Source organism: Myzus persicae, unplaced genomic scaffold (genome assembly GCF_001856785.1).
Source record: "Myzus persicae strain clone G006 unplaced genomic scaffold, MPER_G0061.0, whole genome shotgun sequence".
Taxonomy (NCBI): Eukaryota; Metazoa; Arthropoda; class Insecta; order Hemiptera; family Aphididae; genus Myzus; species Myzus persicae.
The window spans coordinates 423,524-484,471 of NW_019100636.1; the positions used below are offsets into that span (position 1 = coordinate 423,524).

Consider the following 60,948-nt stretch of genomic DNA (forward strand, 5'->3'; position numbering starts at 1 on the left):
AATCGTCGAAATATTCATATAATAATACAATGAGATGATATGTGAACACAATTCGATAATTTTGTAGGTTGTATTATTATTTATTTATTATGAAGCGTACCTCAATCTTCAATGTAAACACTCATTCAAACGGACGTATTTTTAATTTATAATTCTCGACGGTAACTCAATGTAAACCGATTATTTTCGAACAGCCCTGAAACTTTATACTTAAAGAAAATATACGAATGACCTAGGGATGCCAACCATAATATACCCGTATTTTTTTTTACAATAAATTACGATTTCAACGAAAAATTGATGATAATACTGTTTCGGTAAAATATTATTACAGTCACAACTTATAAGACGAACCGAAAATGTAATAATCACATAACTATACTTCGATGTTACCGATAGCACTACATAATGCTTTGTTTATTATCGTATATTTAAGTATTTTATGATTGATCAAAATGTATTATTTAACATTATAATTTTAAGGATATTATAATTTAAGAAATGTCCAATATTTGTTAGTCTAAGAATATAATTCTTTTAGTTTCATTATTATAATATACCGTAAAACAAATATTTTGTATTATGTATTTTACTTAGTATATTAAATTGCGAAAAATTATACAGACTATGTTTTTAAAATTGTGAAAATGTTGTGTGTTAGCTAGGACTAACATATATTACATTAGTATTTATTACTCTTTACTGTAAATGGGCTTAACCGTTATTCACAAACTCGAATACTCTCATATATTATAATATTGTATATGGTCCTGATCAGTCTTGTAAGGAATATTTTTTTAAGAGTATTCAGTTCAGACTTCTATAGTTCAGATACTTATTTTGAAAAGTATTAAAAAAAGTATTTGAGTACAACTACAAATACTTTAAAACAATAATTTCTTATAAATATTTTTTTTACCTTATAATTCAAGTATCTACTGAACCGATTTTTTGAATGTTGAAGTTTAATTTTATAGAGGAATTTACACCGTATCATTTGATTAAATTGTAAAATACTCATCAGATTTTCATCGGTGTATTTGAGTTTTAGGTTTAAAATAATTCCAAAATATACTACTATCATTTTTTAATTTTTTAATTTTAATTTTATGTGATTAAAATTAAAATATAAAATATATTTATTCATCTAAAAAGAACGAGTATTTGATTTTAAATACAGATACTATTTCTAAGGTATTTGAATACTTCACTCAAATACTTTTACACAAGTTCTTTATAAGACTGGACTCCTGCTGTACGAAAATATGCACTGATTGCAATTAAATATCATAAAAGAGGAGCGAGAAAACTGTTATAGAAATAAATATTACGTAATATTATGAACAGTATTTTATATGAAACCCACTAAAATGAAAAAGTACTCAAAACTCTGTTCAAGGACGTCGAATGTTGACGTTTTGATGTAGTGTTCGTTCACGGCATTTATGCGGTACCTACATATTGACTATAACATTTTATGACATAGTTGATTCATAATAAATTATACATACAGATGGTTATGAAATATAATTTTGAATGATCGTGTTGCCATACTATTTGTTCACATAATCACAATATGTCATCCTTCACGATTGTTTTAAACACATAGCCCGGTATTTGTTTTATAATAACAGTAGTTTGGTTGTAAACGTCAGCAATCATAACATTTATTTTACGTAGAGGAAGATAATGGAAACAATACAAGCGTCCACTCGCGGTCGATGTATTTAATCGGAACCATATTATTTTATAGATTCAAGTCAGGAGACAAAAATCACTCTTCAAATAATAAAACATATCTATAACTTTGCAAAGCATTTTCATAAAAGTCTAATTTTAAAAGTACAATAATATCATTACATATGTATTATATTCTATATACTTAAATGAATCCCATTACGATATATCTACTATACATATAATATACACAGAGTCTACCTTTTGCTTACTAATGTAAAATTATTTTTTTTTTTAATGCAGTTGTCATTTCTCAGTGTTTGCCGTTTGACACAGCTGAATCAAATGATAATTATTACAAATATTTAATACATATATATATATAATGTATATAAATAAACAATATAATTATATCAACAATTACTATTTTTTATCTATTTATTAGAATATAATCATAGATTATTTTGTCTTCGGTCACATAGCATACAGAATTATCACCTTCTTTTAATGCATACTGTTTACACATCATTAAAATATTTCGTTATGACAGTTGAATCTATTTTTGCATTAAGATTAAGTGAGTATTGTTCAGATATAAATCAATTATTTAAACGGGCTTAACTTTAAATAATTTTCATATATATATATATAATCGACTTAATATTATACTTAAAATCGAATTAATTAAAGATTCTAGCAATCTAGCTTGCGCATGTTTTATATACACAGCAACAATTCGTCCACGAAACGGTTTTCAATATTTTTAGTAGGTAATTATATGTAGTTACTAATATTGTTAGGTACCTACTATAAATGGTTTGGTCGTGGGAAAGTTACAACTATAACATATGACAATGATCATTTGGACGTAAATGCATTTGGCTCCTCGTTTTGTTTTTAGGATCTATTTGAAATAAATAACATAGTTTTCTTTGCAATGTTTCGCAACACCGTACAATAAATAATTTGGCGAGATAAATAAACTAAATATACTTTACAGAGAAAAATCGGATTTTATCGGTCAGCAGTACTTGTCAATTTATAAAGTTAAAGAGCCAACTAATTTCTATGTAAAAGAAAACACTTTATTAAATTACTAAAAATAAAAAACAAATATTTCCAAATAAATTATGTATTTATAAATTTTATTGTATTAAAATTAATAACTACATAATACACTAATTCATGTACTGCAGTGATCGCAAGTAGGGTGATTTAAGAAACTAAAAATTATACGCTTCCACATCAACCGTATTATTAAATTTGCTTATTATAATTTATTATGAAAATGTAAATGTTAAATGTTGAGTATCAAAGATACATTTATAGATATTTAAGTGTTCTTAAAAACGTAAATTTATATGCAAATACATATTATAGGGTAAATACTATTTTAATTAAAAAGAATAATAAATTATGCCATGTACTCGTACACAGTGATTACCTCCGACGTATATTAATAAAACGAACAATGACATGATTAATATAAGTAAAAGAATTTTATTAACATGCTATAGTGTTTTACACAGGGATCGCATAAAGTGATCACTGCCAAAAAAAAATTCCTTTTTGTTTACTCCAATAGTACTATATTTTATATATTCTAGCTTAACCTAGTTTTCTATGTTGCTACGTAGGCACCTAATTTTTTAAGTCTACTAAAACTGATTGATTATGGACTTAATATTATTAGTATGGTTATCTATTGCATAAATATTTTCTTAACCTAAATTTTAATTCTAATTAAGTAATAAGTAATGGTGGGACATATTAAACGAATAAAAGATAACTTTATAGTTTATAATAAGCTGATTTTTATTTACAAATAAATATGAATAGCTAAGGCATAAGGAAAATAGAAGCAGCAATAACATATTTTTTTATACGGCTAATTTTCATTATTTGAAAAATATAAATTAGAAATACAGCAAGTATTTTGATTCTAAAGCTATAAAAAATGCTACTTTGATTTTATTTTATATTTTTCTATCGAATCTAAAATTAATTTAAATCACATCTTATCACTAAGTTAATTAAAATGTTTTTTTAAGTTTATTTTAATACATTCTTAAATACCAGGATGTACCAGAGGATAGGAAAAACTTTCTTGATAAATTTAATATTATCTGAAATTTGAAAAAAAAATAAAGAAAACTTCGTCGTGCGAGTCGCAACATCTGGGGGTAGCGGCAACTTTATTCTGTGGTTATGAACTGCACGTTCAAAATTAAAGTTATCACTTAATTTTAATTTAAAAGAATAATATCCAACTTGTAAAATATGATAGAAAGCTCCACGTGACAGTTAAATTACTGAAAATATTTAAAGAATGATATAACACAAATAAATATGAAACTGTCAATAAAAAAAGGACAAGAAGCATTAAATAAAACTTACAAGGTCCGGATGGTAATAAATCTATAATGTTTTAAGTACCAGTTATTTTAGCCTCAGATTTCCAACAATCAAGCATCAGCAGATACTAAATGGAATACCAGCTGATCAAATCAATGCATGCTTAAAAACTCTTATCTTTGAAGCTATGCAAAAATGAAAACTTAAAAAAAAAATATGAGTTTATTTTTTAACTTTGAATATTTTTAAAATAAATTGGTTTTCTTTCAAGATTGGAAACGGTTAAAAACTCAGACGACACTATTTCGTTTCCATTGAATTTTTGTACCCTCGTTAAAATAATTAATTCCTTGATAGTTCAAGTATTTTCCGATAAACAAATAAATAATATCAATCATAAATGATTCTTAGAAATTGAAACATTTTCATCAATAATTTAATACTCACTTAATTAACATAATTTAGATATAACAATGCTCGATTAATCTAAAATGTATTAAAACTAACAACTATGTGAAGATAATATTACTACCCTTGTATTGTATCGGGTATATTATATAATTTATAAAGGAGAATAAAACAAATATATAACTGTCACTTTATTTATTTTCATATAAATATTTATCTTTTTGAGTATTTATGTTTTAAATGACCGTGTAACCTCTTCACAAAAAATTTAATCTTTTCAATATTTTATATCTATAATTGGTAAAATTACCAGTCACAACCTTGGTCCATGACATAAGAACACTTTTCAAACCTAAACAAGATTAAATAAAGAATAAATGATTTATATACACCAAAAATGGGATTATTTGAACAGAATAAAATAATAATAATATAAAAAATTTAATGGCCCTGAATTGCCTATCCAAAGCGCCGTCTAATAATATACGTATACCCGTGAATCGTAATGATTTATATTGTGCAATGAATATTAGTTCATTAATTTAAGAAGTATAATGTTGAATAAAGCATTGTTCACTGGTTTATAGAGCCGTGTGGTGTGAAGAATAACGAGAAGGATATTTGGGAGTGAAACTTTAATAGTATAATAATATGTCATAATTTGAGACAAAAAATATTTCATTTTATAAAATATAAATTTATAAGTACCCATAGTTTCTGGGTTTTTTTGTACACCTTCTAACATTCAAAATTTGACGTAACTGCAGGAGAGCACCTCAAAAAACTGAAATCTATTTATTATGAATTTTTACATGATATAATATGATATAAGGGTAGTTTTTTCTATCTACTATTTTAATGTAAAAACCGGAAAATAATTTGTACTCGTACTCTCCCCTATTTGTATTCAAAAGATTCTGAAGTAGTGAGTAAACGATTTTTTTTATTAATATTCAATTTTACATTATTCCATTTCAGCGCTGAATACAGCCGATTGTGGGACTTGAATTTCTTTTATGTCTTAGTTTTCGTCTCATAATGGAAGTCCATTAAAGCTAGAACAAAGAGTATAGAAATATATTGTGCCGTAGAAAAACGTTTGCTTGGTGGTTGTATATTTTGATGTTTTTGATAAAGAGGTTGTTAGTAAATGGTATAGGTACTGCTTGTGTTACTCACATTTTTCTCACAAATTTTGGTCTCTGAAAATATTTAAGTGCTAACAATTTTAATAAGCAATAATGGAATACTGCAGCGTAATGGAACAAAATCTATAATTATACTCACTCGCCGTAGTATTATTTATGAATTTATGATATATCCATAATCACCAAGTGGTACGTATGTCATAAGCATCGGATTTGCATGTTTTAAAATACTGATGAATGTTATACCAAATTATAAAATAAATACTCTATAGTAATCAGTTAAAAATATTGGCGATGTACAAATTGACAATTTTTCTTTTTTTGCCAATGATTGTGAATTTAAAATTCTCTGTTAAATATTTTATAATTTAATAGTTAAAAATAATAACTGACTACTCTCTGTTACGCTTTACGGTTCAGCACTTTTCAAATATTTTTGTTTTCTAACAATTATTATAAATGAATACTCTATGTACATTTAACCAACTCATATTATTATGTAATCAATTGCAATTTTATAATAATATTATTATTAAAATATGTAAAATTGAATATAATATTATAAAAACCTTTTTTTTTCTTTGGAAAATACATACTTAATTAAAAAAAAGTGTAAAAAGAAGTACTCAAAATTTAGATTTGTTATCCAAATTTAGATCCTTGGGTATCTTAAAATTATATATAACTATAAATCGTTCGAGTGTTTTTATAAGTGATTTAAAGTTTAAAGTCATCAGAAAATTTATCCGCTGTTTCAGTCTTAAAAATAAAACAAACTGGTTATTTTATGAACATTAATCATTTTAGTTGTGAATACTCCAATCTTCGAATAATTGTTTTAGTATAGTAAAATTTAAATACGAGATTCAAACCATACCCAAAAATGTTTTCAAATAACAACATTTTTGACACGTAGATATATTATGTAAAATACAATTTTGAATTTTTTTATAAATATTTTTTTTTATAAAATATTCTATTACGTTTTTACGTTCGCACGTTTCACACAATACATAATGTTCACAATTCTTGTACAGTATATACACTTATCCTTGCCGTATCTACCGGTGCTATTCGTTATTTTACCATTTATTTAGCAGTTTTTGTCGAGTTTAGTGTTTGATGGTTTAAATAGTTCTTGGAATATAATATAATATTCGTGTGGCGTTTATACTGCAGGTTGATGGTGATTTTACTCTGTATAAACTACTAACAAGTCTTTTTTTGAAAACATATATTTAAACGATTTTTAGTCAATAAATCTGTAACGATTTATTTATTCACTCAATAATATGAATAAAGAAGAAATAAGAATTTTTGCGTTCACAAAAGTATTTTTATTGATTGGACAAAAATACGGAATAGGAAAAAATAATTTTGAAAATCAAGAAAATTTTATATTTACATGAAAAGAGGAGAAATAAACAAGTTACTACAAAATCAAGAATCAAAATTTACAAAGTGAATAATTTAAGACAGGTAATTTAAATATAAAACAAATACGCCGTGTCATGCGACACTTTTCCACCTCGTAGAAAATCTGCCCCGATGGGGTGGAGCGCATTATCCGGGTTTTGCTGACGGGTCCAGACAACCAATCAGCTCTCCAAACTATTCATTACTGCCGTTTGTGTGGTCTGCTCAATTTCCGCACCTAAAACTTCAGGCAACACGTAGCCTAGCCATCCGTCCTCGGAAATCGGAGTGGGATCTACGGGCTCTGGGCCGGGGGACATAACTCTACCGATGGCAAACAAAAGAGATGCAATGACTGGTACAAGGTTTTGGTCACTTTCGTCATAACTCTTCTGTTCTTGATGTCTACAACAATTTCTTCGAGATACTCGAGTAGTACGACATATTTTTTATTGCGTTGATGTCATATTATGGTTGACAGCCATTTGTTATCCGTGCGTATATACGCGCATGGTCTGATTGAATTGAGGATTGCTAATGAGCTGATAAATGATAATAGATACCTTTCAACACAGAGACAGATAAATTCGAAAATCTTCCAGACGGCCACGTGTATAACAGACTAGCCAGCGAGTACGTTCGTCGTTCTCATCGGCCTGCAGCATTAGAATTAGTTTATTTTTCTAGAGACCATTATTATTATTATTATTATTATTATTGATGTAATATCGTAATATTTTAATGTGGATTTCTGGTATTACGATTTGTATTATTCTGTGCTCGATCTATACTTTTAGTCTGTCTCTTTGCGTACATAAAACATTTTACTTCTTACAATTTAACTATAAGCGGACACACGTTTTTTTTCGAATATTTTACATTTAATACGACGGCGAGAATGCGCAAGTATTATTATTATGAAGTTATATTATAATTTTAAAATAGTTTAAATAATATTGATAGTGTATAATAATAATTATGACTTATATTATATTACCATGTACCAATCCATACGGTGACTAGAAGGGACGAGATTACATGACTTGATCGCCTCAGTATAGGCCACCCACGAGGCCAAGAAAGATTCTCATGCCTTACTCATGGAACACCCATTCTGTCAAGCACATAGTATACTGCATTTCATGACTATTTATATAATATTAAAATAAAAGTTGTTTGTAAAGTTTAATATCCAACTGCTCAACTAGTAATTTCATTTGTGTCACTTTAATCCTATTAAATATTATACTTTTTTGTGTGTTATTCATGACATTTTGATTTTATCTTGTCGATTTATTGTTTTAAAAAAATTGATTTTTCGTTTTTACAATCAAAGCTAATATTACTGTATGTTTTTTGGAACAGATTATCATTTATCTTTATTGGGTAGAATTCAGAATAGTTCAATAATGTATTAATTTCGCGTGATAAACTAATAAGAGATATTTACTATTCATATTTAAATATCATAATATTTGATACATCACCTGAGGAAATGTTTCCCGACAATTTTTTTTTCATGTTATATGTTCTGTTATACGGTGTCTATCAATTATAAATTAATCCTCAAAGTATTTTTATACAAACACCCAAATAATACCAATAATACTTTAATCAATAACTGTGCCTTTTTATAATATATTTATATATAATATTTTAATACCTGCAAATTAAATGGTGAAATCTCTATAGTAATATAATTATGAAGGTACAATCAAGAAGTATACTAAATCCTTCGAAATCCGTGGGATACGTATATGAGTTCGTACAACTTGCAGTTCGCGACCAACGACAATTTCAGCTCAGATACTAGCTAGGTGACGTATAATATTATGACGCGTTTATTAAATTGTTAGGTTTTTGTTGTTAGGTACTTGTTTCATCAACAGAGTCTTACAATTCCGATAAATTACCAACGATACCTAGGTTTTTTCACCTGTAATAAAGTGAAGGTTGATTTTGAAAATTTTTTGATCATTTTTTTGTAGCCCACCCACTATTTAAAAATATGTGTACCTAAAATATACAATCGTATAATATAATATATTCATCTAGTTTCACCGTATTTGGTATAATACGGACATACCACATACGCTTTATATTATTATAAATCAACTTACCATTATTTCATATACTTCGAAAGATTTAACACTGCAACTTTTGTCAACTTTTGTACTTCCAAAATAATATACCTGCATCGTAGGTTGAAGTATGAAAAGAGGAGGGGGTGATGCACAAGAGGTATACCGTCGATGCCGATTTACCCGTGAACTGATTACTGAGGTAGGTACACTAAAATTGAGATACACCTATCTTTATATATATAATTCTATTTTACTTGTGTATGTCACTAAACTCCTCCTAAACGGCTGGACCGATTTGAATGAATTTTTCGTATGCGTTTGGGTGACGCCCTGGATGGTTTAGATTCATAATTGGACCATATAGGTCCGACCCGGGAAGTTTCTCAAACAGGGATTTTAAAATTTCGAAGGAATTATTTGTTTATATATGGTTGCTATTGCTTATAGAAGAAATATAAATATATTAAGTAGAAATTAGTATTTTTCATTGCTTATATTGGTTGCCTGCAGTGGTTCATCGGACAGATCAGGTATAAATATGCATATACAATTGAATTTTCGCACATTGCCTACCAAGGTGGCTGAGTTGCACTTATAGCCGCTCATCGGCGTGTCCACAATCAAATAAAAAATAAAAAATATTATTTATATAAACTACTCAACAAGCGGGGTTCAAGTTCAAGTCCAATAAACAGTAGGTAGGCATAATATACTGTTTTATCATCATCGAGTCTCATATAGAGGTAGCATTTTTAACGGGCAACAAAGTGCACGGGATCAAGTAGTATATAGCTATATTTTATACTTAAAAATGTTTTTCCCTTTAACATCTGTTTATACATACAAGTATAAATGTTAATGTATAAGATATAATATGGAAAAATGTTGAGAAAAAAAAATACATGATTCAATATTTCCATTATTAGAAAATTCCTCAATAAAATCAGTAAATGATCGATATATTACACAAATAATAATTAATGATTCTTCTGAACAGTCCTGAGAAATGGTTGTCCTCAATCGATACTGGACAATTTTAATTTTGAGAATGCTTGAAACTGGTTATAGATTAAAATTTATAAGCTAAGTCTACTGCAGAGAAAATGCTATGTAATCTGAAATTTTGGGTTAAGAAATAATTTTAGATTTTTTCACATATTTTAACCAACGATAAATAATCGTACAGTACCTACATAATAATATCCCATCAAACTGTCAAAGTCTAGACCATGAGCCAAATTAACCACCTTAAGTGTATATACTCAAAACCACTGGCTTAATAATATTTTTTTGTGTTTATTTTAATGATTGCCTTTGGCCTTACGTGTCTTGTTATTATTATAATTAGTAGAAATATGGTATATACATTTTTTTACATATATATCTATAAAAAAAACAACAAATGTTTGGCACGGGAAACGCTGGACGGGACAGCTATAGTATATATATAAATTAATGTACGTTTTAATGGGGAGTATAGACTCGGAAACTACTGAACCAATTGGCACCAAATTTAGCAAGCATGCTCTTTGAGACTCATCTGCGAGTGTTTATAACTTCGTTTTTCAACTTATATAGGTTAGGGTAGCCACGCAGGCATTAAGTTTTGACTTACAAAAACCGAATATTTTTTTTTTTACATAGGTTTACAGAAATAAAAAAGACAAACACAATCTATTTAATATACAAAAATGAATGCTTCTAGTGTATTACCTACTAAAAACTACTCAACCGATTTTGACGAAAATTATAGATATTGTTCTTAGAGTTATCAGAAAAATGTAAAGAGTAGTTTGAACCATGTTTGAAATTATACCAAATGCTTTATACACCCTCAGGTGGTAGAATGCTCCAGTTTGCAAAGCTAGGTACACCGACACCTATTTATCCTATTTATCTGCGAACTAACGTATAAGTTTGGTATAAAAAGACTTATATGTACAATGTTCATATAGGTAGCACCAAATCATTATACATTTGTTCAATATTTTCAGGGCGAAGTCATATTGTACTTTTGGTATTCTATTATATTATGTAACATTATAGTAATAAATTCAATATATTTTATTTAAATTTGACCTCACAGGTACTAAATTTTAAATGACTTATTTATTTATTGTATTTACTGTTGACATTTTAAATACCATAAAACAATTTATACGACGAAGAAAACACTTAGATGAGTGTAGACACCAAAACACAATATTATTTAAAATACAAAATTCTGAATTAAATAAAATAACACATTTTTAAATTTGTAAAATGTGTGCACTGTGCGTCAACTCTCACTCGTCATGACTGCCGGCGCATTCTATTTTCGCAGGTGTTTTAACCTACTGTCTTCTTATGTTTTTTTACATTCTGTTGTATTAGCTCATTTTCGTCATTACTTTAGTTTTTATACAAATAATGTCAAATTGACATAAATATAACATCCAAGAACTAATATTGATTAACCAAACATACCTACTTTTCTTTTTATTATCTCAGCTTAGTTACATCATCGACCTAATATATAACTAAAACTACTAAAAGTATAATAATATTTACAGCACTATTAATATACAAGGTGTTACAGTAACACCTGATAAATTAAATACATTTTATTGTTCTAATCAATATTTATACAATTTTTAATGCTGAAAATAAAAAAACTATTTTAATGTTGTTTATTTTTTTTTTTTTTTTAATGAAGTATTCATAATAGCCGTTTTTAATTTTTAATTTTTTTGAAAAACCATTAGTTTAGGTCAAGTAGTAAATTTTTAAAAATATCAATATATTTTGTAAATAAATTAATTTGAAATGTAATAACTTTTTTTTAAATTATATTGTTAGGAATTTTCTGACAAAAGTATATTTTTTAAATTATTTATTATCCTTAAAATGTTCTTAACTTTTGTCATTCGTTTAACTAGACAGTATAGATTTTATTGTTATTTGTTAGGTATTTCTGTTACACCCTGCAGTATAATATAATATATTATATCTTCCAATGGCATTTACTTTCAGATTCGAGTATCTACATTTTGAGACATAGGAACTTTTATTTACAATTATTTTTGGTTTATTCTAGAGTACATTTAACTTAAAACATACACACAACACACATCACATATTATGTATATATAGGTAGGTATTAGGGATAATATATAATAAAGGTTCACCCCGAACGCGTAAATGCAAAATTGAGCATTTCACGAACTGAGTACTTGCACGTTTGGGGCGTAAAATATTATACACAAAGATATTCAAGTTAGTGAAAAAAATTAAACCGAGCTTATTAGAAAATCAACTTGATAAATAGATAAGTAACTAAGAAAAAAAGTTAACTTTTATACTTAGTTTTGACATTTTGTTTAGCGAATTCCTACGATTGTATACAATGGTATTATAACTGGTATAAAATGGTTTGTGTGCAATAATAATTCCATCCTAAGATTTTAATAACATGTAGGATGTAGTTATTGTGCATCATATATGAGACACGGGTATATTGTATATCCGTCATCTGCAGTGTGCATTATAATAATTGAATTGCCCTGCGGTGAAAATGATTTTTCGTAAAATGTTTTGTGGTCCACGGGCCTGCAGGTGAGTTTTGTACCATTGATTATGACGGGCTAAATTTGTTCTCGGACTTGTGCGAATTGTGCAGTAACACTCGCAAGAAGATTGTTTTCTGCCTATGTATATTTATTTGAGTGTGTTTGAGTGTTCGTGTACATAATGTGTGTAAGGTATATTGGTATATCGAATTACGCGTGGGAACATGCACGTGCGAGTTTGTACAAAAAAAAACTAAATTACATTCATATTACTATGTAGGTAGGTAGTAGTACTAGTAGTAGGTACCTATAAATATATATTGTACAGGAAAACAATGGGAGTTTAGAGTGCGCATGAATATGAATCTAAATAAATTGTTGTGTCTGGTTAAATTAAAATCGTAATTTACGTCTTTACGTGACAAAAAAACATTTAGTGTGTATAATTCAGTCAGAATGACTGCCATGCGGCCGCCGGTGTCCGTATAAAAATAATTAGGTATTGATAATATTTAGACCGCCGGCTGCCGCACCATATCATTCGTAGGAAGCCATACGGCCGCGGGCTGCCGTAAATTAATTTGGATTTATATTATTAATTAACTTTTCCGTGGCGCTACAATAGTGATCTAGAAAATGCGCTGTGGCGTAGCGGAAATAATTTCAATTTTTTTATACATAATTTTATCATTTTTTTTTTGTATTTTTAATCTTTTTTTCAAATTTAATAGTATAGATACAAATTTATAATGACACTGAAAAATGAACTTGGCGTACAAATAATAAATATTCTTAAGGCCGCCGGCGGCCGCATGGCAGTCAGCGTGTTAATCTTCGTTTTATTTTTCCAGTGGTGAAAAAACTAGACAAACCGCTTTGTGTCGCATAAAGTGTAAACAAATCGTCAATAGGATTTATTTGTAAATAACTGACATACAAAATGTGTGTAAATTTGATACAATATTATGCCACTTTATAATATTATCTCGATTAAACGATTAAATAATGCTTTTGCTTTCATCTTCATCATTAAAATGTTCAATATGATTTTTAATTTTTGAATATATATATGCTTAATTCAAAGAAACTGCACGATTGAGACTGGAGATATTTTATTGCAAGAAACTACCTACAAGCATTCCATTTTTATTGACTATTGAATCACTAAGATTAAAATTTTAGTTTATATAGGTATACGCATAATTTTTCGAGTTATTGGAGGAAGATATAAAGGTAGAAAGATTGTCCAACTGCAGTGAGTTGAACCTACTGATATTATTCCATATCACAAAATTATTATAATTGCATCAATTACCATTATATGATAATTATCGTAGACATCCAATAGCAAAACACACTGCAAGCTCAATGTACACACTTCGTATTTAAAATTTTAAAGTCATTGGATACGATACAAATAATACTAAATTTATATGAATATATGTAAATACGCATAAAGCATAACATTTGTTTATTTGGTATATACAGAGTGACCGAGCATATATTTTCCCGTGATCTCATTTTTTGTCTAACAAGAACAACCTAATTTACTGTAGGTACACCAGAAGATGTTTTTGAAAATGTTGTATACTAAATTGAATTATGAACGAGTTGTATTTGAGTTATTAAGCTTTGTGTTCGATAATAATGCCATTATAGTCGAGGATCATGGGTACTGGGTAGGTATACAGTGTACCTATTATGGAAGATATGATGTCTGTAATATTATTTGGAAATGTAGTGTAAATAAGTGGTGTATGTAAACAATAGATATATCACACCTGCAGGATTCAATATCACTACCATAATGTATGGAAACACAAATTTAAACTAATATTTTATTTAAATCGTTGAAAGTAGTAGTTGTAATGGATGCCATTTAATTTCAATTTAACATACAATTTCTGAATGTGTTTTTAGGCTGTTTTTGTAATAATTACAAATATATTGTTATTGTTATTATAATTATTATAAACATAATATTATAATAGGTATATTAGCTTTTGGCGTTACCATGTCAAATATTTGTTATATTTTATGAAAATATTTATATGCAGGCACTATAGGCAAGTGCCTACAGCGGCAAATTTTTCAAGGATTTCATTTTTTTTCGATATTGATGGTATTGCCTATTGACTCAGCGAGACTTATCATATTCTTTTTCTGTTATTTTAAAATATAATATACGAGTAAATAGCATCAACTATATATATAGCCAAAACAGCCAACAACAAATGTATTATTTTTAAAGTTTATTATCGCCGTCATAGACCTATAAACTTATGTACAGAACATTCCACTCACTTCTGTCGAAAGTGCTAGAAAGTAGTGAAGGAGTCCGCATAAGGAACCGTAGGTAGGTATGCATTATACTATTTTGTTTCTTTTCCCACTGTCTCTGTACATTGTACAACTAACGTCTCTCTCTAAGCGCTGCCCATTAGTTTATGGTCTATGATTGCCGTCTATCGGTAGTAGGTATTCATGAGTATAATCTAATAATATTAACATTCGGCGTTGCGACCCTACGAATATTTTGTTGGATTTAATTGACACATTTGCAAGAACCAAATATCGACGCTAACCGACTGTCTTCTAATCGAAATGTCTAATAAGTAAATAAGTAGTTTTTATTATGTAGGAAATATAAATTATATTTTGTATATCAACATTTCGTTATTCATTACTTTTTTTTCTGTTTTTGGACTTCAAATGTTGTTTTTGTATTTAAAATATAAATAAAAGTTGTTTTGCATAACTACTTAATTGAATTTTATTTTATCCTAATTCAAGGCGGAAATTTTCCACTGTTCTACAAGTGGTAGATATATAAATACTCCCCTGGCTAACCCATAGCCTATAAGGGTGGAACAAATTAGCTATAAACACCCAAAAAGTCTCAAGGAATCTATTGATATAACTTTTAATGAAAATGGTCCATTAGGTTTTGAGTTGATTAATTATAAACAATCAGACAGACCAACATCCATTTGGTATATACTATATAGATAAATATACTTTAACTAATGAGTAATATCATCAATCGGTTTCTTCTCTAGTCATGTCACTTTATGATAATCGTATTATTATACTTTCCAGCTTCATTAAATTGTATTATTGTATTATCTATGTATTAATTATAAAGCACACATTGTCCCGACTGATTCATCATCGCATACCTGGAAGTCTGGAACCACTGAAGCTATGAGTATGCAATTTGGTGAGTAGTTTAATTTTGCAATATACAGACTCACTATGAAAAGATTTTCCAAAATTGTAAAAGGATGTAAAAGTGGAAAACTTTATTTCTTGGTTGGATTTTTCGGAAAAATTAAATCATTATATTAAGTAGAATTTTCCGTCATCGTACAGTAAAAAACACCCCGCTTGCAAACAAGGGCAAGGTTCTCTTATCATATAAATATTATGGTTATTTTAGCAAAAAAGGTAAAAGGCACAAATGTTATTTGAAGAGAGGTATTGGCATGAATAAAATTTATCAATTTAAAATTTAAATTTTGGGGAGTATTTTTACCATAATATCGTAATAAATAATAATGTTACATCTTCATTGTAAAACATTATAACTATTTAGAAGAGTGCCCAGAAACAACTAGGTACTTTAAATAAAACAAGGCAATTCAATAAATAATTATATTTATGTCGATGATACTATAATTATAATAATGGTAATAATCAAAAGACCATCTTTATACGGTTGGCTATAATATGATAAAAACTGATTAAAAAAAGAAGGTTATACATAACACCAAAAAACTTCACACAAGCAAAACCGTGTTATTCATCAAGTATTATATAGATTTAAAATATTTCTAATATTTGAAAGAATAATAAATAAAAATATGATAAAACATATTGATGAACTCAACTCGTCAACTCTATATTAGAGTTCTATATTGTACATTGAATAAAAACATTAAAATGGTCAACACTAAACGTTGTTAATTGTGCACTTAAACTTTAAAAGTACATTATAGGCAACTCCAAAATATTATGTTTTATATGCACAAATTCAGAATAAAATTGTTGTGTGTATTCTAAGTTGAATAACTCGTCGACATTTTCATACAACCCAGTAAATTCAGAGCAGCACACGTTCAAACAACATATGTAGAAAAAATCCTGACAGATAATATTTTAGTTATACCGGTCAGTAATCAGTATGGTGTTGCGACTGTAATTCTTATGTCGCGTCACACTGAGCGTCGCACTTGGGCGAACTGTTATCACTATCCGTGTGATAACGTGCAAGCGATAGCGTCAGTTTTGCTAGTGCATCGCACTGCATAAGATGCAGTGACGGCAACGACGCGACGGCGGGCCGCTGCACTCGTGGTCGGCCGCTATTGTGGCCGCCCGCGTACTTGCCCTAGGCCAAAAAATCTATAGTTATCCCAACCGCGGAGGACGGCGACGGCGGCGGCGGCGACATCGATGACCGCGACCGCTTGGGGCGCTAGCGCCGCCCGACCTCGGTCCACGGTCGGGCGCGGGCGGCGTGTGTATGATCGGCTGCGACGGCGGCGGCATTTTTAGCATCCAGCGGCTCTAGAAACCGCACGGCCGTCGCCGCGTCGCCTGCGCCGCAAAGTCGCGAAATATTTTTCCCTGCATACACGCACGCGTACCCACACACGCACACACACACTCGAACGTGCGCGCGCGCGCGCGATCGGCAATACGTGCATTGGCCATCGTCTCCGACGGATTCGAATTTTATTTATTTTTTTAATTTTTCGTCGCCAAATTTTTTACCCTCACCGGTTTCTACAGGCGTCGGAACCGATCGCCGCCATCCGTACCGGTATTTATATACCGCGGACAACGCAGCCATCGCCGCGAGAGAGCAAAGGACGAGGACGCCACTGATTTAGCGCGCTAAAACAAAGCTGCTACCAGTCGAATCCGTCACACGCCCGTGAGTACGCTCGTATTTTATGTACCTGTACAACTGCAGTGTAGGTACTTTGGCATTTGTAAGCACGCCACTGATCCTGTCACACGCGCCCCTTGCCTACTCTGACGACAGCGGAAGTCGTCCACTTATCACGTCGCGAATGTCGCGGTGAGGACATCGAAATGACGGACTAACCTCCACTCGGTGTTTGCTCCCTAACCGTCACCAACTGCGGTAATCGCTCCGCCGTTCGGTGCGAAAGTAGTGGTTATGTATACCGCGACTCGCAAGAGCTGTTTACACAAAATCGGTTTTCGTCCTCATCCGCACACGTACAACACTTAGTCGGTACATCAATTCACTTCCGCTCGTATATGTCTATTATACCCAACCATCCTCTGCTGACTATTTCCTCCCAGGTGATTTCAAGCGGCGTGCCATACCCACACGAAAATCAATATCCGATGACCTTTCAAACGCGTTTGCCGCGCTCAAAACAATAATACATAACATTATATTCCGGAATATTTATATATTGTGCGATTTAATATTAAAGTATTATATACTTGAGATCGCCCCCAGTCCAACAGGTCGTTCGATCAGCCATCGACACAGTACCCTCCGACGCTGTCGCCGTCCCGAAATTCAGTTTTAAATGTTATGATGTATACCAACAATGTGCTGTCAATTTGTGTATGTGTAGGTACTAGGTACTCTTATTGGATGAATACGTGTACAACGGAATATTATTAAATAATAATTATGCATATGCAGATATTAATATATTGAATGACATGAGCGGACAAGCCCATAACGCGCAATGCATGAAACACAAGAATAATATGATATTACAATAATGTGCTGATTTGTATTGGCGAGTTTGCGTTATTTTTATTTCCAAAAGCCCGTTCGGTATTTCTGTGGCAGGATCGTATATGTATAATTCCGAATTCATATAAAGATCAAACCGCCACATGTTATGATGATATATGAATGTAGGATACCCCTAAATAAGTTCACAGAGGTATATTATTATTTATTATTAAAGTATATACCATTATAGTGGTGTATACCATTCTTATCATTGTTATAGACTCCGCAACAATATTATCTCGAGTATTCACAAACATAACACTTTAATATATTATACTCAATAATGGCCAATTTATAATAACAAGTGAACCCGAATACTCTTATTTATTAATAATTTTAATATAAATATATAAGATATATTACCGATATAATAATATCCGTAATATAGTTGAATTGTGTGTCAAATGTTATTGTGTAAATGGAGTTTATTTTTTGTACCAAAGATTATTATTATTATTATTATACTCGTATATTAGGATAGTGTTATTTTTTATACTGAATGCATACCCTTCGACTGTCTTGATTTTTTACTCAACATTGAACATATTATAAACAAAAACATATTTTTAATAATAAATAATGGTTCGTATTCATAATAATATTATGTGGTTTAGGTACAATTATTAATATCATCGTTATCATTGAAAGGTCATAATCATTATTCAATACTACCTATTAAGTATTATTATACGATATCAATATCGATAAGTGTATTACGAAAAAAAAAATTAAAAAAATATAGGTTACAATTTAACCTAAAAAACGACGCATAGTTATGGGTGTCTTACCATCTTAGATATGCTATTCTATATTTTTACACAATTAAATAATTTTTTTTCGTGTGCTTCTTTCAATTTAATCTGATATTAATTTAGTACTTTTATAAATCAATTACATAGTAACTATTTTCAAATTTTTTCATGCAAAATAACATTTTTATTTACTAGTTGTATAATGTATGTTCTATAAATTGTCTACTATTATCTATTTCTAAGATCATTTTATTCCCAAAAATCAATCTTGTCACACGCAGGCTGTATGAAGTATGTAATTTAACTTTTTTTTATTTTTATAGCTTAACGTGTTAAAAAAAATAATTTATTATTATTGCTGTTAACATATTATATTAACGCTCAAATAGGACGAATATTTATTTAAAATAATAGAAATATTTAATCTATTACTTACTAAAGAATTCGACTATATATATAGTTATACGCACACGGCACATTACATAAAAACTTTACCGATTGTGGCAATTACTAGACGGCTATATCGATTAATATAATTAAACTGCAGTTGTAATAACTTAGAACACCCCTAATAACATTATTATAATATGTGTATTTATAATTATAATTTATTTTCCATATAAATAAACTAAATTGTCATGAATTTATCGTCTAAACAACTACAATTGTATGTAGGTAGCCTTCTTATTTATCATGATTTTGTAATGCGACAAATGGAATAAACGTCATTATCTATTAGTATTGATAGCATTAACTTATTGACACAAATATCATTTAGGTATACCCATATAAATATATTTTAATGTGGGAATTTTAAAGACTAAATATTAAACAATATTGATCATGATTTATGATAGGCTGACATAGCTTTTAAATTGTATTCCCCGTGTAGATATAAGAATTTAAAAAAACTATAATCAATAAATATGTTGAGGTATAATGAAAGTAAATTAATTTAAACTTAAATACGTATGATATTAGAAATATCAGTAAAAATCAGTACAAAAATTAAGTAAAATAAAGCAAACAGACAAATTATAAGTTTTTATAAAGTTAATATTATACATTGGCTTCAATTATGTTCATGTGTTCACATTATAGTCACAACCAAACCAAACACATCTATCTAATTTGACACATATACGTTTATAAACATATTTTTTATTAGATATATTAAAAAAATAAAAACAATAATATACACAGATTAAACATTTAATTAGATTATAATATAAATATAAATATTGCAAACTAACGATGTAAATTAACGTTAAGTAATTTCAAACAATATAATATTATTAAGTACCAGTATTTTAATTAACTGTAGGTAAACAGAATAAACTTAATATCATGTATTTGAGATGAGAATTTTATTAGTTAGATATATTGTTGGCTGACACTCTAGGAGTGATGAATCAGAAAAAAATAACATGTATAAATAATTCACATTAAATCATTCTATGACGAAAAAAAAATAATCTAATTGAATGTGAAAATAATTATTGTTGAATTATTCGAAGGTCACCTCTTCCTAGAGTGATATTAAACAATTGAAATCGTTCAATTAAACGTCCCTAACAGTCAATTAGTTTAAGCTATACATGATTTAAGACTATTTCTACAGGTAAATATTGTGCCATACCTACCTATGTATATTTTAGAATATATGCTTTTCCATATCAACTATGTATGGACTATTAAAAAAATTATAGCTGGTAATATATTAGGTTAGTTTATAGGTTTTCATTTAAAATATAAGACTTAAAACAAAAATATAAATTATATATATATATACTATACAGCAAGAGGCCATGCAATATTTTATATTTAATTGTATTGATTTAAAAGTCACGGTTATTATCGAGCCTTCGTATATAATATAATATATATTCAAATTTGTTGACTCCTATTTAAAACGGCAAGGTATCCCTAAGACTTTATAAATCAAACAAATACTCATAAATCGCTTTCTCCAAATGCATTATTCGTTTGTATATTATATTAAAATATATGTAATTATTAGTTATTCACCTAGGTAATTCTAAATTCTTTATACAATTATATTACAACTAGATGTATAGTTATAAAATTGATTTTTGGATTTATGATATAATCTGTGATACCAAATATTACAATAAAAATAATAGGTGTAATACACGTAAGTGTTTATGCTTAAACATCACATTAGATAGTGAGATTTGTATGGCATCAAACAATTTTTTAACTAATTTAATGAAAACAAAATATATACCAATTGTATCCACATAATGATTATTACTTTTTTGTGAATGTGCCTTTTAATTTTTTCAAATATTTAAAAATGTATTTAAATGAAGATTTCGTGAGTAGAAAAAAATCTACGCTGAACGTATTAAATATTTAAATGGTTTTATTTAATCGTTTTAAGAATATAATGTAATTATTTAAGTACCTTAATTGTGTTATTTATTAATTTTTTGAAACAACAGCGAAAGTATAGGGTCCAGTGATATAAAATATATTAGGTAGGTAAATTAAGCTAAACCACTAAACGTCCATGTCAATTTGATGTTTTGCTTGTTAGTGGTTTTATATGATTTGAACAGACGCCAAAAAAAATTGAAACAACTCGTTTTTGCAGGATTGTTGAAACAAAACGTAGGTGCGCTTATATTATGCATATGATATATATTAATGTAATAATATAGTTGTGAAAATCACTGAAAGACCAGTATTTTTTAGTAGTAATTTATTATTTTACTTACCTGGACGATTTAGACTCAGAGCGAAGACAACATAGGTGTGGCTTTTATTGTGCTTTTGATGTGATATTATGTGCCTTTTCTATTTTTATTTTATTGTTATTTTGGAGTGGTATAAGTTGATGTTTATAGATGATGTATTTTGAAATCATGCGAAATATCAAAGCGACCAGTATGGGTTTAAGTAAATCTTGACCCGCAAGTGTGTTATTATAGTGACAACCACTTTTGGATAAGCTGAGTTGCATTCAGAATCGTTTTTCGTGTACAAAGATTTATCATTGCTTCCAAATGTAAAGTCACCCGACGCGATATCAGCACCTTTCAATCCGGGTGTACGCCTACCTTTACCAAATATGTAAATCGGTAGGTACTTTAACGATCGGAATATCTATTACAGTTTTATATAGAAGCCTGTAGCAGCGAGGGTAAATATATAAAATATTATATTAGGCCGAGACTAATGACGTCAGAGAATGTTCTGAAAACAAATAATATAATATAAACCGATCATTTTCCGTATATATGAAATCTCCATGATGAATGGATAGTTATTTAACAGATTAATATTATCACTGTTATACACTATACGTATACATAGGTATTCTTGGAAAAAAATAATTAAAACGGTTGACCTATTTCGTGCGACGCGTCTCGGATGAGACGTGTTATTATTCCGATATTAAAAACCTTTTACTCCACAATAAGCGTAGAACATTTCGATAAGACGTTTTTTCCATTATATTTTAATTGCGAAAACCACAAGAAATCGTTCCCGGGACATTTCCGTCAGATCGTCTGGACTACAATAAAATTTCATTCTGTTTCGCGTAATATCCTGTCGCATAATATACCTACTAATTTTTCGTAAGAGAGAAAATCGAGTGCCATCAACGATACAAAAAGTGAATTCGATTTAGTATGATTTATGTGACTATAAACAACAATTTTTTACCGATCACAAGTGCTTAATTGACGCTTATTTACATACGTATTATGCGAGTAGAGGTGTTAATTATAGTGTATTCTTAATGTCTAACAAACTCAATAGGTACCAAACTTATGGTCAACCATTCAATGTCGGGCACTCGCTCATGACCGAATTGTGCGATTGCCAATAATTTGACCCGCTACACCACGTCCGATGCAAAATTTTGTTTTCAATGACAATTACCACAATCAAACAAAGATTGTAGAATTTTCTATTTTAATATATTATTATTTATTATATTCCTTAAATAATGATATACAATTTTATTAATATCTATACTACCTAACGTATTTGTCTTTTTTTTCCTAACCACACTTGAACTGTCAAGCAAAATACGACTTCAATGATTTAATACTTATACATTTATAAAATATGTGTAGTGTGTACTTAAAACATTCATTATCATACTTATTTCAGTTCTTGAATTTCAATTAAATATTATAAGTATGCAAAACATGAGATAATATTCCGAGTAAAAAATAATTTTAAAAAGCGACTTTAGTCATTAGTGATAGGTACATGATTAATTTGTGATACACTTAAGTGGAGCATAAAAAAAAAAGTTTGAGAACCTTCAATCTACATATTAGCACAATATAATAGAGGTGATATTATTTTTAGTAGTTGCCTGTTGTATTGAAACTGCCTGTAGATCAGTTTATTGTATTACCTATGCAAATATTATAAATTCAATAAAGTATATTGTTGAATAGTAATTAGGTTGACAACTAATAAGACGATTTTTGACGGTCAGATCAATAATTTGTTATCTAAAAAAGAATTAATGAAATTCCGAAACTATATTTACTAATGCGGTATAAATAATAATAAATGATTAATTTATAATTATTATTATGTATACAATATTAATGGCAATAACTTATTTACTTAAACATCGGTGTTTAAAAAACGTGGTTCAATAACAATAATAACCAACCACAGCCGTAATTGATCCTGGATATCTTACATTGCCTGTGGGATATCTGTTTGGAGTTATAGTCTAGATACTATATTATATAGACAAAAGATGTTAGAAAATATTGACAGATTGTATTGACGATTGGCAAACTCGATGAAATCGATCAAAATATTATTATTTGTAAAGGACATCAGAAAAGAAAAAGAATACTGTGCGGAAAAGAGAAAAACTAAAAACTAAAATTGTATAGTTATTGGAGTCGACGAAAATATCAATCAGTCAGCAGGCACGCGCAACCGTCGGCTTTGGACTGCAACGAGGTAGTCGTGGACACTGAACAGGACGAGGACAGCGTGATCACAGGCTGTATGAGGCTGTAAGCACCCATCGAACCGGTGCTGTTGCGCACGTAGTCGACAAAGTTGCTCCTGAGCACGTAAACGAACCCACCATATCCGGGGGCCACGTGCACCGGGGCCCGGCAGTCTGTGCCTTTGGACACCAGCTTGAAGCCTGTCGGATGAAACGGGCCATAGTTGGCGTCCCACGACCATATCTCGTTCTCGGTGGGCCGCCGGAAGTACATCCGGCTGCCGGTGTCCGTGCCGAGCACCGTGATCCGGTACGGTTTGTGTCCCATCTCGACGACCGCCGGCTGCGCCCCGTCCAACGTACACCGATCGATGTACTCGAGGTCGACGCCGAACACTTTGCAACCGGACATGAACGTGGTGTACAGCCATGTCTGGCCGTTGGCCGTGCTCAGCAGCACCATAAACAATATGTCCCGCTCCGCCGCTTCGTGCCCCTTTGACTTTTGCGGAAAGTCCATGGCCCACTGGGCACCCGTGTCCGTGTTCATCACCAGCACCGTGCTCCGGGCCGCGTCCGACACGAAAGCGTAATGGTTGCGTTCTCCGGTCCGCGAACGGTACGTCACGATGTACTGCAGGCACGACGAGGCCTCACTGCAACCGTCCGCGGTATCAGCCGTCGCTATATTGATCTCGAACGACTTGTACGACGACTGGGACACAAATCAACAAGACGTGACAATGATTATTAAACTTGAAAAAATGCATTAAGACGGGTTTCCACTATAAGTATACACGTCCTGCGCTATAACACTTAACCAACCCATCACAGCAAAGGATTACATTATAGCGAAAGTGTATAATGGAAACCCACCTTTACACGGTCCTGTAACTTACCTTTGGCGGTCCTCGGTGATCCCGATCTTCTTCGATTTCTAGCCTGACCACCTTGGCCGGGGCCAGACGTCTCGGACTGCCGGTCATCGTGTCCACCACGCCCACGTCCAACAGCCACACCACGTCGTTGATGTCTTCCATGCAGAGGTCGACGACGTTAACAAGTGGAGCCGGGGCGTTAGGGTTGGTGCAGGCCGGTGGTGTCCATTTTTCGGCGCGGTGCGCGTCGGGAGCGGAAGGCAGTGGCAGCACATCCGGTTCGACGACAGACCTATCGGAGGCCCCAGCGGTTCGGAACGAACCCAACGTGAACGGGACACCAGACCGGAAGCGTGGGGACACGACTATCACACGCCCGTCTCGCGTCATCTGGAACCGACTGTGGATGACGACTCGTGGGTCGTAAGGACGGTTCCACTCCAGGCTCGAGCCCAACAAGTGGTGGTCGTAACGCCTGTCCGCGATACCCGGCAGGACTGTCATCTGAATCAGCAACAGCAACAGCAACTGCAGAGATGGCCCGAGTCTCACTGCGGCGATGAGTGTACGCCGCATAACATATAAGACCATGGAGCACGCTACTCGATATTTTTCCTCTGCAAGGAAAATCTATGAATCAAAAAATATGTTTTTGTCAATAAGGGACCATGACAACGAAAAGCTCACCAAAAATCTGTCAGAAACATTTTTTATCTTGTATTTAGCCCAAAAACATATTCATCTATGTTACTACTACTACTACTCTGAAAACGAAAAACATACAGCGTAGTGCCATGCAATTTGAAACAGTTGAACGAAAAGAGATCATGATATAAAAACTAAATATAAATAAGCCTGATGTATTAGAATTGTTTGCTCTATCGCTGACTTTAACTTCAGAATAAACTAATATTCGCAAATCCCAAATAAATGCGCACAATCTGGAGCGTAATAGCTAGAGGGTGAACCCAAAAATGAGGTGTTGTAAAAATAATGGTATATTGTAATATATTCGTACATTTAGAGACGGAGCGGTAATTAATAATAATCTCCTTAACGCATTTTTTGTACGAACGATCTGTCGCTTAAGTTCGACGTACAGCAGCTTTATAATGTACAGCCAGATTATCGGTACACATAATATATAATTTATCATCGTCTACGTCGCTTAGTTTATTCGAATTCGAGAGTCGAAAACGCGTGCGTTAATATTCACCCTTCAGACGGCGTGGGTGAAAAAACATAGACTCGAAAAAAATACTCGAATCTGGTCAAAAAAAAAAAAAACCGTAATAACCCGAAAAAAAATCTGTGTGCGTAAATTATTATAGGTATTATGTGCTGAGCGAAAAAGTTTTTCAAAGGATTATCTGTTGACGCCGCGTGATGCAGATAATCCGAACGTTATGAATACAGATGATTTTGTCAACGTTGTACACTAAAAAATATATTTTGCACCATTGTATACGCATTACATATATACTGAGTATTGATATGGTTGATACAATGATAAGTATATTATGATATCATTATAGTGAATTATGCACCCACAACGGTTTGTTTTAATTTCTAAACGAGTTTACGCCTAATCTCTTTTCTCACGGTAAAACAAATATTATATATTATTATTATTATTATAATTTTATTTTTATCAGTTTTGTTTCATGTTATGGTTTTAAATATATTTTGCTTCCTGTGATTGTACTCGTTTCTGTCCGCGGTCTACGGATCATGTATGTATCATTAGAATATTCTGTTCTTTGTATTCTTGACATTTTAATTACTCGGAGTGAGAATATGAAGTCGTTTGACCGTAATATTTACTATTTTCTTAACTGATATTTATACATACATTATATTAATGTAATATTAAATGGATAACAAAAGTAGCATAAAATATTAACCAAATATATCGTTTGGTGAGGGGATTTAAACAACAATGTTCGTATTAGAATATTCGTGGTTTAGGCGTGTACGTATACATTTTCGGAACAAAAATTACCAAAGATTATCATGCAATGAAATACCCGAGAATATTTGACATCGCCGTGTATAACGATTTGTTTTATTTTTTTTTTTTTTAGTAAAACTGATTTTATGATATCGTGGTTCATGTTGTTGCGCGGTGATGTACTTTGTACATGTGCACATATATCTGCCTGCTTTAATCGGGACGAAAGGTGATTTACCAAAGGTCCACAAGCGGTTTATACCGCACAGGAATAAATAACATGACGATAACGGTATTGATTTATACTTGAGCGGGGGAAGTGGACCTTTTTTGTCGATGTCGATTTTGCCATTTCGACGCTGCCAATTCGGCGACGCCAATGTTTGAGCGGTGCAGTGCGTGTTTCGGCGTTAAGTACCTAATGCAAAGCAATTTATTTTCAGTAACCCACACGTCATACGTCATTTATCTGACGAAAATGTCAGAGAAAAATGTGTCGGGAACTTGGGAATCAATTATTTACAATATAAAATATGTACATTAATATATATATAATATGTCTGTAAAGAATGAAATTCCAATATTTCCCAAAGGTATGCGAAATAGTCTTTGAAATAAATTCGTATCACAGTCACAATAAAATGTGTCAAAGTTATAATATTATAATCGTAATCTCGTTCTCTTGGGAATAATCTCTAATGAAAACGGATAGATAGGCAAAGTGGATTGCCGATTATAGACTGTGGACCAAAATAGTACTTATGCGTTCATCAAGGATTACCGATAATAGAACTATTATGTATAGTATATAACTATGATTTGTGACTAAAGGCTATGCATATTGTAATTATTCATTTGTATAAGGATATCCAGACATATATAATTATAGACATCTATTCCATAATATTTTCAAAAAAAGTTATTTCAATGAACGCCTTGATGCTCGGGTGGTGTTTATACCTTATTTTTTCAATTTATATATTATATAGGTTAGTTGGTATGGGGTGGCGCACACAAGAATTTAGTTTTGGCTCACAGAAATTGAATATTATTATTTTTATTACAACGGTTGCCGTATGTTACAGATTATATTACTATTATAATAAATTAGTAAAAACATGACATGCCAATTTTTTTTACAAATACATAAAAAAAATTTAATCAAATACTTGTGGATACAATTAAAATTTACAATGATTACATTTATGATTTCCTTTCTAAATTTTGGACGTATTTTTTATGTATAAAACTAAAAACGCATAAAGAACTAACCTGACCGATCTATTGGATTTACTCCGGATAATAGGCATTCGTTGAGTTTTTCGTCTGTCTTTTTTGGCTGTACATAAAAAATATGCTCTGAATTAAGAAATGGAAAATCATAAATAGTCAAACATTGTAATTGAGTAAGTATTATATTATATTTCAACCGAAGCAAAACAGAAAACGATAGAAAGGTAGATTATAATATTAACCCGGGCGAAGTATAGCTAGTTAATAATTATATATTTATTCCGATTTCATCCAACAAAAAAGGGTCATCTATGGTTTTTTGGCGATATAAAGTATACTCTATATCGTCAAAAACTTTTAGATACGAGGGAAACAATAAAATGTGACGTTAAAAGCAATATTTTACGATTTATGTCTTCTATAATCCGTCAAATCTTTTGTGTCCGACTAGCAATAATTCACATCTCACGTCATAATATCGGTTTTCATCAATATTATTTCTGTTGTACGATGTATTGAATTCATGCCTTTTTTCCTGGTAATTTGGGGACTAGTAACATGAATGATTATGAGTATGGATAGTATGAGTATGTTATTATTATGCATGGAACGTAGGTATTTAATTTATTAGGGCGTACTCCAGGACAGACCTACCTATATTTTATTTCTAGGTAATAATACTACAGGAAAGTCAATCACATTGAAGCCAATATTAATGTAATGTTCGATCAAGTTTTTTTTATCATTACATTATAAATTATAATATACATAATTATTAAAATCGTCTATGGTGGTATATAGTCATATTATACCACTTTATACCACTCGTTACTAAGTACGCCAATAATAAACATATAATAAACTTTGTACTTGTAGATGTTTTATTGCATTATAAGTTATGTAACATACGCACATATATTATATGCCTATATAATAGTATTATCATTAGTAAGCGCCTTGGTTTACTAATTTAATCACTTATTAGAATAATCAACAATTAAAATAATAATTTATGGCATTTAAATTTAAATAATTGTTATTAGGCAACGGAACGTTGATATAAATATTTATACTTTATATGTTATGTGCATAGCATTATTTTCATAACCTATACATGCAACTTAAACGTATTGATTACAGACACAAATACAACATGTGTTATGACGGAGGTGTATTATTTAAAATAATGCGAAACGGTACATTTTAGCCACATTCAAATTATTCGCATATTCAATAATTATTATTAATTTCAATTTCGTACTAAACTATTAAATAATTATAAATATGGGCAAATGGAAACTCGATAAGTCGATAACTGTGTGTACATAGCATGGATATTTATTTTTATTATTGTGATTTAAAAAGGAACATGTACACTAAAATCGTAAAATGTGCTACTCGTCTTAGTCAAAACGAATGCATTTTCTAGATAGTTATAGATGAATTATGAATTCCATTAAAATATAATTAAATACTTAAAGACATCACTGTTTTGGTTAAATAAATTGTTATCACAATTTATTATTAAACTCTCGGCGGCATGTGCCACTGGGCGAATAAGGTTAAATTACAATTTTAGTGTAATAAAAACTATATTAATGATACTGTTTGTATGTTTTATAACAAGAGATAAATGAATTAATATTAAATATTTTTAATTTGGTTTTGTAGTTGGGCGGCGTTTATGAATTTGATAGTAGTGGAGATTGATTGAGGATGTTCTGTATTTCGGAGGGTGAATCTGGAAGGTTTCAGTAATAAACAACATTATAGTGACGCTAAAGTCATTTTTAACTTCTAAAGAGTAGGTCATCGCTTTTATATGAGTTAGCCTATTATGGGGAGGAGGAACGGAACATAGAGGCTCATCCTGTATTCCTGTGTGATGTAGAATTGTTATCATTAAAGTGATTAATACGTTCTTTATTGCTTTCGATTAAATATTTATGTTTTCGGTAACCAGGTATAATGGTTAATAGTTATACTCATCCACTTACTGTGGATTGTATGGAATTTTTTTATTGTTTAGTATAATTGTAACTCTCGAAAAATTACTATAGGTACGTGTACCATATTTTTTGGAAGCATAATAATTAAAACCCAGGAAGGGTCAACAATAACCATAGTCTTTAGTAGGTACTAACATTATTAATAATTTGTAAATATTATATATTACGTATAATATCAATTATTTATTTTTCCTATCTATATTCATAATTTATGGTTGTAAATTGGGTGTAGTTAGTTATTAATTATTGTTATCACATATTGTACAGTAGGTACCTACTTGTTATTGCTCGTTAAAAATGTTCGTATTATTTCATATCAAATAACTGAAAACAAATTGGTTATCACCGATTGTGATCTATTTTAATGTGCTTTTTCGAATAATTATATCAAATAATAATTATCTAAATAACAACTTAACGTAGTTAATCATGTAGGTACATTGGTACCTACAATTTAAGTAGGTATTTAAATATTACCTATTTATAATTACGTATACCTATTACTATGATGCGAATTATACACGGTGCAAGATAACCTGGTATAATAATATATTAGATGACTTTAATCAAGTCGAAAATTCATCAATATTTGTTGTTTTAATAAGCGCCACTATTATATTCATTATACAAGATATATATAATAATGTGTTCGTTAAAATCACTAGGTAAGGTTCGAACTTCGAAGTTGAACTTTAAATAGTAAAAAAAAAAATAGTTACAAATAAACAGCAGTATTGTTGCGGGTAACGATTATTTAAAATAATACACGCATAACGACGTTTATGTTTAAGATTATGTATTTATAGAAATGTAAAGAAACCTAATAGGTGTGCAATATTTTGAAAATAAATAAATAAATAACATTTAACCTTCAGCATATGTTTTTCGGACAAACGCACTTATTCATTATTTGTATTTATTTAATCTTACACAACACGGTGTTTATAAATTGTATGATAAAATAAAAAATTGTTATTCCTATTTTCGTTAGTAATTTTGGCGCAACTAAAATCTGATTTTAAGGTTAACCGGTTATAGTCTACCTACAAGCAGAAGACACGCGTTGCATTGGATGCAAATATTATAATTTATATAAGTATACAAGTATATAATATCTTATATATAAAAATATATATCATATAAAATAGACGTGATAAATTAACTGTGAATGCTGTCACATAAGACTTGTAATTGTAAAATGTTAAAATATCATCGTTCCCGGTGACTTGGAAATTACAAATTTTACCTATCTTAGGTACCTAAGATAATTATGTTTTGATTTCCGAGTACTATAACATATTATATAGGTGTTAGTTGTATCCCAAAAATATTCATAGTAGTTGCCTCGTTTAAATAATTAAGTAGGTAGAGCTTCATAAAATTAGGTAAAGAAGGTATTAGGTATACCATACAAATATATGAATTCATTAACGTACACAATAAAATGTCGTGTTATAGAAATTATATTATTATTTAATGTGACTTCTTTAAAATCAAATAAAGTTTACCTACGGTAATACTACTTAAGTGTATAAATAATAAATATATTATATAAATATTTTAAACTTCGTGGGAGGGTTTTGGTAGCAAATTAAATTTAGTTTATACTTTATACTATCAAGGGGACAAAAATAATCAAATTCTAAGTACTTTATAAAATAATTTGTAAAAATAAAAATAATACATAAATACAGACAACTGGGAATTTGTATGCAAAACCAGTTTTAGACAAAATTGATTGTTTTTTTTTGCTGTAATTCAATGTCGATAAAAAATGAACATGATATAAATTATAAATTTAAAATTATTTCGTCGTAGTGTAAAACACTTCAAAATTGAATTGATGGATCTTAAAAAGTTGTTGTTATAGCGATTTAAAATTATAGAAATATATTGAGACAATTTTTTTTTATGGAAATTTGAAGTTCAAACTGGATTCTTAAATGAAAAATAATATTTTTTATTTCAACGGCTCTAGTTATTTTGTAGTAATTCAAAATATATTATTCGCATACGCTTCGAACTTTTTGCCATTACGTAAAATTTCATTATTATATTATGCACACCATGGCGATTTCTAAATATTTAGATTAATTTTTAGTCTTTCATAACACCTATATACACCGAAATAGATATAATACCCTTCGAGGTCTTATTGTAATATCATTTAACATTTTCATGTATATATTTTTAGCTTTCATTAAATATATCAACCCGACAACCCATACCTTTAAGTTGAATGTTTAAACAGTAAACACTTGAAAATAATGAAACATTTTTGTTTTTGTTTTCCAGAATGCGTCGGTGGAGTCTGTAGAGCACGATCGCCCGATAATAAACAATAAACAGACTTCTAGTTTGCCCAATTTTCGGTAAAAAGCCGGTTATTGATGAACCACGTTGGGACGGCAACCACAACACTTTCTACTGTGTGGACCTATACCGTGACGACATGCAACTGGCCAACGGGTAGGAACTGGTTGCGAGTAACCGACGTTGAAGTGATATCGCCACGGCTACTAACTGCCACCACTGAGTAATCGGATTGCGCTATTTTAGTATTTTACCACGATGGAACGCAACAGATTATTTCTGGAGCCACGGTTGTAGCCGGACTCGTAGAACTACGACAACGACCACGACCACCACTCGCACTAGTCGAATCGCGACCCAATCGTCTCTTGTGGATTTATGGAAGCGGACGACGATGGACGCGACCCGGCGGCGGTGGCGAAGGCGGAGACGGAGGCGGCGGCGACGACTGCGACCGGAAACGACGACGACGACGATGACCGCGCAACTTCCGGTGGCGGCGAAGAGTACGACGATTATCTGGATGACTTTCTCAGAAAGCTGTGCCGGGAACGGGTGACCGCTGGCGACCAGCTTCAACAGCTGCCATGCACTGTTAAGCGAGTGTCGGTCCAGGTGGAGTCCGTGCCGTATGGTGGTGTCCGTTACGGGGGGGTCGATGAGGTGGACAACAACGAAGCTGACGCGGAAGACGACGACGATGGCGCGTCTACGGCAACGATGACTCGTAAGCCCAAAATACCAGACGGTGGCTGGGGATGGATGGTGGTGTTTGCTTCACTAATGATCTGCTTGATCTCGGATGGCATCAGCTTCTCGTTCGGATTACTATACATCGAGTTCCTCAAAGAGTTCCAGGAGAGCAAGTCCAAGACGGCGTGGATCGGTAGCCTGTTTATGGCCGTGCCGCTGATCCTGGGCCCGGTGGGAAGCGCACTGGTCGACAAGTTTGGGTGCCGGAAGATGACCATCCTGGGAGGTGTAATATCCGGCCTGGGGTTCATCATCTCGTCGTTTGCCGACTCCATCGAAATGGTGTTCTTCACTTTCGGATTTCTGTCCGGGTTAGGCCTGTGCCTATGCTACGTGACAGCCGTTGTCAGCATCGCATACTGGTTTGACAAGAAGCGCACACTGGCCACTGGGCTGGGGGCTTGTGGCACCGGGATCGGCACTTTTCTATATGCGCCGATGACCCAGTACTCGATCGAAGAGTACGGCTGGCGGGGCACCGTACTACTGCTGGCCGGTACGTTTTTCAACTTTTGCGTTTGTGGTGCTTTGATGCGAGACCCCGATTGGCTGATCGCCGAACAGAAGAAACCCGCGGTCACTAGTGGACACCCAGTAGCCGTCACCTCCAAACCGTGGACTGACACCGAGGAGTCCATCGTCGACCACTGTCCTGTGGTAGCCGTCGAGAACGAAACAACCGCTCCGTCCAACGGGCGGGCTACGGAATTCGATCTGATCGCGTCTGAACCGGATGTAGACGCACTTATGCAGTATCCAAGAGTCGAGCAATACAGACGCATGGTGAAAGAAGCTCAGTGCGCCGAATACAGGCTGACCGGCGTCACCACCACCGTCCGCAGTCCAATGACCGACGGTGTGCGCCGGCTACCCGACGACAACGCTTGCTTCCGGTCGGTCATCAACTTGCCCACATACCTCAAGCACAACGAAAAAGTGAGTTTATTAATTGTTTAATGATCCCTCCATATCTACACCTCACAAATGTTACGTATCCGTCTGAAAAAACGCATTTGGGTTGAACTCGGATTTTAAATCTCAAGTTTCTGATAAATTGTATTCACTATAAACGTTTTCAGTAACCACATGCACCTAATTGGAAATAATTCGTAGTATTCTAGTATACATACTATAGTGTACGGCATTAAGAATGGTGTAAGTTGAAGAAGATCATTTTGACAGTAAGCTTTATGTCGTTAAAATTAATAAGCTCTTAAGTATATTGTATTATACATACTTTAAAGAATAAATCCCTTCTTATTTTGAGTAAAAACCGCATTTAAAATTATACAGACAGATCGATATTTTATAATGAAAAACATACTCGGTAAATAGGTCGTATAGTGTTGTACATTCGTCGTCATGTTAGTTATGACGTACATAATCTTTTATTCGCATTAATTTAATGTGTACAATTGTTCCGGCTATTGACATATTATATTATTATATTATCAACAAAACAATTAAAAATATAATCATTGAAAAAAAAACAATTGGAATTAGTAGGTATTAAACTATCAGGTTGGTGATGAATTATATTGTTTAGAATATTTATAAAGCAACTGCAGATGTTTTCATCTGTTGTGATTTTCTTACGTCTATATAGTATTATACCAGTAGACATGTTATACGAATCAGAGCTATATTAATAACCGGAAGCAACGAGTTAGGAATAATGATATACATTTAGAAGTTATCATTATGCCAAGTTAGGGGTCCTCCAAAGAATAATTCTTTTGTAAATCGTTTTTTATCTACACGTATATGCACATACCTGACACGAAGTGAAAAAAAAAATGAATTTTAAAAAAGCATTACATGACATAAATGGGTACATTATGTGCGTATATATTACACACCTATAAACATAAGCATACAGAGGTTCTTAATTAAGTTATGTTGAGCGACATAGTGGGAATATTTTTTTTAACGAGCAAGTATTTTTAATTTTAATTTTTAAATTTAATTAATCTATTACAACAAAATAATTAATACTTTTACTGAATGCGTACACAAGTCAAAACTACATAATTAAATAAGTAGCTTTAGGTATTTGATTACAAGTATCAATAATTTTTGGGATCACCTAAATAAAGACAGAACAATATTATTACAATGTAAATTAGTCAATAACTCCCTCTCTCTCAAAAAAAAATGTTCTATTATTTTTCGTCTTACGAAATTTCAATAACTATAATATACAGTGGCCACCGCTTATTAGACTCACTTTGGAACCTGACCATTTAAGTCCATTAACCGAATGAGTCAATAAGGCGAATGACCCAAAAAAAAAAATTAAAAATCCTTACATTTAAAAACTTATTCAACTAAAAAATATTTATTGAGATTCAAGGTATGTATGTATAAAAATAAAAATATAGCTATACGCAATTAAAAATAAAATAAAATGTAATATAATAATGTTTGTAAAATCGAATTAATTTTTCGATAAAAATCCATCAAGGGTTGATTGGATTTTCCCTTCTTCGGCCAACTTCATAATCATATCTTCGTAGGATTTATGTTGCTCGAATACTTCAAAATCGCCTCTTTGCTGAATCCCTCTACGTAAAATTTGAAGCTCAAAATACCGGTACCGACTTATTTCGCATTTATAACACGTTTGTTTAGTGTATGTACATATTTTATTTATTTATCTAATTTTCAAATTACCTTATTAACCGGTGAGTGAGTCGAATAGACGAATTTTTTGCTGTGTGTTAGTATATGTGCAAATCGGGACCAGCCGTTTTAAGTCTAATAGGCGAATGAGTCAATTAACCGCGAGTCCAATAAGCGGCGACCACTGTATTAGGAATTTCGTCATAATTATAATAGTCATATTATCCCCTTATACTTTATTTTATTTCCAAATGCAAGTTTTCAATTTTCAATTTTGCTCCGATTAGATTATAGAGCTTAGTGATGTTAAATGAATGAATATTACTATTTTATATTCTAATAGTCTAACTTAAAATAATGGTTTGGCCAAAAATGTGATTGTAATTTTATTCGAAAATTTAAAGTAAAAATAATCAAAAGTAATTCACTTAGTTACTAAAGGAAAATCAGAAAAAGATACTAAACTATTAAAATTAAAATAATAAATGTATTTTTTGTTTGATGACACTTTTTAGAACATACAAATAATACTATTATGCACTATACGTAATGCTTGGCTCTTCAATATTGAAATTGATTTTTGGTTGCATATTTTAAATAGTTATAATACTTTGGATATAATTAAAGTAGAAAATGTCAAACTTTTTTCAATAATATTGGAAATTACTAAAAGGCTGTTAAACGGGAATGTTAACAAAACACTAGTGTTCAGTCAAATCAATTTAGAAAGAAATAACCATAGAGACTCGAAGTTTTCACTAAATATTTGAATTGGCATTTTTCTATGTATGGTATTATAATTATCAACCCAACCTAAATAAATTAGGTTAGCTAATCTTTTTTTGCTAAATATATATAGACATTTAAAATTGTCTCTTTTTATTTATGTTAATAACGTTTTTACTTCTCCGCCTTAATTTACGTCTCTGACTGTAACATATACGAACAACGACGATAATGACTATTGTGATTAAAATATCCCCTTGTTTTATATAAAAAGGTCCACGATTAATCTTTTAAAAGATATCTTGTGGGGCTGATGGTCAATGATGGGTTATGAGGGAGTGACGATCTATACCGTCCAGAGTCAACGTTTTATGTTAATCAGGTAAATGAGATTTTAAAAAATAAGCTACGTTTAAAATTCATGAACCGTCGTTTATATTATACTTATAATAGTTGTATCCCTCCACGAGGGTTGTTTATACCTACAACTTTAAATCGTCGAATACTACATTATTATATTATTAAAAAAAGGGTCACAGGAATGCATTATTAATAAAAATAAAAATGAGCTCTTTACATAAATTTATGTGTCACCCTGATATATATATTTACATTTTGCAAAAGATATACTTCGAGTATCATAATAGGCCCCACAGAATGTTGTAAATATAATAGCACATATTTCATCTCACTTATATTCAACGGTTTATAAACGATAAAAATAATCGTTTTTAATACCACACTAAACTTACAAATGAAAACTTAAAAAGACTACTGAGAAAGCCACGTTTTGTATCTATATCTTGTCGGAAGCGACAACCTATCAATGATACTTAAATAATATTATAATAGTAAAATAAAAAAGTTAATTCGTTATACCAACACGGGTTTATGGAAATTTAAATTTAAATTTTGAAGACTAATTAGTAATTACTGTTCATTTACCGTACCTGCAGATTATTAAATTCAAAGAAGTAAAAAAAAATTGTCAAAAATAAATGGTTTTGAAAGTAATAAAAGTAATAATAAAGTACGAAAATAAAAGAGCAAGACCCCTCCTCTAAAGGGTTTTTTTTTCATTACTTGTGGTATTCTATCATTATATGACGCCGGCCGGTCACCTTCCCCGGGGACACATTGTATAGAGTATAATATATAATATTATTATAGCCATAAACTTATAAAAAATGTACAGTTTAATATTCTACGTGTCTCTGCACAACTACGTTCACTAGTTTTATTCATAGCTATAAATAATAGTAATCATTTTCAATACTCATTAATAATGTGATAGGTACACAATTTAATCGTTTCCAACTAGTGATAAATGATTGTAAAATATTTATTGATTTAAGCTTATAATTATAAGATGTGTAGGTACATAATAATACTAATTGCACTATTATTAAATAATAATATGTTCAAATTTACATTTCTTTTGTACATTTAATGTTTGAACATGTATTAGCGCATTTTTAAATGAAACTTAAATTTTTTTTTTTTTTTGTTAAATGCGTTAACATGCACATAATTTACAGAAATTATACTTAGCGTTGGATGCCAATTTGCTTTCCTTTTTTTGTTTCAATTCTTACAGTTTGCGTACCGATCGAGAACTTCAACTAATATTGGACACTATCCATAACCTGAATATTTGTTTATACCTTGTTCGCTTAACAGTAAATGGATTTTGTTAGGAAGAGGAGCAAACAAATCAGGAAATCTATGCAGTTTACAGTTTACATTTTTTTAGTACAATATATTATATCATTGTGTCGAAAGCATAACGTCTATTAATAAATCAAAAATAATATATAAGCACTCAACAGCATGTCTTACGAAAGAAGAATTGATACTATAACCATGAAAATAGGACACGATTTTACTATTTTAAATATTAGACAATTTCATCGTCTTAAAAATATGCCTACAGTCTGCACGAAACGTTATAATAATCATATTATGAAAGTTTAGTACATACCAATTGTCAACGGATAACAGCGAGACACCAATACATTAAAACTGTTTTCTTTTTTTATTCGTTTCTCGTCGTGTACTCGTATCTGAACGCAAGGTAGTGCATCTAACAAGTTCCATCAAAGCCTGCAATGTATGTTTACACAGACCGTTTCATCCGATTTTTCAAACATTTATATTTCTACTTCCTCTTAAGATATACTTTTGAAATTCGAAACATAGAGTAAGCTTAAGTAGCTTAGATCGCTGTAAGAAATTGACCTAACCTTAAACATTAAGCTTTTCAAGCGGGGAGAACTTCCAAGTTGGAAATTTTGTTATCGACTCACTCGTTGACTCACTGACCATCAACATTTTAAGATATTTCCCGTATTTTAAGAAACGTGAAATTTGGCATAAAGGTGGGTCTTATAGTGAAAATAAAGGGAAAAATCTAAAAATTGTAATTTTCTCAAAATTAGTTCCACTTTATTTATTAAATTCTACAAACCCTGCATATTGTTCATAAATACAAAAATTTAGATGAAGGTGCTGTAGCCAAATATCTTACAGGTTTTAATGATACGACTAAAAATCCATTAGTTAAATATTTTAGGGTGGTTAAATTTGATTTTTCTAATATTCTAATAATAACAATTATCTTAGAGCACGGCAGAAGGTGTCGACTAGACACGTGAAATATGGCCATAAACCACTAAAAAATGTGAAAAAAGAGCCAAACCCCAGACCGTCTTCCAAAAAGTCTGCCGTCGAAGTATAAGTTGAAAGTTCCTTAGGAATATTCCTTTTATATAATCTTAACTGTTTTTTCCTAGGTGGGTAGTGATATCTATATTACGGTCAAGTCTTCTTAAGTCAATAACCTTAATGTCATTATATTCCACAAATACATTTATATGCAATGAATCTCTTTTAATTGAATTGATTATCACTTGGCCAGTTTCAAAGAAAAATAACCAGTGGGTGATCGAAATCTATTTTAGTCTTTGACAACGCTAAAGAGACAAAATCAGAAACTTGCCAAGTGATAAGCTATACAATTAAAAGAGATTTGTTGCACAATGCACATGAATGTATTTGTGTATTAAGGTTATTGACTAATGAAAGATTCACTACTTCGATAGGAGAATATTTTGGGAGCGGGTCTGCGACTTAGCGCTTTTTTCACAGTTAGGTCTTTGTTGGATAACTATATACCTACCGTTAAATCACCTAAATCGCATTGTTTATACACACTTGTTCATACATCCTAACTGGACATCCATTACGTGACTATTTAATAACCTTACAACATTTTTCCGTAGGTTCCGTTCGAAGTCCTCGAGTCGTTAAGTTCCAACAAGACGCTGTTCAACTTGATCCTAGAAAACTATCCGAACCTGTTATTGTGCCGGAGCAGCAGTGTGAGCCAGGTGAACAATGCATCGGTGGGCAAAGATCTGTCAGATACCCGGACGGTCCTCAACAAAGGTGGGCTTCGCTCCGATTCACCGCCACTGGTCATGAAGATGAAGCTAAAACAATCGAAGAAGTCAAACTCAATGGGTTCAGGCGTCATATCACCACTGGAATCGCAGGTTATTTCACCCCCGCAAACTTACACCGCTGACAATAGCCCCGAACGACAACCTAAGGCACATCACTCGATGTTGAAGAGACAATTTAGCACCACTCAAAGCAGCTATTTGAAGAGTTTACCATATCACAGGTCAGTTGTACGATCCATTTCTTGTAAATTAATCGACGTTATAAGATTATTGTTAATAAATATACACAATAAGTACGATACTCACAACGATTTTTGTATTATTAATAACTATTATTCAACAATCGATAAACACAACAGTCAATAATACAATGACTTCCATAGTAGTAATTGAATTTCTCAAAAAAAGCCTAGATATTTTTTAATTAAATTATTTTTTATGAATACGAAATAAGAACTATTACTATTTTAATCAACGATGATTACCTAAATATGAAGAATTCATAACTATATGTATATTAAAACACAAAATGAAATACATTTAGTTTATGATAGTGGCACATAAAAATTGGCATAAATACGAGATCTGATGGTGAAAGGGAAGCAGATTCCTTAAAGTTTTGTATTATGCTCAAAATTAGTCCCTCTCCATGTTATAAGCTTCAATTCATTGAATATTACAACACTTTTTTTTTAAAAGCAATATGCTAAAGCTTCAATACTATTTTGTATTTGTATGCGTTTTATATAATTACTAATTTGGCATTAAAATATTTATATTATAATAAATACACTTTTGGTTTTTTTTAAATATAGATAACTACTACTTTCTTAATATATATTACTATTTTACAATTCTATGAAACTTCAAGTACTACAATATATATACTATACAGCCTATATATAACATTTAATGTGTAGATTGATTATTGGTAAATTATTTGATGGTAGATGAGTGTCACCTCCTCCCAAATCATATTTTTAGACATATTATAATAACATTTTTTCTACACTTTATCACTCTAATAGACGAGACACGGTTGAACCAAAGCAAGCGATAAAAATCATATTCGTTTTTTTTTCATTAATTTTCACGAATTATTCTTAATTTCCAATACTTAATATAAGGATTAAGTAAATATCATAAATTAACTTCACCGTTATATTTTACTGAAAAATCCTTCATTTATATAACATTCATAATAATATATGCTCAGTCACGTATGGTATATATACTGATTTGGTATGTAGTTATAAGCATCACAAATCAAACGTTTGAATGATACATGAAATCGGGAATGATTTTTTTATTCCTGAATGAGAGCAAAATGTGTTTAAATATGAACTGTAAAAATATGGAACAAAATTGTTTTTCGGAGTACCATATTTTTAAAATATGTACAACCGAAATCTAAAAATCCAACAGTAGATTTACGATTTGTATAATAAACTGAAAGCATACCTACTTGTACACTTGGATTTTGGACAATTCTGTATTATATACTTAACAACGTGTAATGTATTGCATTGTATGCATTTTTTAACTGTGTATATATATAATAATATCAATATATGCATAACATGTGTGTGTGTGTGTGTGTACTGTGTTTTATGGATGCCGCTGAATGAATGAATGGCACTCAGCATTAGAATATTATACTAAAATGCTTCGACGCGTTTAAAGTATTAACTTTATATATTCCACTTAATGTTTTTTATTTTTATTAATAACTATATTCTATCTGTAAATTATATATATTTATAGATTAAACGATATAGCCCAACATAATATATTATATACAATATAAGGTTGTATTCACCTTATCGTTTTTATCCTCATCGCTCCACTGCAGTTCCAAAATGCTTCGCATTATTTCAAAGTATTTTGTATACTTGTACCTACAGTATACACTCTACGTCAATACCATATATGATTGATGATAGTACAAATATTATATACGCATAACCTACTTATAATTTATCAATGCAACGAATCGTCTTTTTTTCATTGTTATGCATCGTATAGTATTCAATGTACAATGTGTATAGTAGGTAGATTCCCGATACCTTGGAATTCGGAAAGTACAAAAATAAATAAAATAATTGAAAAATCTTGGCTGCAAATTCTAACCAAAAATGTTGGGATTAAATAAAACAAAATAGCTGATACTGCAGAATAATATTCTTTGTACATAAAGTCCAAAGCATTATAAGTTATTTATATAGCATCATATTTGTAGAATTTCCTTTGACATTTCAACGTATTCATCTTATAGTTATAATATTACGAATTGTACTTATAAATGTTTACTATACTATAGCTTATACTTTATAGTTTTATACTTTTTAGTCATTCATTTAAAGTAATTTTATTCTTGTTTGATATATAACGTTATTACTTCTTATTTAGATTGTTTTTTATATATTATGTTATATATTCCACTTAAATATAGATATATTTAACTGCATGACAGTTTTTTTTGTAGAAATATAGCTATTACGTATTTTTAACGAAACATTATTGATTTTACAAGCTATTATCGATGATATCATGTTAAATAGATAGATAAAAAGTATACTATACAAACTTTTTAAAAATGTAATCCCAGCAGTCAATTTTTCAAAATAATAAATATGCTTAAGACGACTTTACCAATGCGTTTGTTGTCTACGTCTTATAAATGTACGGCTTCGTAAATTTTCATTCGCTAGTTTTAATAGTGTGTTATTTTTGATATTATAGAGTGTAATAACCTATGTTATCAAACTTTCCAGTAGAAACATTATTTGTGCTGATTTTATTCGATATTTTAATTGAGATATGAGCGTTTTTAATTTGGGATATTTAACATACTCATTTTTTGCTTGAAAATTAAAATATCGAAAAAATCACCAACGCTTAAGCACAGATAATGTTCTCATCTTAAAGTTTGATTATAAATCAATTCACTCTAATATAAAAACTAACAGCACACTACTCACTAGTTATGAAAAAATTGCTATGTACTGTATGTAAGACGGGTAAATAAACGCATGGGTAGGGTCTTCTTTATTTAATTCAAATTTATTTCTAAGACACTTAATAAGTTATCAATTAGAATAACACAAAATCCTCTGTTTTCACCGTCATTTTTATGTAGCTTTTTGTTTATAAAAGAAGAGTTTTTTGCAAGTTATTTTAAATCTTAAAATGTTAATGTATAAATTAAATTTCATTATAAAATATAATTAATATTTAAAACCTATTATAACTATTCCTGTTAAGCAAAATTAATTAATCATCATTAACTATTATCAGTGTAACTCATTTCGACAAAAAAATTTTATCCTTTGAATTTGATTCAATAATTTATCCGTCAAAGTCGATAAGTAAAAAGTCGACTGTGAATTTTAAAATAGTGTTTCATCAAATAATGTTGAATGGCTTTAACTATTAATTATAAAATATATGAAATGTAGGTTTAAAGGATGAATATTTTATGTATGATCTATTAGTTTTTAACCATTGCAGCATTTAGCGTGTTAAAATATTAATTTAGATTAGAGATCATTCATAAATTATGTACCGTAAATTTTGGCAAAATTCCATGCACGTTATGTAATTTATGAATGCCCGTAAACGTGAATATACACATAAATCGAATTATTGTGTTTAATATATCATACCCCCAAAGGATTAAATACTATTTTCATGATTTAAAGTGTCAAAATGAGAATGGTGGGAATATATTGTACATAATATGTATTATTATTATTAAATTTATACAACCGAATATAGCAAATATTGTAGGGACATTTTTTTCACATAATTTAGATTTTAAGCGACATACATATTGTTAACGTTATTAATTACGTTATTATTTAAAAAAATTTAAAACAATGTATAAATATCGACTCTTAGATGCCTATAACAGTCTTATAGTTGTACTACGTAGTACGTACGCTATAATGTATTGACAGCAGTCAAAATAAATTTCACCAACCACCAATACCCCATCAATAACGATAGATATATCATAATAATAATAATAATGATAAATCATGCCCTATATAACGATATCTGTAGCATGAGTAAAATGTTATATTTTCGCTGCCGCGCTGCGTATTTCATGATTTGTGAGAATAAATTTAACTAATTAATTAATATGTATTTGAACAGTTATCATCTAAATATACAGCGTATTATACCTCGTACTGTTATGAAATATGTAAATTACATAATATGTTGTGTTTCAGGAGCTCCGTGATGTACAAAGGAGCAATATTGAACATCCAAAAAAATTCTATGAAAGCGTCCTCGTGCCCAGACATATACAACAATAACTCCACATTAACAGTCACTAGCGAACCCGATTCCGTAAGTTTATTTTTTTCCCTCCAAACAATTTACGTCTTCATTCTTTTAGATGACACAAACGGATGCAGAACTATAACTGCAACTGTAAACATGTAAAACTGGAATTTCGAAACTTTGAAAAATATATAAATAAACGCCCAACACACACGTTTTTACAGATGTTCCGCAGACATAGTTTTGTCAAAGTAATTAATCAGTTATCGATTAAACGTGTGAACACGATACGTCGAGTTAGGCGGAAAAGATCATATTTTCACCCGAAATCATTGAAAAAGGTAAGGTAGGATGGTGAAGATGAGTGGTGGATGGTGAGTGCTTCGAGGAAATGGATGCATTTGGCATGAATTAAAGAATGATTATACAGAGGAAGAGCAGCTATAGTTAAGACTTAAAGAGTATGCATTGCATTTGTTTTGGATAAAACCAAAATCATTCGTTTTAATAAACTAGTGTTAATACGGAGCGAAATGTATTTAGGTATTCTTCAAATATAAAAACATTTCTAAGCCAATATCTCAATTTTGTCAGTACGCTGTTTAAATATGATAGGTATTGAAAAATGATTGGGACAATAATGATAACCAAACCTAAAACTTTGACTGTTGATAGACTTTCAGTAACATTTTATTAATTGAATTATTAAAATCTATTAGGTTACTACTATAATATAAATTACTACAAACTAAATAACGATTTAAGTATTTTATATTTAAACTCGGTATGGAAATGTGGAATAAATAAATCAATAATTTTACTAAAAAGTATCAATATTAACTTAAATAATATTGTTTACATGATTAAAACAGTTTCGTTGTTGCGAATTTAAAAATGTTACCTTTAGCCACAACTTACTTGTGTACCTATCTAGTTATATTATGAAACATTATGAAATTTATCTTAATATTGGTATTGTTCATTGGTAGGTACCTAATTTTTATAATATATATTTTTTCATACTTTTAATATTCAAAATGATTGTTCCCTTCGAATTCCATTAAATCAATTTACTTTAAAAACGTAAGATTGTTGAAAACCTACACAGTATATTGTGTCTGCGTTAACTAGTTCGGCCCCTATTATGCATTAATATAATAATTTAACTTATTTTATTCTAAACAAATTCAAAATTCATACATTATTGTCCTTGTTTAATACTTATTTTTGGAGAAATATTACTGCCATACTGAATATATTTCGATTGAAAAATAAACACTTTTAATCAGAATAGAGTTACAATGTAATAAAATATTTTCAAAACAGTTGTACAAAAATTGTAGTTTTTACGTCGAATGGTGCGTCACAGTCATATTCCCTGCGCTCTCGCTATAAAACAGGAGTGACTCGCGACTGGCGCCTGCGTCATGTTCTATAATATGTACATACATGAATGCCCGTTGTAATAATATTCGGTTTAATGTAAAACGAAACAATAACATATAAACGGGGAGAACACACCCACATAAATGTGCATGTTCTACAACAGAAACTGTGCTATATTATGTATATAAAATATAATATATATTATATTATATAGTATAATAATATATACACACTACTTATGCATATTTTATTGTTATAATATTATTATTGTTCGCACACAAATTTAATACTACGCATGACGACAACTTATTATTATTGATATGACAATCATACGCACAAACAAAACAAAATTTATATAAAGTCGTTATAAGTTATTACGGATGATTAAACGAACAATATTGTTTTTTTTATGACCTGATATTATTTTATACAATATATTATATTATTAGTTTTCGATGTATCAATACAATACAATGAAAGTATAGCTTCATATGGGAGTAGATTAACGATAATCGACGATATAGTAGGTATAGGTGCAGCCACAAATCCATGGTAAAAATCTAGGGGATAGAACCATCACATGTTTATTTCAAATAATTTTTTTTTTAATTTTCTAGACATTATTTATAAAACCACTAGTATACTATTCAACTAAAAATTTCAACAAAAAAATTGAAAGTGTATTTTTCCAACATCCTCCTTCTAGATTATCCCTATAACGATGCACATAGGACCACTGTTAACCATTTTGGTACTATAAATAGATACCTAATGTAAAATATGTAATGGAAATTGGAAATAGGCAGATAATGGTCGGATGCGACGCTATTATTTCGGCTGGCCTCTATCACCGATGGCTGGGCCTGAAATCCTTTTATAGTTTTGTATGTTTCTGACAATCACGAGTTTTCCATGCTCAGTGCACATGTTGAATTGGAGAATTACTTATACGCATACAGTACCTTTAAATAACGGTGATCAAACTGTCAAAGGGAGATAGGAGATTCAGGAGAATAACCCTCTCTCGTCCTCGTAGAAATACTTTTTTTTCAACCCTGTAATCGTTATATAATATGATCAAAATAAATATACATGACGCAGCAGTATTTACAGACTTCGGTTTAGGTTTTGAGCAGCTCGATTTACCTTGTAAATCTGCTTTGTTATAATATAATGAATAAATAATTTGTGATTTTCATTTAATTTGTAAAGTAAAAAGATTGATAGTACGGATAGGAAATTAAACATGGATTCTATACCTATGTAATTTTTCAAATTTTGCTGGTAGTCTTAGAGCAAATCTGGTTGACAGCCGTTGATATTAATACCTATATCTGTTGAATATAATATAATATTATAGTTTTTTTAATTTCTGGTGTGATATTTTGATATTGCTATTGCAGTAGACTCATTTAAAAATATGTTTCATCCTGTTTTTTTTCTCGGAACAAGCCACTCCATGTTAATCATCTTCGTACTATATGTTAGAAACAACCCTAATAAATAAACAAATATACAGATGATAAACCCAGAGGAACATAAAAAAAATATATTTTGAAACATTTCAGATATCGAAAAAAAGAATTACGTGTATAATATATTGCAATCTAGTATTCTTCTCGAGCGTTCGAAAGGCGAGATTTAGAAAGGTTTTATTTTCCTCGAAACCTTATAGCTTATGACACCTATTTTAAACCTTAAAATGTATTAACGCAACGTAATTTTTCAGTCAAACATTTGAAAATTGTCCTTGTCCACATGATTCAAATTATTTCAACTACACTTGAATATCAAAATGCTTTTTCAATGTAAATAAAAATAAGTTGAAATTATTGACAACACAAAAAAAATTATTGTTACCGTAATTTTATAAATTATGGCACTACGTTGATTATACATTTTTGTTCTGTTAAAACAATTATACATAACGTTTAGAAAGTTAAAATGACCATAAATATCCATGCAAGCTTCTGTTCACATCTCTTGTATACCTTTAAAGACCATAATATCATTATATCATAATATTGAGATCAAAATATATAATACCATTATTGTCGGTCATCAAAATAATATAAAGTACTCATTGCTCGCTGTCTAATATCTCAGCCATCACGATTTTTGTTTCGATTTTGTTTGGAAAAGCTAAAAAAAAATTGTGATTGAAATATCGTACCTTTACTGTATGATATAATATAGTATTGTTCTGTGACAATCGAATCAGTGTTTTGGACGAATGTAAAATGTTTTGAAATCACGGCACGGGAAAAACGAGCATTTATTCCTATACCTATGTGTATGTTTAAAATATACATATATTATGTACGTGCGTACGAACGTCCGCAAGAGGGTCACCCACTGGAAATATTGGCCTTGTCGTGGACGTTTTATATAAAGATTAATGTGTATTATCACTGTGTGTGTGTTCGCGCGGACTGCAACCGTTTTTGGTGACAAGTGAGCGCTATTCAAATTTGTCGCTGTATACTTACTGTAAACCCCGACACCATCGGCAATATATAATATATATATAGATGCGAGCTCGTAACAAGCTAAAGCTATTTGGTATCCGATCGGTGCCAATGTAACATACGACGTGTACTTTACATTCACCGTTTGCCCGATAGTAATTCGGCCAAATTTCAATTTTTTTCTCTCTCACACGTCGCCGTGATAAGGCCGAAGACAATTTAATATATTGTTTTGTGTACAGGATGCTCACCACCATTTCATTATTTAATGATTTGTTTAATGTACCGCCACAATTATAGGACTCTTAAGAAATAACGAAACCTAAGCATTTAATAATATTGTATTTTAGTACCCATACTCAAAAGTTAAAAGTCCCAAAAATCAATATTTAAAATTTAAATACGAGTGAATTTTAGGTGACAATATAAATGGCGAAGGGCGTGCTTGATGAATCACTGCGTATATAGTAAAAATATATCGTCCGACCGTGGCTTTACGTTTACATAAACAACTGAAGATGTCAGCCCTTATATTCCAACAATTTTCAACGAAACTATCGTGTAAAAAAAACATATATTATCATACTATACTATGTTATTCATCATGCAACGTTGTCAAATTATTATAATATTTAAAATTTTACTCTTGTCATCTATATATAATTCATAAAATTATCTTTTAAAACAACAGTAGTTATATTCGATACTTCAAAACATATAATATTATTAATTGACTTATATAATATACATCACCAATAAGCATAATGCCATTATAGTTCCACTAGAAAATTGAGCTTAAACGTTGACTTGAACGCAATACTATAAAATGTATAATTTCAATAGTGTTCAGTTTAATTGACACAAATGAAAAATACTTCAAGTATAAAAACTTAATTGGGTTATATAGCATACATTAAATGTATCGTACTCTGATAGTTTAATTTAATAATTATTGAAAATTGGAAATAAGTATTTAGTAATCAATTTAGTATTATAGTTGTTACTTGAATTTTATTTGATGTTTATAAATTCCGATTTATATATATTTTTGAATTTTTCAAGCAATGTAATCATTATTCTATCGTAAACATCCGATGTATAATGTATTGTATATATTATGAACATTAAGACATCGAGATTACCGAGTTTTATAAATGAAAATATATATTATGTACAATAATATATACATGTATAATATTAATTTATATCCTGTGATGGATGTTTTTCCTTTTTTAAATTTACGGAATTGTGCTCAATCTCGATGGCGACTGACACTTTTTGGATTCTGTCTGTGCAACTCAATCGTGTTGTTTGAAACATGTGCCATGTTCAGTATTTCTCGTAGACCCCCCCCCCTCCTCACACAAGACATCCCATAGGTGGAATAAAGACGCCGACGATGGCGGGACTACGCCTAAGCCGGCAGTTAGGTGCCCGTAATACCCGAACAATGGTCGTCGTACTGTTATATATATATATATTATATATATATAAATCTGTATGGAGCGGATATATATATTATGTATTACAGTAGTGGATATACGGCGGTGGCTGCTCTAAAGTACCGACGACAACAATTATTGCGCGACCGATCAACCGCCGTCGCATCGCTTAACGTCCGGCCCAGAAATCATAATAATAATCTCGGACTCGGAAATCGTAGCATGTTTGTCTTTTCGGACGACCTGAACAAGGTACACAAATTTGTTTCGCACTCCCGCAAAGTCAAACATTTGTCATTTTATTTTACATTTTCATGATTTTTCTTTCTTAAATTGTACTCGTTTATTTTGAGCATTTCAATTTTCTCGTATGGCATTTGAAAAATATATAAATGCCTTGATAAACGAATCGTCTCGATAATAATAATCAATAATCGTTTTGAAATATCAATAATACATTAGCAGTTGGTGCGTATTAAAAATGTTGAATTAATGTAAAATACATACCGTAAAATGGAGTAACTTTGATAATTTTTGTTTGTTATTTTTTAAATTTTTTGTTCAAACTATTGTTGAAAGAAATTACATTGTCCATTATAATCAATTCAGCTGAATTATAAAATCTCCCGAAAGATATAAAAAAAAAATTCAATAATTTCATCACATACTTTTATTTTAGCGAGATACTTACCCATACTATGTATTCTATTAAAAATACTTAAATGAAATAATACATTTTTATAATAAATGGCTAAAGATTATTGAATTATAGAAAATAAACTTAAATCAGAATTTTAGTATTTGATACTCAGTTTTAAACTTATGATAGGTATTCAAAGAAACTTTAAATAACATATATAATTTGTCTTTAAATTATTTCATTTTGCTGAATTCTTGGTGTGAAACGGTTAAACGAAAGTTTTCAGAACCACTGAATTAAAAATGGCTTTTTTTTTGCTGTATAGAAAACATTTTTTATTCGCCTGGATTTAGATATTCTTTAATGGAGTTTATATAATAGGTAGCTTATGCCATAATATATTTTTATGATAAAATGCCATTACTGTACAGTGTACATGTACACCAACACGGAAATCATCACCGGTTTTTATGACACAATATTAATGAAAATAATAATAAATAAAAGTTATATTGCGAAATATTGCGTTAATATTGCGAACACGTCTTTTAGACCGTTTAGTTTGTCCGATTCTGTGGCGCACGTTTGCAGAATATATAAATCATTCGTTTCGTATCATGCAAGATCTCAAAATAAGTGAAAAAAAACTAGGAAATTAATTTAATTTTATCCAATAAAATTTGATTTTCTTTCGTTCGGCAGTGCGCATTTATATCTGTTGCAAAATTCACCAAGTTTTCCACCACTTGGCCGTTTTTACATTTATGAATCAGCCAATGTCAATGTCTACCAGAGCGATGACAGACCTGTACATCGTATATAGTAATAAAACAAAACATTTTTATGCATTTTTGTATAGTGTTGTTTATGTTCCGATTTAGATTGAATTTCGGTCGATCTACATTGTACCATGCGTATATAGTATTGCGAAACGCTCGCACAATGTAAACATGAAATTTCGAATTCTTGGTATATGCCTTAACGAAATTCAGACTTTGGACAAAAAAGTGCTTTTAACATTATGTAGGTTGATATTCGTTTTCAAATATACCATTGCAACTGAAAAGAAATTGGTGTCTAGATTAACTTTGAAAAAAATTTTTTTTTTAATTAACAAACAAATACTTAGTGCTTTCTCTGGATGGCTTCTTCCCTCACTCTTTTTCATTTACAAAATGTCTCACTTGTCCAAGGGTACAGATTGAATATTTCTTGAAAAAATAAAAAATATAAAATATATACCACACATTCAGTTTCAGTATGGCGTAAAATCAAATCAGACTGATCATATTAGGTATTTACCATTATATTTCTACGTGTGTTTTTCACTTGTTTCTTTATGTCATTATGGGATATTGTATTTATAATGGCACCTATAAAAAGCGACATCGTCAAATTAGTATTAAATTTAATGAAAAATACATATTAATGATAAAAAAAATTCAAGCAATCCATTAACGTGAGACGTGGAGAGCCCTCCGGCCACAGTATTAAGAGTTGTATTAAATACATTTAAACGAATGGTGGAGGCGCCACCAGTTGAGCTTCAGATACGACACCGCAGTGCTATTTAAATATCATATTAATTATATATTTTTATTTATTTATTGAAAACTCATAAATACACACGCTGCCCAAAGGAAACGGGCTTTTGTGTTGCAATTAAAAGGCAGACCAGATAGGACAAAGCGCGCACAGTTCCTTTGCATTGTGTACTTGTTAATATACATAATATCAAAACTATTTCGTTCTCCCGCTCGGGTGTTGCGTCGGCTGCACTTTAATCGCCTCTTCCCCGCCGCCGCTAACACCACGAATAAATAGGTCATACTCATACGTAGGCTATGTACGCACTCGGTATATAATATGTATAATCACACACACACACGCGCACACACACACACACACACACGCACATGCACACGCACACACCAATATTTTACCAAGTATTTAGTGAAATGATGTAGTCAAATATGAACATGTTATTGTAATGGTCACCTAAACAGTTAAACTATGGTTAATTTATTGAGTTAATTATAAAACTAACTAGGTAACTATAGGTAGTTAGGACGCTTTAAAAAAAAATGACATTTGCATAGGTTCATAGTTGTGGGTAGATAAAACCAGGTGTGCCCCTAGAACCACGAGTGACATTACACAGTGCGTCCTATTTTTAAGTGGATTCGTGTTCAAAATTTGTGGTGCCGTAGACAGAACAATATTATAATTTATATTATAACGAACATTAATATAATTAATAATTATTGTAGTGGTTGTACACTACGCCTGAAGCACATCGGTAGCACAGCACTGGCTCTAGTTCACGTAATATTGCTGTACACGATCCATATGTAGGGTGGACGATGTCTGAACATTTTATTTTACAATCCATTATGAATAAATCAGAAAACTAAATTAGGTTTAATGATCATTTTGACATTTTATCATCAATACCTATAGTAAAATTGTTGTTTTTTTTGTAAGTATTATGATACGTCTGTAACATGACGTAAGCCTTCCATTCATTATATTATATATTTTCATTTAATATGAAACCTGTAATACCCCGTTGGTTCGTTGTATACTAATATTTAAATATTGGCTATAATATAAGCAATGTGTGTTATTTATTATAGTAGATAGTATAGCTGTTGTAAATATTGAATTACTTATCGGTTTTAATGTTTTATACGAATGCCGTTTATGAGAAGATATTTTACTCATTGGTTTCTCAGAACAATGTTACAACAAATTTCACCGTAAAATTATTCAATTTTTTCGTTGCAGTACATCGTAAAAATTAAACTTTTTACAACGTTGTGTTTTTCTTGATCAATAATATAGCTGTAATAATAATAAATGGTTTCATCATCCCTCATTCTCATTTGTCTCTCACAGCTTAGCACTTGATAGTATTTTCGTTCGTAATCGGAAAACGTCTAAAATACGAGATTATAATAATATTTACGATGGATGATTACATGTTGTTTTTCTAGTTCATTAGGTACCCATGTATATTAGGTATGTGTCACATGTACAACATGATAAAGTTGGTACTCACTCCATGAAAATTTACTAAAAATACTTAAAACCGACGTCGACTATAGTATACTAATGTTATGCGAATCTTTAATGGGTAGAAATATGTTCGAAATACAAATACTTATGAAATATTTTTATAATATTAACGAAAGTGGTCGCAGAGTACAAGGGTGAGCGAGTGATCACAGTCGCACAGATATCCACAATACAATATAAATAGGTGCACTCATATCTGATTCGACATCAGCTTAATATAGCATGCTTGTGCGAAGATTTTATCAACGAACAATTATTGATTAGCTAGGTCGTATGGTTAATAGGTCACAAAAGTAGATAACTCTTCAAGAAGCAAAGGATTAAGATACTATCACAAAAGGGATTTCGAAAATGTACTTGCAAAATGAAATGTGAGTTTAGTGTACCAATGAACTGTCATGATAATAATAAAATATGTAACAAAAATGCTATAGTAGTTTGCAATGCGTAAAAAATAAACTTAATATATGTGAATCATAATTAATTAAGTTGTATGCATTTTGTTAGTGTAAAACAAACTGACCTCTCAATTATCACATTAGATAGAGAGCATTATTAGTATAACTCATTGATCATAATTCTTAGACAATATTTTTATTTTTTGAAAGCTTAAAAGGCAGAATTTCCCCAATTTATATAATTTTTATAATTGTCTACACTTATTAGGCGCTTTCAGAAATTATTAGGAAATAATATAAATTCATGCATAAAACTGCCGATTTAAGTATAATTTTTACAATATTGCTTATAGTGATTCTTGATACTGCTCAAGTTTAGTCATTTCCGGTGGTATATGTATGTACGAATTCACCTACTGGCAAACACAGCATCATAATTATAATATATGAGCTCTCACTATTGTAGCGACAGGTCAATAGAAACTCCATTATAATGCTTATACTACGGTGAACCATCGTGTGTTTTTACGATAAAAATTAATAAAGTGCACACAAAAACTGCTCTCGTATAAACTATGTTATGTAGGAACATAACACTTAATATATTATAACATGGACCGAAAACGTACAGTTTCGGACGTCTAGCGATTAGTCATAATAATAATAATAACGATATATTAATATGTTTAGTATATTTATTTTATTCATATAATGCCCTCGAGTGCATAAATTATTATAGTTTGAGCCGAAGAACTCTGACTATGACACCGCATTTTCACCGGTCTCGCATCGATCTGCGCGGCGGCGGCGTTTTACACGATTATTATATACATACACACAGAGTTTTTAGTATGTTGAGTCGGGTCAAAAGCTAACGCCGTTCGATCGATAGCGTTCGCGCAAACGCCCTGGCCCCCGGTTTCTCCGAGCAGGTTAAAATGCGTACTTACACCCTCGGAGATCGGGTGAGGGGGGTGGTGTGCTGCAGACGACGGAGTTTGTGCGGTGGCGTGGGCTTAAGAGTGAATCACAAACTAAACAGCCAATGGCCTCGTTATAATATCAAGTCGTTGAGCCTCATAACAATAATATATCGTGACTATATTATATGAGCGTCCTATACCCATATTATTATTATTATTATTATTGAGCTTTTTGAGTCTTTAAAGCCGCGTAAAAACGACCCTCGGGTTTTTGAATGTACGAGGTCTTGTGGCGAACGAAGTTGCAACTTGCATGCAACTGTTATGAGTCTGACACAAAAGCACGATAATATCATCACAACAAATTAATTAACATACAATGAATGACAATAAAACATATATATTTTATCATAATATTAATATCATATGATTACATTTGGTATATAATTATGCTCTGCGGATTGCAGCCGGCGGTGGTGGTTGCATGTCTTATATAATATTATTATTATAATGAATGTGCACAATAATATCATAATATTTTGCATTATTATTCAGATGTATCAACACAACGATAGACGAGTATATGACGTTATGATAAGAACATGAACCCCAATTACACCATTTGTGGTGCATAAAATAGGGTCTTGTTTCGGTAATCCTAGTAGTAAAGATCAAAAATATATCGTTCGTTGAAAGAATTATGGTTCATTATAGGCTGTAATTCTTAATAACATTATTTACTTACGCCAATATATTATATTATATATATATAATATATATTCATGCATATTACCTTTTCGTTTGACTTGTTTACACAATCTATTCATATCAACGCTAAATTACAATTTTTTTCTCATTTTTCTTATGAATCTATAAATCTATTTCTATTTTGAAACATTCAAATTCTATAAAAAGTCCAACACTTTTTTATCTTTTCGCTGTTACATTATGACGTTTGGTTATCATCAATTATGATTCACATGTTGTAGATTGTTAATTGCAAAAAATATATTATTTATTATAAAGGTAGCAAAATATTTAAAACATTGATAGGAATAGTGTGATATGCAAATTATTTTACACAATATATTATATTTTAATCATACATGTACCTCTCCCACCCAATAAAACAATGTAAGTAAATAAAATATCTTTGGTATAGGAATGGTACACCGAAGTGAAAGAGTTGTTCAGTGGCATCTTAGACTTCAGTATGTTTTTGGAACTACATTTCCTATTCCTGTCCCTGTCCACGATATTGCTGTTCACGTGGTTTATCGTACCTTATTTCTATCTCACTGATTTTGTCATGGCTCAGGGACTCAGCGAAACAGACGCATCCACTATCATCAGCACTATCGGAGCTACGAACACTGTCGGAATGGTACGTATTATGCGAATCAATGTATAATTATTTATTACAATAGATTTAATATTAATATACTTCTCAGTTCTCAGTTGTCCTTTATAGTAAATCCAACAAAAAAAGTTTATTTTGGTGTAATAATGACAATATATTTCACTATGTATTCGTTTGTATTATAATTTTACATAAATATGTACTATAGAACAATAATACATATTTACATATACTGTATTATAGTAACTATACTTTATTTCATTTTATTTTTATTTTTATTTTTTGTTATCTGACGTCTACAAAAATCGTTATATTTTCAGTTTTAAGCGCTATACACTTATACATTCGAATGAATGGTCTTTTATACTTAAAAAAATTAAGTTTGAGTTTTGAGTATAATCAGGCTTATAGTCATTAAATTGTATTAACTCATAACCGTAATACAAATTACATTTTAAAAGGATTTATTTAGCAGGACATTTTATTATGGGGGGTCGAAAATTGATGAAGGACTATTTATAAAGGACAGTTTAAAAGATCATAATAATATAATTATTATTGATTAAAAATCAATGAACAATAGTATCGTTTTGATCACTCGATGTACACATATTGATTTTATTATTAATTTTAGATATTACTCGGCTGGGCTGGTGATTATCCATGGATGAACGTGACCAAGGTGTATGCGATCTGCCTAGTAGGCTGTGGCATTTGCTGTGCAATCATGCCTTTGTTTATCAGCAGCTTTTGGTCGCTAATCGTCATCGGCGCCGCGTTCGGACTGTTCTTCGCTTCAAATTTCTCGTTCACGCCCGCCATTTTGGTAGAACTCATACCGCTGGACCGGTTCACCACGGCGTATGGTCTGATGTTACTGTGCCAAGGCATCGGCAATCTATTGGGACCTCCGTTAGCAGGTAAACAACTATTCATGCTATATCGCATTTGTTAAGTATTTGTAATATAAGCGAATTACAATAATAACGTACACAGTAAAATCTCAATTATCCATCGGTGGCGATACCAACAGGAGGTTGGTGAATAACTGACTAAAATATTATAATAACTCACGAATAACTCAAAATATAATAACTATAAAATATAAGCTAAATACACATGATAATAAAAAATATTGTACTTCAATCATACAGTTATTACTTATTTTAAACTATATAATATAACCCGAAAAAACGCAATTGAAAATGTATAAGATCCTATGTAAATATCATCATCTATGTTTTATTTATTTCCGAATAGTTGCTTTAGTACATTTTTAGCAAAGGAGTACCTATTCTAGATTTCACACTGGTTTCATATAATGGAGACTGAGTACGGTTGTAAAATTTTTAAAGATTTTCAGTTTTATTAAAAAATAACGTTCAAACTTTTAAAACAGTTTTAAAGTTTTTAAACAATGTATACAGTATATAATATATTATATTATATATCATATCTATATTATATTGTATACCTACGTCTTCACTGAAATATAGTATGGAATGAAATTACTTACTAGCACAATTATAAACATTTTAAATTCTTGAAGTACACATAGTTATTTTTTATAGTTTTTAACGTAAAAAGAACATTTTTTGAGAATCCTTTTGTGATAATAATACAGATTGGACAATTTTATATTTTTTGGCATGATAACCGATTATAATTTATAAGCTGACTAATATCACTAAAATAATTCTTTTTTCTGTTAACAGGTTGGGTATCTGATTTGACTGGCTTTTGGGACTTATCTTTTTACTTAGCCGGTTTTTGGATCGTTTTGTCTGGTGTCTTCATTGGGCTCATTCCATTCACGAAAAATCGACTATTGTGGGGCGCTGGCCAATTGGAAATCGAACGAGACAGTGTTAGGTCATAAAAATATACAACTTTATCTTAATATATATATAGGAGACCTTAGAAATGTCTCATAGTATGAGTTATATTCAGTGTATTGCGATATAAACGTAATCTTGTAATATGAGTTGTTTAAACGATTCTTTTTTGAGTGTTCTCCTGTGATGTACCTATACAACTGTACAATCGCTATCAACTTTAACCAATGAAAGTGTTCGAAAATAGTTCGTTGAGTTAATGAGGAATGTTTAAATACATTTTAATTGAAATGGTTTGCTTAAAATGTTAACTGATAAAATCGTATCTATCCAACATAATGAAATAACCAAATAATATTCTAGATTCTATTTTAGTATATTTTATTTTCGATTAATTCGTTGAAAATATTCTTCTTTTTAATTCAATATCTAAGTATCAAATTTTTAAACGTAGATGAAATATTTGAATATTTTTAACATTCCGGTCAAACTCAAAGCATATAATAATGCTTAAAATTAAGTTTGAAAGTTCGAAAGCAGATGTGAAGACCATAGTTCCGCAAATCTTTAAAAGGCTATATACATATTTTATGTATGAATATTTGGCAGTATTAAAGAAAGGCAGCTAGTAAAATATGACCCTCTAATATTATTAATAATTATTATTATTATTATTATTACTTTTATTATTATTATTATTATTATTATTGATTTTGTATCTTACCGCAGTAAATTATTATCTTGTTAAATTATAGAATTTATATTTTTACTGAAATACCTATTTTACCAAATGTTGTGAATTTTGAGTTGTGTTATTTATATATTTAATATTTGTATGTTAATATACTTATAATCTCGTTATTATCCTTCTGGAATTATAAATTATGTGGAAAATCGTCTCGTGTCCCCAGTTCCATTAAACCAACTAGGTATGAGGTAAATTGTTTTAGTTGCCCGATTATAAATAGTTTCACACTTAAAAACAACTTAATCACACTTAAAAACCCATAAACGAAGAAACGTATAACATTTTAGTACATAAGACAATCAAGTTCATCTTTTGTTTTCTGGTCGTCTTAATAAACTGAATTGTGTTAATTAGATTATAAATTATTATTTAGTAACATTTCAAATACCCAACGATTGACGATTTGTGGAGCAATATTTTTAGAATTTAAGAAACGTGTCAAAAAACTACTGATTTATTTTTATTCGATGTATGAATAATATTACTTCTCACTGTATATCATTAGCATATTATTATTGTTGTTTTTTGTCTTTTTAATATTATTTGGCTCAAGTATATAATTGTAATACTAAGATCTTCCATTTTTGATTTTGTATGTCGATCAATTCTCATCATTGATCAATAAAATGTAAGCGTGCGATAAGCGTGTAATATAACGTATATTGTAGCTGTTATATAGATATTTATTATATTTAGCATGTAATTTTTAAAATATATTCAATGAATTTGATAAAGTTCGTTTTGGACAAATTATCAAAATTATATCGTTGTTAAATACAATATTTACATCTGTTATTTAAATAATTAAAATATTTAATCATAAAAGAGTTATACAAATACTAAATGATTTCTATTGTTTTTTTCCTCGTAATAAACCAAGTATAAACATCACTATTATAACATCTACGATTTTAATTATTTAGGGATAACACTTTCAAATATACATATTTTTAACATTTAATATTGTTTTAGCTTACCAGATAATGTTATTTATATTTTAGCATTTTATTATACTCATAAATGCGAACAGAGTAAATAGCACGATATTAATTATTGAACGTAAAACAATATTTGTTTGTATACCTACCGAAGTTATTTTATGTACAAGACGAAGTGCTGAAAAAAAATAAACATAAGTAGTAATAGTAATACAAAATACAAAATAGGCCATAAGAGGAGATGTGGTAACACGATGGCATCACGGCGATGATTGTATAATGCAATAATATTATATTACATGGCTATACTTCTCTAATTTTTCACAGCCGTACAAATCACGATTTAAGATATACAGGTTGCTCAACACTGTATAAAAGTTGGCCTTACATGTGAGGCGCACGGCTTTATACCCAAAAATCAGCTATTCAGCATAGGAAGAATGACAAGTAGGACTCTCAGCGTTTATAATTTTATTATACATATATGTATCGAAATGAAAATACAAAATCCATAATATATTATGAAAATATACATCGTTTAACTACAGTAATTTCCGCTTAGGCTCTTTAATATGCCCTTCTAACAGGCTATATAATCGAAGATAAACACTGGGCATCGAAATAAATGAGGAACCTGTATACCTTAAATCGTGGTACGAACAATTATAAGTGTTTGAGGGGCTAGCGATGACCGTTGCAGACATGATGGCTGGTGACTAGTGTGTTGGTTGTTGCGCTCGATGACGATTACGACGGTGAAAACATTAAAATGCAGCAAACCGTCCCCGTTGAGATAAGTTTTAACTCCGTCACCGATAGTGGTGTCGAAATCTGCCCACCAATGAGACTACTACACCACCATAGAGGGAAACTGCGTGGGCCACGATCGAGAGCGATTGTGAGGTTCCTAACCTAATGTCAACTTGCAAGTGACTCAAGCATCTCCAGCACGGTACTGCTGCTGTCTTCGAAACTTACTCACAACCCCACCGCTTCCGTCGGTTTCGTTTCCAACGGTACACGTACCACTTGTCTGTGTGTCACATTCCCGGTTACCACGGCCACTGTTGACGTGAGACATACGACTGAGTCGTCGGTAGATATCGGTTTTTTCGCTTTGCGGCAGTGTCACTTAGCAGTTGAAGGTGAATTATAATCGTATACCTTGAATTATAATCGAATACCCTTCTGCAACCGGACCGTCAGATGAACAGATGAATGTATTTCAGTTCAATTCTAAGTGTGTATCGATTTATACAACTAAGCTGGGCAATCCACCAATAGTGGTTTGGATAATGTTTTCGGTGTATTTTGGTTTAAGTGCGTATTATAATTTCACAGGAAAATCACTTTG

The 60,948-nt window shown here is 30.7% G+C and overlaps 3 protein-coding genes across 4 annotated transcripts in view; 2 read left to right on the forward strand and 1 right to left on the reverse strand.

Annotated features, from left to right (window-relative positions):
• The window catches only part of LOC111037978 (protein yellow-like), an 8,360-nt gene extending 7,735 nt beyond the window's left edge, over positions 1-625 (forward strand). The window contains exon 6 of the mRNA XM_022320883.1: positions 1-625. This exon is cut by the window's left edge and continues 551 nt beyond it. The gene's annotated coding sequence lies outside the window, so the exon portion shown is untranslated.
• Positions 626-17,190: 16,565 nt separating this feature from the next.
• On the forward strand, positions 17,191-59,418 carry LOC111037954 (monocarboxylate transporter 14-like). Of its 2 annotated transcripts, XM_022320835.1 has the most exons (8): positions 17,191-17,575; positions 32,506-34,212; positions 39,906-40,309; positions 44,324-44,444; positions 44,603-44,719; positions 55,876-56,097; positions 56,708-56,993; positions 57,789-59,418. In XM_022320835.1, the coding sequence occupies exons 2-8, from the start codon at positions 32,902-32,904 to the stop codon at positions 57,950-57,952; spliced, it is 2,625 nt and encodes an 874-aa protein (XP_022176527.1). In that variant the 5' UTR covers positions 17,191-17,575; positions 32,506-32,901; the 3' UTR covers positions 57,953-59,418. The 2 variants fall into 2 exon arrangements, with proteins under 2 accessions (XP_022176527.1, XP_022176535.1); XM_022320843.1 differs by lacking the exon at positions 44,603-44,719 and having other exon boundaries at positions 17,192-17,575.
• Positions 21,579-26,686, reverse strand: LOC111037966. Its single transcript, XM_022320857.1, has 2 exons — positions 25,039-26,686; positions 21,579-24,854 (listed from the first exon to the last, which is right to left on the reverse strand). Exons 1-2 carry the CDS (start codon positions 25,606-25,608, stop codon positions 24,099-24,101), a joined length of 1,326 nt encoding a protein of 441 aa, XP_022176549.1. The 5' UTR covers positions 25,609-26,686; the 3' UTR covers positions 21,579-24,098.
• Positions 59,419-60,948: the final 1,530 nt, after the last annotated feature.

Excerpts from the sequence above, each read along its gene's own strand:
- LOC111037966 (XM_022320857.1), bottom strand. The coding sequence starts at position 25,608 with ATGGTCTTATATGTTATGCGGCGTACACTCATCGCCGCAGTGAGACTC. Across the intron at positions 24,855-25,038 it reads ATCACCGAGGACCGCCAAAG|TCGTCGTACAAGTCGTTCGA; the intron begins GTAAGTTACAGG and ends TTTGTGTCCCAG.
- LOC111037954 (XM_022320835.1), top strand. The coding sequence starts at position 32,902 with ATGGAAGCGGACGACGATGGACGCGACCCGGCGGCGGTGGCGAAGGCG. Across the intron at positions 40,310-44,323 it reads AAGAGTTTACCATATCACAG|GAGCTCCGTGATGTACAAAG; the intron begins GTCAGTTGTACG and ends GTTGTGTTTCAG. Across the intron at positions 56,994-57,788 it reads ATTGGGACCTCCGTTAGCAG|GTTGGGTATCTGATTTGACT; the intron begins GTAAACAACTAT and ends TTCTGTTAACAG.